General features: G+C 36.1%; 3 protein-coding genes and 3 long non-coding RNA genes across 6 annotated transcripts; 2 read left to right on the top strand and 4 right to left on the bottom strand.

Moving 5' to 3' along the window:
• Positions 1–17,581: 17,581 nt before the first annotated feature.
• On the bottom strand, positions 17,582–20,085 carry LOC113326819 (activator of 90 kDa heat shock protein ATPase homolog). Its single transcript, XM_026574493.1, has 3 exons — positions 18,995–20,085; positions 18,830–18,909; positions 17,582–17,992 (listed from the first exon to the last, which is right to left on the bottom strand). The coding sequence occupies exons 1-3, from the start codon at positions 19,892–19,894 to the stop codon at positions 17,899–17,901; spliced, it is 1,074 nt and encodes a 357-aa protein (XP_026430278.1). The 5' UTR covers positions 19,895–20,085; the 3' UTR covers positions 17,582–17,898.
• Positions 20,086–29,994: 9,909 nt separating this feature from the next.
• LOC113326612 lies at positions 29,995–30,750 on the bottom strand. The gene is made up of 2 exons (XR_003348417.1): positions 30,598–30,750; positions 29,995–30,490 (listed from the first exon to the last, which is right to left on the bottom strand). It is a non-coding gene; the product is annotated as an uncharacterized LOC113326612 (long non-coding RNA).
• A 659-nt stretch (positions 30,751–31,409) lies between these two features.
• LOC113326721 lies at positions 31,410–32,280 on the top strand. Its single transcript, XR_003348500.1, has 3 exons — positions 31,410–31,712; positions 31,885–31,960; positions 32,122–32,280. It is a non-coding gene; the product is annotated as an uncharacterized LOC113326721 (long non-coding RNA).
• A 5,311-nt stretch (positions 32,281–37,591) lies between these two features.
• On the bottom strand, positions 37,592–42,490 carry LOC113327014. Its single transcript, XR_003348685.1, has 2 exons — positions 38,156–42,490; positions 37,592–38,075 (listed from the first exon to the last, which is right to left on the bottom strand). It is a non-coding gene; the product is annotated as an uncharacterized LOC113327014 (long non-coding RNA).
• A 13,811-nt stretch (positions 42,491–56,301) lies between these two features.
• On the top strand, positions 56,302–57,061 carry LOC113325994 (chitin-binding lectin 1-like). Its single transcript, XM_026573812.1, has 2 exons — positions 56,302–56,412; positions 56,528–57,061. Exons 1-2 carry the CDS (start codon positions 56,337–56,339, stop codon positions 56,878–56,880), a joined length of 429 nt encoding a protein of 142 aa, XP_026429597.1. The 5' UTR covers positions 56,302–56,336; the 3' UTR covers positions 56,881–57,061.
• A 238-nt stretch (positions 57,062–57,299) lies between these two features.
• On the bottom strand, positions 57,300–61,740 carry LOC113325993. Its single transcript, XM_026573811.1, has 10 exons — positions 60,908–61,740; positions 60,134–60,225; positions 59,854–59,962; positions 59,465–59,727; positions 59,160–59,291; positions 58,965–59,087; positions 58,619–58,768; positions 58,261–58,478; positions 57,985–58,138; positions 57,300–57,860 (listed from the first exon to the last, which is right to left on the bottom strand). The coding sequence occupies exons 1-10, from the start codon at positions 61,128–61,130 to the stop codon at positions 57,642–57,644; spliced, it is 1,683 nt and encodes a 560-aa protein (XP_026429596.1). The 5' UTR covers positions 61,131–61,740; the 3' UTR covers positions 57,300–57,641.
• Between the last annotated feature and the right edge of the window lie 10,349 nt (positions 61,741–72,089).

The raw sequence follows: 72,089 nt of genomic DNA, 5'->3' as shown, positions 1-72,089 counted from the left end.
TAGATTTGATAACCGTCAAAAGATTGACCCATATTCAGAAACCTATAATCCTGGTTGGAGAAACCATCCGAACCTTTCGTGGTCTAAGGGCCAAAGTCAAGGTCAGTTTAGTAATTCTAATGCTCCCCCAGGTTTTCTATACTAAGAATCCTTCAGGACTAGCTCAGTTTCAGAATCAGTCAGATAAGAAAATCCTAAGTTTAGAGGAATCTCTCGCCTTGTTAACTCAGCAAACTGCAAAATTTCAGTTATCCGTAGAACAAGTCTACAAGCTAGTAACAGGATAGGACAAGAAAATAGTCAGGCTATTTCCGAGTTAAAAACCCAGGTTGGTCTGATAAGTGATTCTTTGAGAGAAAAAGGTAAGTTTCCTAGTCAAACACAACCCAACCCTAGAGGAGTTCATGAATTAGGTGCAAAACCATCGAATCAATTGAATGCTGTTAGAACCCTTAGAAGTGGTAGAGTTGTAGACAATAAGGTAACCATGCCCGATAGTGAACATACTGTAGTTCACCCCTCAGAATCTCACCTCTCAGGACCAGTAGCTGAAGACTGATAAAGTTTCTGATGATGTGAATTCGGTTCCTGAAAGGTCTGATTTTATGCCTAGAGCCCCATTTCCTCAGCTATTAGTACCAACAAAGAAGGAATCGAACTTTAATGACATAGTGGAGGTTTTTAAGCAAGTTACCATAAACCTTCCTTTATTAGATGCAATTAGGAAATTCCTGCTTATGCCAAGTTCCTTAAGGATATGTGTACGCGAAAGCGAAAACTTAGCGTCCATAAGAAAGCCTTTTTAGCTAGTCACGTAAGTTCAATCATTCAGAACACCACAACTCCAAAGTACAAAGACCCAGGTTCTCCTACCATTGCTTGCACAATAGGTAACTTCCGGGTAGAAAAAGCTTTACTTGACTTAGGAGCCAGTGTGAACTTACTGCCATTCCATGTATACTTACAGCTAGGACTTGGTGAAATGAAACCTACTCAGATGACACTGCAGTTAGCTGATAGGTCTGTTAAAATCCCTCGAGGTGTTATCGAGGATGTTCTTATTGAGGTCGACAAGTTTATTTATCCAGTGGATTTCGTGGTCCTAGATACCCAACCTGTCCCTGACCCAGAGAACCAGATACCTGTGATTTTAGGTCGCCCATTTTTAGCTACGTCTAATGCGATCATTAACTGTCGAAATGGTGTGATGAGTTTATCTTTTGGTAATATGACTATGGAGATGAACATTTTTAATGTCAGTAAGCACCTCATGAGCTAGATGACACATGTGTTGAGAGGTGAACATGATAGAAGCCTTAGTTCAGGAGTCATTACCAAACATTTTGTCTGAAGACCCATTAGAAAGTTGTCTATCCCATTTTGGTTTAGATTTTGACGACGATAGCACTATTGAACAGGTGAATGCTCTATTAGATTCTACCCCTGTGTTAGACACTGATAGATGGAAAGCTAGGTTCGAACCGTTACCAGTTTCTGAGACTACCCTAATTCCTTCTTTAGAAGAGCCCCCAAAGTTGGACCTTAAACCACTACCCGATACTCTAAAGTATGTGTTTTTAGGCCCATCTGAGACTTTACCTGTGATTGTAGCTTCCGATTTGGATAGTGATCAGGAAAGTAGGCTAGTAAATGTACTTCAAGACAATAAGGAAGCTTTAGGGTGGACTATAGCAGACATTAAGGGTATAAGTCCTACTGTGTGTATGCATCAGATTCATTTAGAGGAAGACTCCAAACCTTCTAGGGAGATGCAACGTCGACTGAACCCTAACATGAAAGAGGTAGTTCGAAAAGAGGTGCTTAAGTTGTTAGATGCGGGTATTATTTACCCATTTCAGACATTACGTGGGTCAGCCCTGTTCAGGTTGTCCCCAAGAAATCAGGTATCACTGTAGTCCAGAATGATAATAATGAATTAATCCCAACCCGAGTGACCACGGGATGGCGTGTGTGTATTGACTATAGGAAATTGAACAAGGTCACAAGGAAGGATCACTTTCCCCTTCCTTTTATCGACCAAATGCTAGAGCGATTAGCTGGACATAGTCACTATTGCTTCTTAGATGGCTACTCCGGTTATAATCAGATCGTTATTGCCCCAGAAGACCAAGAGAAAACCACTTTTACCTGTCCCTTTGGTACCTTTGCGTATAGACGCATGCCTTTCGGGCTATGTAATGCCCCTGCAACTTTTCAGCGTTGATGATGAGCATATTTTCTGATATGGTAGAACGGTTCTTAGAGGTCTTTATGGATGATTTTTCAGTGTTTGGTTCATCTTTCGATGAGTGCTTGCATCATTTGACATTAGTGTTGACTAGGTGTAAGGAAAAAATTTAGTGCTTAATTGGGAAAAATGCCATTTCATGGTTAAATCAGGAATTGTTTAGGGCACATCGTCTCTTCAAAGGGTATAGAGGTAGACAAAGCCAAAGTTGACCTTATTAAGACTTTACAGGTCCCAAAAACCGTAAAAGATATTAGGTCATTCCTAGGGCATGCAGGTTTTTACCGTCGATTCATTAAGGATTTTAGCTTGATTTCTAGACCTCTTTGCAATTTGCTTGCAAAAGATGTTAAGTTTGTCTTTGATGATGCTTGTTTAGAGGCTTTTGAGAAGCTTAAAACTTTACTCACTACTGCCCCGATAGTCCAGGCACCTAACTGGAACCTACCCTTTGAGATTATGTGTGATTCTTCAGATTATGCTATAGGCGTTGTTAGGACAACGAGAAAACAAATTACTTCATGTGATTTATTATGCTAGCAAAACTCTGAATGATGCCCAAATGAACTACAAACTACCGAGAAGGAACTTTAGCCATCGTGTTTGCCTTGGATAAGTTTAGGTCCTATATTAGGTTCTAAGATCATAATCTATACAGATCATGCTGCTTTGAAATACCTTTTTCTAAGAAGGATACCAAACCTAGATTGATTAGATGGATCCTATTGTTACAGGAATTTTCCAGACATTAGAGACAAAAAGGGTGCAGAAAATGTAGTAGCAGACCACTTGTCTAGGCTAGTTGTTAGTTCCCCTAGTGATTCCCTTCCTATAAGGGATAGTTTCCTGATGAACAATTGTTCTCTGTTTCCCAATCACCTTGGTATGCAATATAGTGAATTATCTTGTTACTGGTCGAACCTCAACATTGGGGTAAGCAAGATCGTTCTAGGTTTTTAGCCGAGGTTAAGCATTTCTTTTGGGACGATCCTTATCTGTTTAAGTATTGTCCGGACCAGATTATTAGGAGATGTGTATCTGAGAGTGACCAGTCTAGTATTATCTCCTTTTGTCATGAACATGCATGTGGGGGTCATTTTAGTGCTAAGAAGACTGCTGCTAAGATTTTGCAGTGTGGATTTTACTGGCCTTCGTTGTTTAAAGATTCCCATAGTCATTGTGTTTCTTGTGAGCGTTGCCAGAAGTTAGGAACCATTTCCCGTAGAAATATGATGCCTTTGAACCCTATTTTAGTGATTGAGGTTTTTGATGTGTGGGGCATTGATTTTATGGGTCCATTTCCTATTTCGTTTGGCTATCTTTACATACTTGTCGTTGTAGACTATGTGTCTAAGTGGGTTGAGGCGGTTCCGTGTAAAACGAATGACCACAGGGTCGTAGTCCAGTTTTTGAAAGAGAATACGCTTACACGTTTTGGTATTCCGCGAGCTATAATTAGTGATGGAGGTTCAAACTTTTGTAATAGACCGTTTGCTCTTTTAATGAAACAATATGGTATTACCCATAAAGTAGCAACCCCATATCACCCTCAGACTAGTGGTCAGGTAGAGGTTTCCAATAGGGAAATTAAACGTATTCTAGAGAAAACAGTTAATCCAAATAGGAAAGACTGGTCGTCGAGGCTTACTGATGCCTTATGGGCTTACCGTACTGCGTTTAAGACACCATTGGAATGTCACCTTATCGTTTAGTGTTTTTCAAGGCATGTCACCTGCCTGTTGAGTTAGAGCATCGAGCCTATTGGGCTATTAAGAACTTAAACTTTTCACTTGAAAAGGAAGGAGCTCAGAGAAAGCTCCAGCTCAATGAGTTGGACGAGATTCGTACAGATGCATACGATAGTGCTAAGGAGTATAAGAACAAAATGAAACTTGTGCATGATAGGAATATTTTACTAAAGTCATTTTCTCCAGGTCAAAAAGTTCTTCTATATGACACTCGGTTGCATCTATTCCCAGGGAAGTTGCGCTCTCGGTGGACCGGTCCTTTTGTGGTCTGTACTGTTTTTCCTCATGGCGTTGTTGAGATTGAGACACCAGATGGTAGTAGTTCTTCGAAGGTTAACGGTCAGCTATTGAAGCCCTTTTTAGAGCCTTTTCCTACATGTGATGTTGAGGAGGTCCTTCTGGAGGACCCTGTTTACCTTGATTGACCATCGAGGAGATTTTGTATGTTGTATAATTTTTTTGTAGGTTTTTGGTTACACTTCACCCAGGTACTATCTTTCCGACTTCTCTCTTTACTATTTCCTCATGTTACTTATATTTTTGGTACTGTTCTTTAATTAGAAACATTGAGGACAATGTTAGATTTAAGTTTGGGAGTGGGGTAGAACTTTTTGTTACCTTTTCGTTGCAATAAATAAACTCCAGAGCCTAGAAATTTATCCCTATTAAGGATGGCACTAACCAATCTAAGTGGATGGAAGCATTTTGGTTGTAGGAGTTGAGGAACCAAACTGACTAGATGTCAACATCTAAAGAGTCTATTCATAAAAGCACAGAGCTCAGGTGTTAGAAATAACATGATAGTTTCACCATATCTCGTTGAGTCCTTTTCACTTTTGTTTTTATTTTGTTTTGTTTTTAAACTATGTTTCTCTAAGTGATTAGGTGGGGCTCACGATTCAAGTTTTTACCAATGCTAGGGTGAATTAGAGTGATTGAGATACAAAAAAAAAAAAAAAAAAAGAGAGAAATTGAGACCAGGCCATCAGACCAACTGGAATAAATTCAATAAAGTCGACCACTGGAAACCTTGTATATGCCAGTGTGTTGACCTAGAGTTAGGATTATCAATCACTGGTTTCCTTGTATATGCCAGCGTGTTGATATTAGTTAGACTAGTATCTCAGTCCATTAGGATATGTTCATTTTGGCGGAGGCCTTCAGACAGATATGAGAAACACCCTTCACCTAATAAACATCAAAACCATCTATGTTTTTCTATATCCATCTTCTTGATCTATCCATGTGATTAGTTTTGACTCCGGATATTGATGTCCATGGTGCGACTATCTGAGTAGAGCTCTGTCACTTCCTATGAATTTTAGTATGCTTGAGTGCGAACTCATGTACAGCAATTGGAATTTCTCATCAGGGTACTTCCTCCTGTAGTCAATAAGTATGCCAACCAAGGAGATTCTATAGTGCCTTCCAAGGTTCTGTGTAGATAGTTAGGGTCTGGAGTATAAAGTTTTTGTGGGTATACCTCTGGTAAGACCTCCGGAGACAACACTCCGCCAATAGAAACACCTAGGGGTTTAAAGGCTTATTGCATATGCTAAATGCAATCGACTATGCCTGTGACAGTGAGTTAGGATTTTATTTCTATTTTATTTTTTCTCGAGGACTAGCAAATAATAGGTTTGGAGGTATTTGATAGACACATTTTTGTGTCTGATATAATCTCAATTGTATATATTGTTAGTGCTCGATTTTGTATTTATTATGGCTTTTTGTGTTTTTGTTTGTGTTTTTGGAGAAATAAACATGCGTAGAAAAATTGGCTCGAAAAGTGGTATTTGCGCTCGTGGGAGAAAATTACTATGCGGACTCTCAGTTTGGATAAGGGGCACTCAGTTGATAAGGGGCACCTCACCGCTACTTGCACCCCATACCTTCTATTTACACCCCATGGCTAATGGCACCCTATTCTGGTTAGGGGGCTTCCCATCTTCATCACATTTTTGGCGAGAAAACACGTCTTCCACCTGAGAACTTCTGCATAACTTCCTGGGTCGATTTTGACGACATTTTATCAGGTTTTATTTGTTGATATGGGTTTGTTGGGCCTGGTCTGGTCAAACAGGGTGGTATAGGATTTAGATACGCAGAAAAAAAAGTTTCCATGCATATCTAGGCGAATCAGGGCATCAGGGAAAGTGAAAGTTTATCGGGTTTATTTTGATGTCTTGGTAAATTACGTGAAACTTGGGAGAATGTATTAACGGCTGGGATTATATTCTGCTATTTGGAAAGAGTTTGGATGAGAAAGGAAGTTGCGTGAAAGAAAACAGGGGAGAAGAAAAATTCTCGGATATGGTTTTATTTTTGGAGTTTACGTGTAAAAAGGGAGAGAATATCCTGTTTTGGGATTTACTACCAGGTTTATAAGTGTTTGGACCAATCAGACTTTTTTAGAGACGTACCAAAAGAAAAAGAAAAAGAAAAAAAATACCGAGGATTTTGTTGTAAGGAAAGAAAGAAATAGGCGAAGATTTGGAGTTATTATCAACCTGTGGGATATAAAAGGAGTTGGGATAGCTCATAGAAGACTTACGTACACTTTGGGGAAGTTTAGAACATAACAGAGCAAAAAAATACCAAGTTGCAGAGATACAGGCGAGAGGAAGAAGAAGAACTCAGAACAGCAGTAAGAGACAGTCGCAGAATCCGTGGCCTTTTCTTTCAAATTCAATCAGTTTGTCACAATTTATGTAACAATTATTCAGAGTTCACAACAGTTTTGTGTTAGGGTACTTCGTAACAATGGTTCGTAACAATTATATCCGTTACAAACACGTTGTTTTATACCTTCTCTTCTTTTTAATCAACTTTTGAGCAACAAACATGTATTTTGAGCAAGTGATTAATATGAGGAGATAAACCTCATTTCTGAGGCGATAGAGGAAGCTATTTTTCCAACAAAAAGTGGTATATTCTTATTTATTTATTTATCGCTATTATTTTTATGATTGTTTTGCCTTGAGTGAAAATTGTTTGAATGATTCTTGTTAAGCAATTGTTATTTCTTTTGATAGAGCATGCTTGGACCTAGGTTTTTGATGTTCTATGCTTCCGATTACACTTGTTATTTTGAGAATCTACTTGTTGCAATAGTTTAGAATCAAATTGAACGAAAAAATTGCATGAATATAAATATTGGATTAAATCACTTTGAACTTGGAAAATAGTGGAATCTTAGCCTCAGTGTTCTTTTAATATCGATATCAACTTTGATTGAGTTTGCTATAATTTTTAGTGAGTTTTCTATTTTAGTATTATAATTTAAGTCTAATTAATGTCCTTCGCAAGTCTGAGAGTCGAACCACTTTTACCACTATCTACAAAACACATCATGTGGCTGTCGTTGTCACTGTTGATAACGACTGCCTCTGGTGGTCTTTTGTTCTTCGTGTTCTTGGTGCAGCAGCAGAAACAGAGTTCTGAAAACTCTTGATTCACGCCTCCTGAGCTCTCCTCTCGACCCCAAACTCTCCGTCCCCGTTCTATGTGATCCTAGGAACCTATTTATACATCATTGCGACATTGAATCTCCCAAAATCTCTTTATTTAATCCCATTATTTCTTTTATTCTCGAAAATATATTGTTTCCAAAAATCGTTTTCCTGCGTCTGCAGCTGTATTTCTTTCCTTCTATACCTTCTTCACGCTCCAGAATATCGATCAACTCTTCCAAGCACGTGCAGTACACGTTTAAATTCCTCACAACTCGTGCAAGCTCATGTTTTTCCTCCAACTCCCTGTTTGGATTAAAACAAGTTATCCAGCCAAATTTGATTGAAACAAACACCCATACTAGCTCTGTTAGGACATATCACAACTAATCATGAATTTTCAGCAATTGAATCACACAAAAACTCCTCCAAACATTCGATCGAAATTCTTCCAGTGAAGTGAATATTTTTCCCGCCATTTTTATTTTTGAAATGTTGAAGATGAAGTGCCCCTATCCTTTTCTGGGGTGCGAATAGTAGATGGGTGTTGAAGACAAATTTGGGTGCTGAGGATGAATTTGGGCTACGCATAACCTTGGGTGTCCCTTAGCCAAATCTGGGGTTCGTATAGAAAATGTCCTTCAGGGGTCCAAATAGCACTTTTTGAGCAACTTTTTCCACACAAGTGTATTTCTCCAAAAACACCTACACAAACATAAAAACACCATAATAAATACAAAATCAAGCACTAGCAATAGAGACACTGAGGACAATTCAGACACAAAAATATTTCTATCAATGGGCACGTCTCAGCTGACTCCATGAAATTTGAGTCATTGGAGCGTCACTCGAGCCTAAGCCAAATTAGAGTGCCTAAGTCTCAATAAGCTCAACCAGAAGCACAATTCACACTCTCATATAAAAAGTAGCTCTCATGGATATATGTCCCAGTTAACCCATGATACCAAAGCTTGACTCCTGGTAACATCCACACTAGTCATGTCATATGCTCCTTAATCTCATTCAGAACAAAAGATATTTAAGTTTCACGGAACTATTTCATGATCATTCGTCATAACTCATTTGCTTGTCTAGAAGGACCCAAAAAAAGGGGAACTTGGTCTCTGATCCTCACATGGGAAGACGGACAAGCCTCGGTTTCTCTTAAGGACATGGATGACTCCATGACTAAGACTTCGGTCCCATAACCAAGATTCAGGTCTTTCCCCGATGAGCGAGATTCGTCTCTCAAACTTATGAAGTTGAGACTCAAGTCTCCCTCACATGAGCCTCGCAATTAGCTACTAGCAATGACCTACGTTGATTCTGCTAGTCACATCAGGGCGTGATCTTAATCACTCATCAAGAATCATGAATTTATCTTCGTCTCGTACAAACACAAGACTCGGGCATACTAACAAGCCTCACAACATGAATCTCAGTCTCGTAAGAATGTTCATGGATAACTATTAAGGATCGAGCAAGAGAGAGGAGAGCATAAACGCGGAAGCATTGAACGTCTACATTGATAATAATTCTTGGTGTATAATTCTTATGGCTTAACAGCCAATTTATATTGTTCACAAACTTGACGACCACTCAAGGCACTTTCCTACCTAAGATCAAACTCTAAACATAGACACTTTCCTAATATAACTCAAACTCCTTAAAGTGTATATCTCCTAAATATAGACTCCTATATTATTTCCTAATACCCTCCCTCAAGATGGAGCATGTAGATCACGAATGCCCATCTTGGACAAAAGAAATTTAACTTCGGTTTTCTTCTTTCTTCCTCTTTTTTTTTCAACGCTTTTGCGAAAAAAAAAAATCTTCAGACCGTAGTTTAAGGACGTTTCGGTCCCCTTCATAGTTTAAGGACATTACGGTCCCATTTTCGGAAGTTTAAGGACATTACGGTCCCATTTTCATAGTTTTAGGACATCTCGGTCCTCTTCGGAAGTTTAAGGACGTTACAGTCCCATCTTTGTAGTTTTAGGACATTACGGTCCTATCTTCTGAAGAATACTTCTTGTACTCTTGTTTTCTTGGTTTCTTCGATAGAATACTTTTGTACTCTCTCGACAACTCATAGGATTTCAACCTATTATTGTTGTTCTTTTTCTCATCACCTCTTGGTGATTGTTTTCTTTTCTCTTTTTTTTTTCTTTCTTCACAACATGAATGTTGTTTCTTCTTCTCTTGTTCCAGTCACGCTATTTTTGCGAAACCTTCACACTTTTTTTTTTTTTTAATCTAACACGGGCTCGAGCTTTCCCTGTCAACAATAGGAGCAACCATTCTCTTTGCAACTCATCAATCGCTGGCAACAACTCAAACTCCATCACCAAGCTCGTTAATTAAGCTCAAACTGACCAGACTAGTCAGTTAACCTTAGGTTGCAACCAACATATCCCTGTAAACCAGCGGAACCAGTTCTCACCTGATTTTTAGGTCGTCTTGAAAAACTAAATCGCCAGCAACATCGCACCATTAACTGGCAGCAAATCTTCCTCGCAGTCTACTTTCTTGCTGTCGCACACAGCCTCAAATATATATTGCTGCAGCCATCTCCGTCAGCAACAATTTTCTTCTGTCTTTTTTTCTTCTTCGAATCTTCTCTGCAACATTATGCAGCAGACTCCACGGCTTTCTTCGTCTTCATCTGTCCATCAATCAACGTCGACAACACAACACCATGAGAATCATCAACAATGCCTGAGATCCAACAGTAGCAGCAGCATGTCCCTATCTTTTCTCGTTCCAAAACCACCATCCTTTTGTTTGTTCAGAGAACCCTAATCCTTCGTAGCCAGTCACGATTTTCTTTCTTTTTTTTTTTTCCTTTATTTTTTTCTTTTTTTTTTCTTTTTTTTTTCTTTTTAACGAACATGAATTTCTTCACTAAAGAAAATCTAAACATCATGAATTCTCTAAAATTATCTAACTCTCTTCCTCTCCTCTCTCCCTCTCACCTCGCTCTGATACCATGTTAAGGATCGAGCAAGAGAGAGGAGAGCATAAACGCGCGGAAGCGATAGACTACATTGATAATAATTCTTGGTGTATAATTCTTATGGCTTAACAGCCAATTTATATTGTTCACAAACTTGACGACCACTCAAGGCACTTTCCTATCTAAGATCAAACTCTAAACATAGACACTTTCCTAATATAACTCAAACTCCTTAAAGTGTATATCTCCTAAATATAGACTCCTATATTATTTCTTAATAATAACATCATGAGTATATAATCACCAAATTGCTCTTTTGTATATGTTTCAATTTTCATTTTCATTTACATGAATTTATTGTTTATATATTTACAATCTCAATCGGTACTGATGTAACGATGGTGTTTAATTTGATCAGGGTTGGTTTAGTATTTACGGAAAATGAGTCATTTGTCCAAATATTTTTAAATCACGGTTCAAATGGACGAGTAAAAAATAGTTTGGGTGAAATGGCCAAAAAAAAATATAGTAAGGATGAAACTGGTTCCATCCTAGCTTAAATTTAGAAAATAGCAAGGATGAAACTGGATGCATCCTGTGTAAATTAAAAATAAGAAAAAATATTTGAAAATGGGCACGATGAAACTGGTTACATCCTGCCTATTTTTACATTTTTGTCCATTTAAACAGTATCAAAATCTAACTGTCCATTTCACTCAGAAATTGTTGATTTTGATCTTTTTAACCAATTTTGTGTAGTATTTAAACCTACAACAAAACTATGACTTTACTTAGTGTTACGTAGTTTGTAGGTCTAAGAATACGTTTTTCTATATCACTGCAGTCCACAGTAGGGGTGTAAATTCGGGCAGGCCGGGCCGCCCGGCCGAAAAACTAAGACAGGACGGGCAGGCCAGACTTAATATTTATGAGCCCGTAAACAATTTCAGGCCGGGCAGACCGCGCAAAAGTAGATTATTTGCTATCCAAAGCCCGCCCAAAGCCCGCTTTTTATACGGGCAGGCCAGATCGGGCCGGACATGCCACTATTTTTTTTTTCAGTTTAAATTTTCAAATGAACGATATTAAATTTATTTACTTTTAATACGATATCCTTTCCTTTCTAACATTGCATACCGTAAGTGATAGTATTATTTTATATTTAAATTACAATGATAAGTTTTAAATTTTAGCCTATAATAATTAATTAATTAGAGTACAGTAAACTTTCTATAATAAGAAAATATATTACCATTAATGTTTTGAAAAGATTAATTATAAGTAAAAACAACTATATACTTTATTTTTCTTGACACAAAATTGATAATTATAAAATTGTAACGTTTAAGTCTTTTTAAGAGGATATTAAATGATTAATGGCACATAGAAGGCTTTCAGGCCGGGTACCAGGCCGGGTATCAGACCGGGCATCATAATTAATTGCAAAGCCCGGGACCGCCCAATAAATTAATCCAGGCCAGGCCGGGTGGCCCATGACGGGCCATAACAGGCTTTGGGCTATTTCGAATACAGGCGGGCTCGGGCGGGTACAGGCAGGCTGAGTATTTTCGGGTATTACTTACACCCCTAGTCCACAGACACAAAAATTCGGGTGTTTCCTCTATCTCATACGTGTTGCATGTGCACTGCAGTCCACAAATAGAAAAGATGCTAGCAATTAGTAAGGAATTAAATGACACATTCTTCACGAAAGTTCTTTGCCTATGTTTTTACTATAGGGAGAATTAGGTGGGGAGCCAAAAAAAAATAATATTTTCATTGTCAAGCCCACAATTAATTTTAGGTATCATGACATCCATAATTATTTTCGTAACACCCATAATTATATGTAATCATTAAAAATGTATGCATGACGGATTATGCATCCGGATGACAGGTTATGCATCGGGGGTATAATTGGCAACGTAAGTTGGATATAACATATCTAAAAATTCGCGTCTTGGAATTTTACAAATTTTATATCGTTGGAAATCTTTTTAAGAGAGCTACGCAACGAGTACAAACAAGAATATAAAATTTTTGTTTTTCACGAAAAAAACGGAGGTGATCATCATTTTATGCAAAATTTTCGAAAACTTGATACATAAACATTATGCAGCCACAAAAAAAGATGCATAACACATTCTGCAGACGCATAACGAATAATGCAACCATTTTCTCCACTGCATAACAAATTATGCATTTAGATAACAAAGTTATGCATCTATAACAAGTTATCTAACCATTGTTTTGGTTGATTTTAGTGCGTACATAAAAAAGATTGATGCATAATGCAGTATGCATCCATATTTACGGATACATATCAGGTTATGCATCTATTTTCTCGATGCATAAAAGATTGTGCAACAATTTTCTCGATGCCTAACGCATTATACAATCATATTTTCGGATGCCTAACAGGTTATGCATCCATTTTCTCGAATGCATAACATGTTATGCAGATATTATTATAAGTGCATAACGTGTTATGCAACCTTTTTTTTTTGTTGGTTTCAATACTAACAAAAAGTAGCTGCATAACGTGTTATGCAACCATTCTCTGTACTGCATAACAAGTTATGCAAAAAAAAAGGTTGCATAACTTGTCATCCACCTACAATAATAGCTGCATTACGTGTTATGCAACCATTTTCGGGACTGCATAACAAATTATGCAACATATTTTTTTAGATGCATAACACCTGCAGCACAACTTTTTGTCGATCTCCAACCATTGTTAACAACATCTCAACTTCCTTCCCAACATCTTCCAGCATTAAGACCATAACTAACCGACTAATCAATTCAATCAAATTAATGAAAACTCCCTCTAATCCAAATTCTAAGTACGTTCATACAAGATTTAAACATAAGCAACATTTTATCCATATGAACAATTACAACATTCGGTAAGCAAATAAAGAATTAAACAAACATGTTATGTAATGGGGCCTCTGCCATCCCGTTTAATCAACATACACAACATAATGATTGGTTGGTTTCATTTTAGAAAACATAATTATGTCATGAGAACACAATCCAATAAACCATTCTTCAATATACGTATGCATAGTGTTCCTACGGCCTTACCTTGTTTGATTGCTGACCCCCATTCTTCAATAACTGGTCGGTCATGCTTTTTCTCGAACACTTGATGTACGTCACTGACAATGGAGAGGAACTGCACATCAATTCCAACAACAACCTAAATATATAGACGCATCAAAATCATCACAGCAACAATCTTCTTCTCTTATTGTCTAAAAAGTTCCCCCTAAACCTCCAATTACGAATACATCTTGTATGGACTTGATACATTCCACTGTCAAAACCCGTGAAAACTCCCTTGTTTAGCATAATTAATTTCACCAATTTTGCTGGCCATAGGTGAAACCAATTGAACCAGCACATTCGAATTTCTTCTTCAATTAGTTGTAACGCTCACGGAGCTAATACCAGCGAATCCCAATTTAAGACCATAACTAAACGACTAACCAATTCAGCCAATATAAATCTCCACTTCCTTGACCAAACTTCAAAATATAGATTCACACTAAAACCCATGATTCAAACAATCAATAACCCATGATTCAATTCCATAGCATCAAGCAACACCTTTCTTCACCTAATTCATTTGTTCTCAAAATTCAGACCCAATCAAGACACCACCGTAATTATTTTCCCATCTGATTCTTCATCTTTTCCTCCTCAATCTCAATCACTACCACCCAATCTCCATTACCACCACCACCATTACCAGACGAAGTCAGAAAAAATAGTTCAGAGGAGAGGAAGGGGGAGGCGCAGTGATAATGGGATACGAGAGATTGAAGGTTGGAAGAACAGAAAAGACTGAAACCTAATTTTAGAAATTCTGGGTGTGAGAGATATTTTACCCTAGAAAATGGGTGCGCGCCTGAGAATTTCTGAGCGTGGGTTTCATAGTGGGAAGAATCTGTAAAATGGGTCTCCCTGTAGTTTTCACTTTACTATAACATTCCAAAAGAACGGGTTGTTCCAGGAGCGAGCTAGGAGATATGGTTATCGTACTGAAATATGCGAAGGCACCAAATTTTCATAAATCACTTAGGAGTCTACTGTTCATGCCCTTTTCATCGACTGAACGATGTTGATAGATGAAAATAATTAACCCTAAAAAGGGGTAGCTCCTTAACCTACTAAGGGTTTCTCTTAAGAAGAAGGAACTTGGGGGCTAGGTCCAATCCATAAGATAATGGATGGACCTAGCCCCAAGAAGAAGAATCTTGAAATAGTTGGGTCTCATCCCTAACAAAATAGGCCTTTTCTAGTTCCTTGATAACTGAAAAAGAGGAAAGTGGTAGTTTTGTAATATATTAGTCTTATGAGTGTTTATTTAAAGGAGGAGAGGAAGGATTATTATAAAAGGAAAATAAAGGAGATTTATGAGGGGACGTTGAACACATCTCTTTCTCTCTCTCATTCACATTCTCTCTCCATTCATCTCTAAGGGGATGAGTTTGATGTGGCTTGGACTTGCTTCTTCTTCCCGCTTTTATCCTATCAACAAACGAAAATTGAAGTCAAACCCTAAATTTAGATTATTATTTTCTTTACATATAAGATTATTATTTTCTCTCCATTCACCTGCCCTCAGTTTTGAGATTATGGCCCTCGGAGTGAGGGCAGGGCCGGAGCCACGTTTTAAGGAATAGGGTTACAAAAAAAATTCTTTACCCATGTTAGGGTTGGAAAGTGGGAAAAAATTGTCAAAAGGAACTATTATTGGGCTTGGGAGCCAACTGGGTTGGGTGTACAGTTCTTCTAAGCTAGCTCCGCCCCTGAGTGAAGGTCGCACTCGCACAAAACTGGATTTTTCTTTGGCGAACTTAAGTATTCTCGTCTAATTATTATTTTTTGATACTGATTGTCTATGCCAACGAAAGCAAAACAAGAAATAAGAGTTACCAGTGAGTTTTCAGTGACCGGGGGATGAGTTGCTCATACCATATTTGAGACCCATTAACTTTTAAGAGTTCAAATCTACAGGATTATGAAGATAACATGCAGTTGAAATTTCTAAAAGTTTGTAGATTACAAAATGCCTACTGCTATGTGCATACTTACCAGGAAAAAAGTTAGAACTGTGGCAAGTTTTAACTCACCCAACAGTAAATGAACATTTGAAGAACACTTCCTTCATGGAACATCATTTCTTCGACGCTTCAATCAAAATATAATTAGTAGACTTATATAAACCGCAATATGTAAATATGTTAATCGAATTTGTTGCTTTATAGTTACATTTCACTAACTTCACAATTTTACTGGAAGCATTAGCTTGTTAATATGCTAATCTTCATGAAAATCAACAGTGTTCTGAATGCTTGCAATTTCGGACCCGACCATTGAACTGAAGGTGACGGGCGCCCTAGCTTATCTTCCAGAGATAATCTATCTCGGATCATAAATAAACTTAGAATATGTTTCACTATTAAAATATATAAGTTGTTGTAGCTTTATTTGGCCATAACTATATCACTGTTATCGTTTTGAAAATGCATGAAGGATGAAGCTAAATCATCATCGTAACCGGCCTGTAACTCTTACAATGGCTTAAGCATAGTCGCAGTTCCCATATAAACAGATACCACCAGTCGTGCACTTGTTGTTGCACCTCCCACAATGCCTCTTGTCATAGGATAGATTCACACACTTTCCGTTACAACATGTCTCCGTATAGAATTTGCATTTGCTCCTACACGCCCCGCAATTGTCAGGGTCGGATGTTAGATTGACGCACTTATTATTACAACAAGTCGTTCCAGGACTTCCTTCGGCGTAACAAACATTGTCGTTCTTGTTACAGTGTGAGGCAGCTCTTGGGTTTTGAGGTTTCACTTCTTCCTTGAGAAAACGACTTATGCGTTTGGCTTTAGGAGTACTAGTCGATGATAGTATATCATTCTGTTCGTCCCCGCTTGATAAAGAGTATTCTTTTGACGCAACACTTGCTCCTTCTCCTTGATGATCCCCTCCTCCTTGATGATCCCCGCTTGATAAAGAGCAATTGTGATAGCCATGATTATGGCGATAGTGAAGAATGTGTTCTTGTTCATTGCACGATAGAATAAGACTAGTATTAAGAAAATGAAGAGGAGGATATGAATACAATGGAGGTTGATCTTATTATTATGACTATTCAAGATGTTTCTGTTAAGATGGGGTCTTGGGAATTCTGAGGTGTAAAGACTTGGGCGAAGGTTATATATATAGCGATGGTAGGGCGAGAGAGGAGTAAGGTAGAGGCAGTTGACTTTGGCCATGAAGTGTTGCTAAAGGTTTTGTGTCTGCATTTTGAAAACAAAATTCATGATGTATAACATGATACTGTTATTTTAAGTAAAGGAGGATCCAATATGGGTTGACATTTTAGTAACCAAGATACCGAGCATATCACGCGAAGAATTTGGTACATGAACCATGAATAGTAAAAGAAGTTTTGCGTGTCCTTGTTATTAAACCCTGGGAACAATGAGTAAACCAGAAGGTGACCCCTTGGCGTTGGTGGTATTGGCAGATCACAAATGACTCTGTAACATCCATATACTAGAGGATCTGGATATACTTGGAGGATATGGCGTAGAGTCTGTCAAGTATCTCTTTAAAGGGTTTCTCATGACATTTCTCATATACTCGGCACAGGACAATTCTTGGAGCCCCCTGTGTGATTATCAGTGAAAATGGAACCTGACTTGCCAGAATCAAGATAATTGAAGTGCATTTGGCAGAAGGATACTCTAGGACAATTCTTGAAGCCCTGCGTGGTTACCAGTGTTACTGATACTTGACTTACCAGAATCGATATAATCCAAGTGCATTTGGCAGAAGGATGGATGATGAACCAGATCTCTCCAAGATTTGCAGGCTACTTTGCAGTCTAGAACACATTTATTTAGCTGGCAAACGAATTAAAATTTCTAAAATCATCTCTTTTGGAAGAATGTTAAACCTACCCATAGAAATAGTGCAAAAACCCATTGTTTAGAGAGGAGTAATAGACAGTAATAGCCGATTCAGATGATTGATGATAATATCCAACAATTTGGGAGTGTTTACTAGATCCTGGACTACAGCAAAACAGTAAAAACAACATAAATTGCAAGAATAACAGTCTAAAAGTTTTTCACCATGGCTATGAATGAAAACAGTTGTGATGTTATTTCAACAGCAAAGTTCACTTGCATGGGTTATGCCATTCCACACAAGCATAGTGGGACATTTTCACGAAAAATAAGTGCAACACATGTTCCATAAATAATCTTTACACCCCTTTGGGAGGGCTAATCTTTACATGCACCAAGAAAATGTGCACTAGATTGATAAAAATCCTTGTCCTGAGTACTTTTTTAGATTAAAAAAATAAAAAAAAGTTTCAGAAGTTTCCAGAAATCATTTTGCAGAACTAATGCAGAATACGATGTAAAATGCTACATGGGAAGAAATAGACTTAAATCACATTCCAAACCCAAACACTGCCCGAATCCGGCCAAAGATGAGATCCCTCCAGCCTCTTTCTGTATTCTCCACCACAGTTGCATTCCCATATCTACAAAATAAACATACAGATCAATATAAACACACTTCACCAACTACATCGTTACAACATTACAAACAACTAAAACTGCTCGCAGTTCTTATATTCTTGATAAAGATCTAAATTCAGTGACTGTCACATCAAGCACACACCACCATCTTATTCCTGATTTTGCAGAATTCTGCAAGAACACTAGGTGCCAGAGCTGGTACTATGAGAGCTAGGGACTCCGAACAAGCAGAGTAATTAGCACTTTTTGAGACCCTTCAGGTTAGGTGGAAGGGACGCAATTGTGAAATAAAGTAGTTTGTTAGGGTGGTCGTAAACTAGTAGATGCAGCTGGTGATAAGTGGGACAGCTTTAGACTCATAAATGAATGTAAATCTCTCTTTCTATCTAACCCAACATTTTGAGTGATGTTCTGTACCTAGAAACCAGCATCAGAGTAACTGATGCTATAGCTAAGTTTTTAAATGTAAACTAATGAAATCCAGTTTTGGTCTACTCCCAGTATATGTCACATCCTCATGAAGACCACCCTACTCTACAATCACAATCTAGTGAAGATAAGATGCAGGGTAGTTGCAGCTACTGCCAATAAGGTTTAGTGGTGATAAGTGAAACTTAGACTTGTAAATAAATGTGTCTCTTTTTTCTGTACCTAAAAACCAGCATCAGAGTATGCTAAGTTTCCAAGTGTAAACCAATGCAATCCGGATTTGGTCTATTCCAGTATCAGTCACATCCTCATGAAGATCCTACTCTACAATTACAATCTAGTAATGCAATTTCTTTTTAACAAAAAAGATAAAAGAAATCAAGAGAAACAAACACAATGCCAAACCGAACCTGTCTTCCTCAGGAACTTCAGCATGCACCAAATTGATCACAGTAACTCCAGTTTCAGGCTCATCAAATGTAATCCTCACCTGCAACAAACAGAAAATCAATATCTAATCTACAACCAATCAATTTAGTTAAAAAAACAAACCCGAAGAAACGCGCATATATTACCGTAGAGTAAATTCCATCAGCCCAATTCCCAAACCTCCATTTCCAAGCAATCAATTTCCCATCTTCAAGTTCCAAATTAGTCCCAATAACAGACCCATCAAACAAACTAAACTCCCCACCAACTTCCTTACTTATCTTCGCATTACTCTGCGTAAAACCCTTCCATCTATTCTCATCCATCAAAATCTCAAACAAATCCTTTGCCCTACAATTATACTTCTCTTTCAAAGTAATCTTCTTAAACCCCTTCTTCCCTTCCTTCTTCTTCTCACTAGTAGCTGCAGCAGCAATAGCAACATCCTTCTTCACAGCAGGTGCCGCCGCAGCAGTATTCGCCCTCGCAGTCGCAGATTTCGCCACATTCGTCTTCTTCACTTCCAATTCATCCTTACACGGCCCCCCTTTCGCCATACTCTGCACATAAACCCTAACTTTCTCTTTCACAACCGGCACCCCTTTCGCAACAAAAGCATCCTTCAATCTCTTCCCAATCTCAGTCCCATCCTCTTTCACCTTCACCTTAATCTCAGGATCTTCATCAGCATTCTCATCAGCTAAATAAGGAATATGAACTTGCCCTTCGATTTTCATCAGAGATTCATTCTCACTACCCTTAGCCTCACCAATCCAACTCAAAGTTATATCAAGTTCATAACCTGGGATGATTTTACCTTTCCGGACATTCACGTACGCTTCTCCGGTGACGATATCCACTTTTTTGGTCTTGATGTAGAGATTCGATTCGCCGTCTAAGATTGTGAGATTTGAGAGAAGTTTGTTGAGGAGATTCTTTGACCATTCTAGACAATCAGTTTCTGCCCAGTGCCAGTTATGTACGTTTGTACCGTCTGGTCTGTCTTTTACAATCCAGCGACTGTCTCCTTCGCCTAATTTCGCCATGGATGCTGTGATTGCTAGATTGATGAGGGTGAAATTAACAGAGTGATTTGCAGAAGTGAGGTAAAGGGTTTTGATTTGAGAGATTTAGGGTGCGAATGATGTAGAAAAGATGGAAAATCGGAAAATAATCTGGACTTTTATAAACCCTAATTTGGGGGAGTTCTTTTAGAGGGTTCTGTTCTGATTTCTAGTGGGAGAAGGATCTCGATTCTCGACAATATAAGAAGGTCTAAAAAAGGGAAAGTCAAGAAGAGGCCCGGAATTTTAAATAGGGCCGCACGAACCGGGCCTTGTCATGAGTACTTGCGAATGAACGATTTGTTGGGCACCACTGTTCTTTTAGGGACCATGATTTGATTAGGCCACCTTCCCTATAGTTATAAGGAGTGTCCTAAAAAGTGGAGATGACTAGTTTATCCTTCAACCTAATTAATTATAATAAATCTACAACTTCTTCTTCCTCTATTCCACAATTTTTCTTCTTTTTTTTCATCAATTTATGATCATCTAAACCTGATCATATACAAATCTAATCAAAATCATCAAATTTTCTCCGTCGTCGATTCATTAACTTTCTATTGTCGATTAATCAATCTTTTGTAAACATATCCGTCCATAAATATTTTCCTACAAACCCATTACTTGTAATTTGTCTATGATTGAAATATTGAGCAGTAGTCATCAAAATATGTTGAATATGGAGGTTACAGTAGTAAGTTCGGTCATGATAATTTTGAAAAAAAAAACCCTAGTTTTACAATGAAACTTTTAAACACGAAGAACACTTCGGCTAAGAATTGCTTTTTGTTCTTAACTGAACGCCTGAGTTCGGTTGAGTCGGAAAAAAAAATTCTAAACCGAACTCTTCTCTGTATAGCCAAATGTTGAATTCAGTTAAATCGCAAAAATAAATTCCTAACCGAACTTTACTCTGAAAACCTATATAATGGAGTTCGATAAAGTGACAATTTTTTTATGCTAATCGAACGAAGAATTCGGAAGTATTTTATAATCGTTCTGATCATGCCGAACCTATAGATTTTAAGTGCATGGAAAAACTAAGGATTCTGATGAATGACTGGTTCGTATAGATTTTGCGATCCTACTGATCGTATTTTTGATAGTGGTAAATAGAGTTGTCGTTCACTCGGACTTAGTTGAGATTGATTCTAGGTTTAAATATAAAAATAAGAAATTATATAAAAAATATGTCACGGGATGAAAAATTCACTGGGACCCGGGATTTCATTGTTTTTCATATTCAAGTGGTTCAGAAATTAATCCTAGGCAATTATAGCTCCAAACACAAGAAATATTAACTCTATTCTTTGCCAAAATAGATTTCGTAAAACATTAATTGTAAATTACAAGCATAGTGTATCAAAAGCACCTAAGACTAAGCATACACTATGAAACAAGATAACAATTGATTAATAGAAATCATAAATCATTTATAATCGGTGCAAAAAGTAAATAAGGAATTAATTAAATTTACTACATGATGAAATTCACCTTCGTCCGTCGTCCCAGCGATGGGGTCTAGCTCATCATGTTGAGAACCCTCTCAAAGAATTTATTTATGCTCAAAAATGGTTTACAAACGATGAAAAGGGGAGAAATGATGAAAAACCGGGTTTGTAACAATTATGCCTGTTATAAACTAACTGTTACAAAGAACGATACAACTAATGTGTCACTGTAGCATGAACGACTGTTTACATGCGTCTTATGTTCTTCGTGTTCATCAATGGCAGCAACAGCAGGTTTCTCAAACTTGATTTCTCTCCATTCTGTTCTTCCCCCTAACGCTCCATACCCTTATCTGACTCCAAACTCGGCTATAAATACACCACAGGACCATCAATCTCTCGAGTAAATACCAGAAAATATCGTATTAAAGTTTAGGAGATTTTATTCTCCTTTCCTCTATTATACACGTCTGAGTTGTCCGAAACTTTTCAAACTCTCTCTGGATTGGATAGAAACAAATTTTCAGAGAATATATCCTCTTAAATCCCACGTAATATGCTCTTATAACTCAAGCGTAATCAGAGAATATTTGTTACCCTGTTTAACGCAACAACCATTCATGGGAAGATTTTATTCCTTGTTCTCCTTCCAAAAACACGTCCTGTGACCTATTGATTAAGTGGCAACATAATCGCAGCATAATATCCATGAAAATCTCCCAGAAATCTTTCCCAAAATCTCGTGCAGTGGTGAAATATTTTCCGCCGAGAAATGATTTTCAAATGAAGAAGAAGGGGGTGCCCCCTATCTAGAGTAGGGGCGCTTTAACAGCAGGGGTGCCCTGGGGTGGCCCTTATCCAAAATGAGGGTGCCTTTAGTACTTTTCCGGGGGTGCCACAAGCAACTTTTCGAGCCGAATTTTCCAAAAATGTTTTATTCCCAAAAATACCTACAAACACATAAAATACCATAATAAGTACGAAATCGGGTACCAACAATACAGAACATTGAGGACAAATTAGACACAAAAATGTGTTTATCACCTACCGAACTATGTTGTTTAAAGTTCGGTTACAACATGGTCGAGTCGACTGAACCGAACAAAACTCTGTAAACTTAAGCATAATAGTTCAGTTACATTTGATTTTCATCAGCTAGCCGAACAAACAAAAACTCCATTAAAGCTCTGGCTCGGTTACCCGTGTATTTTGGATTTATTAACCGAACTGCATTTGCAGAATTGCAGAAAGTTCGGTTACATATTTTTCGTATAATATAACAGAACTATGTTGACCTAGTTGAAATTTTTTATTACAATTTTCATTTTGAAGATATTTTATGCCATTTATAGCGACATTAACTAATCTACAAGCATACCTCGGAACCCACATGATGTTTTTTCTCCATATTCACCCATCTCAAAATAATTTTTTTCTCCATCTTCTTCTACTACTTTAGTCACTCAATAATTCTACTTCTTTAAAAAAAATCATTTATTAATATAACCTTAACCAATGATTAATTACACTAACTAATCATTACACAAAAATATCTGGAGGGCAGTTTTGGTATTAAAATAAGTATATTGATAAGGGGTGTCCTCATATTACTTCAAATAACTTACCAAAAATAAAATAATGGTCCCTTCCAAAAAAAAAAAAGGTAAAAGAAAGAAAAAAGAGTGGTACCCAAAATATCGTTCTTGGGAAAGGAAAACAAAATCGCCCGGTGCTGATGGGCCTTAAACCAGTCAAGCCAACATTCAAAAATTATACCACCCTACTAAGGTGAGAAGTGACAATAAAATTTTTTTATTATTAGATGATGATCTACGCCTATTTTATAAAGATTAGAGAAGTTCTTATGGAATGAACAAACTCCAAGTTTGTTCATTTTGCTCCCACTATGGACTCAACAAACATGAAAATTGGATGTTCAAATCAACAAATTTTTTGATCTGAAGATTGAGTCGGAAAACTCAGCGTGCGCTTGAGGGAAGTTCGGGTGATGGTGGGAAAAACGCTGGAGTTGGAAGGAAGATCGCTGGAGTTGGAAGGAAGATCGCCGTGGAGTGAAGAAAAAACGCCCCCGCTTTTCTCTCTCCAAAACCCGGTTATTATATTTAGGTTTTATTTTTTATTATTTGTTTTATTAGTTAAATATTCCGTGGGACCCAACTCTTATTAGTTTATATAAATAAAACTAGATATAACCCGTGACGTAACGGCACGACATGATAAGGTATAATTTTGTATCATAATAATTTTAAATAATTACCACACACTATCATAACACGAAACCTGAGTACTGCAGGTTTGTTTTCAAGGCTATCATGGATTCTCGAAAAGGAAGCAAATACGTTATGGGCAACGGTTTTTGTAGGGTTGCAGCTAACCATGTTTGACATGTTGATATTCTTAAAGCAAAAGAAATCACCAGGAAAATAAGTTGGGAATGAGTTTAAAATGAGTGAATGTGGGTGGTTAAAGAAATACGGTCCTCTATTTATACATGTTGATTGCTTAATTGTAATTAGTGGCACATTAAAAAATTTAACGTTTTTATTTTTTAATGGATTATTATGGGTTAATCATAAAGGAGCAGACGTTTCGTCCATGCAGACCTTATAGCATGAACAATGTTATCTTATTTATGGGTAAAAAAGGGTAAATAGAGGAGGAAAATAAGTGAATAAATCAAAGTCAGCCCTAATTCCGGTCATATATAAGGGAGGAGAACTGTTTATGGTCTAATCAAAAGAAAGAGAAAGTGAACTGTGAGCTGTAACATTTCCTTTTTTAGTACAACATTCATTTAACATTTCCTTTTTTGAGCACGGAAATAAGTCTCTAGACCTTACCCGATGCATAGGACAAATTTTGACCCCAATTATGATGAAACTTTTGTAACGTATTCTTTTTTATTGTGTTGTGGATCACCGAAAAAACTAAGAAAGAAAAAACTTGATTCCATCAAAAAGACATGAGTTTTTCCATTAGAAGATTTGCTCCCAAGGATAAATAAATAACTTGATTCCATATCCCATTATCAGTAGAGGAGTGGTTTCTAATAACCTGTGTATATGTTTGGATGGGTTTCACCATTAAGTTTCTATACATGTATATGTGTACACACTATTTTTCAATTGTTGATCAGGATTAAAATACTCATGGCATTAAAATCCGATGAAAAGATAGTTATGATCTTGATCAAGAATGCTCAAATGTTCCCAGGAATAATCTGATGAAAAGATAGTCATGATATGGATGAAAACGGGGTTCATCTTTCGATTGGTTAAATGTCTCATTGATGGATGCATTTATGTGCCTATTTTGGTCTCGATTTTATATATTGTTAGTACCCATATTTGTATTTATTTCGGCTTTTTATGTCTTTGTAGGTGTTTTTGGAGAAATAAACATGTGTGGGAAAATTGGCTCTAAAAGCGGTATATGTGCTCGTGAGAGAAAATCCCTAAAGACACCCCTTATTTGGATAAGGGGCATCTCAATTACTAAGGGGCACTCACTTGCTATTTACGCCCCGTGACACCCCAAGTGTTAAAGACACCCAGCAGCAGGATAAGGGGCATCATCTTCTACATTTGAATCCTGAAATTTTGGCGGGAAAAATGGATATTCACAGACAGATTTAGGGCTAGATAATTGGAGCTGTATCAGGGAGATTCAACTAGAGATATTGATGGGTTGGACGTCTGACGAATAGACAGGGTTGGTATGGTTTTTATAATCGATCAAACTGGATTGGATCGTTGGGTTTTCGATAAACATGGAGAAGAACAAAAATTCACCGGCGAACTTTCTATTTTGGTTTTGGACGAAATCTATTCGAGTTCTCACGTGCAGTTAGATTGGTATCGAGTGCTTTTAGATAAACAGGGAAGGTAGTTGGATAGTTTTGGTTAAAGAAGAAATGATTTATATGTTTACTCGATAATCCACCAAGGAGAGTTTCACGGGTGTACAAGTTGTATTTGAAAATTACGTGGGAACGGGAGAAGATATTCTACATAGATTCGATTCTATCAAGTTCTATATTTGTTTGGATATCAACAGACGTGGAAAGAAGGGAGAAAACAGGAATTGTCGTAGCTTGGCCGGAAAGAAAAAACATATATTTTTGGAGATTTCTTCGAGAATCAATAACTCTTTTGAGTATATATAGGTTACTGGGAAGTTTACCAGGGCTCGGTCGAGAGTTTGGGGTCGATAGAATCGGAGCAGAGAAGCGCAGGTGAAGTCGTAGGAATATTCACCTACTGCTGGTGAAGAAGAGAAGATGAAGAACATTGGACAGGCGAGGACAGTCGCAGCGGCAGTCTTATTCAAACAGCACAACAGAAGTATCGATGTTCAACAGACACGTATCATAAGCTTGTCATCTTTTCTCTGTAATAGTTCAACACCCGTTGTAACAGATGTTTGTAATGTTACTACAACGTTGCAAACTGTCTGTTTTATTACTTTTCCCTTGTTTTTCACCTATTTGAGCTATGAACAACTATTTTGAGCACGTGAATAATATGAGGAGCTAAACCCCAACACTGGGATGACGGAGGAAGCCACATCTCATGCCTGTGGTAATTATATTTAATTCTTTCATGACTTTTTGCATGGATTATTAATTGTTTTATGGTTATTATTGAATGGTTGTGATTTCAATTGATGGGTTATACTTAGGTTAAATCTTTTGATATCCCATGCTTTAGATTTACAGTCGTTGCTTTTCAAAAATCTACCTTGGCAAAGAAACAGAGTCAATATTCTATTTGAGCTATAATTGTCTAGAATAAATATATGAATCGCATGAATAAATTTATTGGTGGGATCCTGAGTCCCAAAATCAATATTTACATGTCCGAGTTGAACGAATCTTATTTACCACTTCTACAACACATCACTCATTCGAAAATAAACTTGTTATGGATGCTAGAAAATGATTGTTCTACATTGTAACTATAATTTTTACATGAGTCCCAAAATCAATTTTTACATTGTTCTACTTGTTATGGATGCATGAATAAATTTATTGGTGGAATCCTGAGTCCCAAAATCAATCTTTACATGTCCGAGTTGAACGAATCTTATTTACCACTTCTACAACACATCACTCATTCGAAAATAAACTTGTTATGGATGCTAGAAAATGATTTTTCTACATTGTAACTATAATTTTTTTTTTGTAGGTTGACGAAAATAGAGTTATTCGATTCCTAAATTAAAATCATGCCTATGACGTAAGAGTACACTATAGGTGAGTTATTTTTTATGAATGCTTGCTAGAAAATGATTGTTCCACATTGTAACTATAATGTATATATACTTATTTTTTGCAGGATTATGGAAATTTCTCCATCAAAACTTTAACAAGGAAAAACTCAGTGGGACAATACCTTGGTACAACTCTTCACATGTAGTAATTCACATGTTGTATTGTATTTTACATGTAGTTCATCACATGCAATACGATCTTCAAAGATCGACGAGTCTAAGTTAATTGTCTCGTTAAAACTTTTTCAGGAAAACCCCTGAGGGACAAAACCTGAACTAAAGAAAAAGAGTACAATATTAATTAAACTTAGAACATAGGTGGATGCGTACACGTTGCCTCATTAAAACCTTGACAAGGAAAACCCAGTGGGATAAAACTTTGACGAAGGGAAAAGAGCACAACGTGGCAGATGCAAGTAAAGGTGATCTGTTGCACATGATCACTTTGCTCCATTGAAGTTGACTAGTTGCTTCACAACTCCTAAGGAAGAAAATCCTCGTGAGAGAGACAATAGCCTTAGCTGGGAAATTGTATTCCCGGTATTTGTTGTTGTCTCATTGAAAACCTTTCCGAGCAACAAAACCCTGCGGGAAAAGTAACCTCGGTGAAGGAAAAGAGTTCAACACAATATTAGATTCTCACCCTGATGTCAGACAATTTTCATTAGTCTACTGCAGTCAAAAAGAGTTTATCACACATTACTTTGGTGACTTGAATGTTTATAAGACCCTGTTGTCGATTCTGGAAATTACGTTGCTTAACAAACTATCGCCGTTCATTTCTTTGATTCAAATATTTTCAATCATATCAACGCGATCTTTATGTCTTCAACGTTCAACATTCTTGATGTTTTTAAGTGTTGTCTCGCTAAAAACCTTGTCGAGTAACAAAACCTTTTGGGAAAAACTATTCTCGATCGAAGGGAAAAATAGTACAACACAACTTCAATTTCGAAGTAAAAACATATCGACATCATATCCTTGGATCCTCCCCTTATGTAGGAATCTCCCCCTGATTACTTTCAGAGTTTCTCAACACTGTTCCTTTAGTCATATACTTTTCGAAGCTGAATATCGGTAATGACAAGAAAATAGTCTACCATACCTCCCCCTGATTACTTTCGTTGGAGAAGATATTATTATTCTTTCATAATCAATAAACTTTGGATTGCACCTTCGTTAGCATTCCTTTTTAATGTCTTTGTAGGGATAAAACAAATTTATGTCAATGATTACTTTTAAGTACATGATTACATTCATTATACCATTCCAATGACGTTGCGTTGGCGCTGAGCTATATCTAGCTAACAAGTTCCCTGAGGATGTAAAATTTAATCGAGAATATTATTATACTAAGAATAACAATGTGTCTATTTTACTTAGAAATGAGAATTTCATCTCCAAATACATATTCGTCATCTTCCTTTAGATGAAATGGTCACACATTTATATTTGAACCTCGACTAATCATGGGAGTGCTATCAGGATGCATGTCTTTGTTAAATTGCCTGACAACTTTAGACATATACAAACTGGTGGAATAATATCCCACAAGCTTAATACTTGGTCGAGTTCCCTAGATTTTACATCTCAAATTCGGATTTTAAATCGCTTTTAAGGTCTCTTATTACAGAGTACCCATCATGTCTGTACCGTCGACATAAATAGCTACAATTCCAAATTAGGAACTTTCTTGTGAATACGCAAGAAAAAATAATTTATTTGTCTATCCCCTCCAAATCAAATAGCCACTTAGACGGGTATACCACTTACGCCTGATTGCTTCAATCTCTAAGTGAATGTTCTTTCTGATTGTAAACGCACTCTATGGTTTAGAGTTACTTGATTTGGGAAACAAAAGTATATCAAGTAATTTTGTAAATATTTTCTATCTCTTAATTCTTTCAAAGATACGTAACAACCACATACATATGCTGCATTTCAAGTCCTTTTGAAATTACCAAGCTAACTAAGTAGCGGAACTCTATAACGTTCATTACAAGAGAACAATTCCAGGGCTTTGTGAGAAACCTCGCGCCACAAGGAGAGTCTTTTTACTTTAAGACTACTTTCTTCTCATTATGCTTTATGACAAATTAATTATGTATGTCCAATAGACTTTACACTTGGTTGGTTAGCACTACCACACCAAATACCTGTATATTTGCCAAAGAACTAAGTTCTACCTGGATTGTGTAGGCCAAATGTGCTATTTATTTGAAATTAATCAAAATAAAGAATGGTTCGATCTCATTGTGCTCTATTCTGGAGCAACTATTTATGGATTATATCATCAATGTGCGCGCATGATTCTTCCATTGACTCATGTGCATTCTCATAATCCGGCAGGATTTCATTGTTCTCTAGAATCATTTAAAACTTCAGAGCGTCCATATTCAGAGACAATCAAATGAGATGATTTCATTAATGATACAAATTAGGTTATGCCTTACTCATCTACTTACTTTCTAGGTGAGCATTGATCAAACCTGGTGGTTGATAAACGCATTTATGTGTCTATTTTGTTCTCAATGTTCTGTATTGTTAGACTCGATTAAATACTTATTGTGTTATTTTATGTTTTTGTAGATGTTTTTGGAAAAATAAGCTGTTGCGGCGAAATTGGCTCGAAAAGTGGTGTTTTACACCCTAGGATAGAGTACTAAAGACACCCCAGAAATGCACCGGAGGAACCCAGAAAAATTACTAAAGGCACCCCAAGGGACATGTGTTATTTGGACTCCAGCAACGGATAATGGGGCGACCACTGGATAAGGGGTGACCTTCTTCACAAATTCAAAAAAATATTTTGGCGGGAAAATATTTGCTCTTCACTGGAAGATTTTCTCGATCGCATTTGGACGTGATTTTGTGTGATTCAATCGCTGAAACTTTGTGGAAAGATGCGATATATCATAATAAAGATGGTATGGGTGTTTGGTTCGACCATAATTGGCTTGAATTGGCTAGGAAATCCACGAGCTGGAAAAAGGGGAATACGTGCTGCTGGAACATGACAGATCTGGCCGGACTGAAATCAAACCGGACCGAACTAAGTCAACCGAACCAGACCAAATTGAGTGAACCGAACTGGACCAAACTAGGTGAACCGAATCGGATGAACTGGACCGAACCAGACGTTTCTCTTTCTCTCCGATCAGAAAACTCTTCGTTTTCACAGCGGACACATTTTTCATTCTCCGCAAACGGAAAGGGTTTACAAAAACATTTCGTTTTTCGCAGACGATACCATCTTTCTCCTCTTTTCCCATGAGGATTAATAAACAAAATGACAAAAACTCTTCGTTTTTAGACATAGACAACACCATCTTTCTCTTCTTTTCCCATGGGATTAATCATAATCAAAACAATATCGGATTACAAACGATTAATCAAAATAACCCCTAATTCCTGATTAAATCAATTTTCATCGTAGATTTAATATACCCTATGTATATGTCGAACCAAAATATAACGAACCAAGATTAGGCTATGTTTGGATAGACAACAGAAACAACAATAAGTGTGGTAAGAGTATGGCTGAAAGGAAAAAACAATGAGTATCCGAAAGGTAGATGTTGTTTATTCTAGACTCCAAGTCATCAAATTCAGCAAAAAAAAAGGCATGCATGGGGATGCCTCCGATATCCCCCAACAAACAGTCAACCTCGGTATCCCATTTGAAGAATAAAAAATGATCATTCTTTGTTGGACGAAATCTGGATTTCTCCGCTGTGGTATTGAATTTAGAGAGTGAATAGAGTCCTCCGTCATGGAGTAATCGCCCGAACTTCCATATCAATTTCTTAGGGATGATGTCGTGCATGGTATCTCCCTGTGTAGGATGTAAAGATTGATTAGAATGCATGACTAATATTTTATTCTATATAAAGCAAAAAAAAAAGCATTAGTCTCATTGAGATTGCTTGACAATATACTCACGTTTTCTGCAATCATTAAAAAATCAAAAGTAGTGACTTGGTCTTTATGAAATCGATCTTTTCCCATTTTATTTCAACACGAAACTTGAGGTTTGTTTTCATCGTAATCATGTATTCTCGAAAAAGAAGCAAACATGTTTCGGGAAAAGGTTTTCCTGAGGCTGCAGCTAATCATGTTTGACATGTTGATACTCTTAAATTAAAGATTTCACCAAAAAAATTAGTTGGGAATGAGTGAATGATTTGGAAATGTGTGAATGAGTGGATGGGTGTGGTTGAAGAGACACATTCCTATTTATACACGCTCATTGAACAATCGTAATAAGTGAAACTTTTAATTTTTTAGACGTTTTTTTTCTTTTTTTGGAATGGGCAATTATGTGTGAATGAAGGAGCAGCCGTTTCGTTGCATGATATGGACTTTTTATATTACTTATGCGTAAGTATTTTTGATGATGGTGGGAGGATAATTAGGAAAGTAAAATCAGAAATCAAAGACACCAAAAAAAAAGGTAAGTATTTCTAACTATGGATGCAAACGGTGAGATGTAATCCTTAATTAGCCATGCATAGCCTAAATATTAGCCCCATTTATGATGGACCACGTTAAACGTTTTCCGAGTAGAAACGGTGAGCTGTTTTCTTATTCTTATTATTCGCATGAACATCTAACTAATTAATACGAATGTCAGCATTTACACGGGTTGATTTTTGGAGAACTATCAATATCAAGCGTCATGCACTATTCTAACAAAATAATCACGGGTTGATTTTTGGAGAACAATCAATACAAAGCATCATGCACTATTCTAACAAAACAATCTTCCATATGTTTCAAAAAATGTAAATATTTTTTATTTGTCCATAATCCGGCACATACGAAGAAAAAAAAATATCGCTTCCATTCTTCCTCTTTCCAGTTACATCTCTATGTATCGATCTAGCAAAACAATCTTCCTCCTGTTTCGAAAAATGTAAATATTTCTTATTTGTCCATAACCCGCCATAGCATTCTTCCATTCTTCCTCTTTCCAGCTGCATCTCTATGTATCGATCTAGGATCATCTAGCTCAGACGATCAGATCCTAATGAAGAGAAAAAAAAATTGCAGAGAAAGTATAACAATTTTTAACGTGTTGTTGTTCAGAACTTGAGATAATTTATGAATAGATTTTTATTTCCCAAGATATTTTTGTAACGTTTCCTTTTTAAATATATTTATTTTTCTAAAGTTCTTTGTTCTTTGAGTTTTACATATGGTAACTCTAATGTCATTTGTGTTCTCCAGGTTGATGAAGGTTGGTTATTCGATTGTAAAATATACGTGAGAAACTTTTTGGGTTTTACATATTGTAACTCCCCAGGTATTGCACTCCTCATAACTTTCCTCACCTTATTCGATTATTCCATTCGTTCAATGAGTATAATGAAAATTATTCTTTGGATTTTTAAATTTTCCCAATATACAATGAGTAGAATGAAAATTATTCCTGTTATATTTATAAAGAATGTCTGTGTTTTGCAGATTGTTGAAGGATGACATTTTTGTTTTTGTTTGAAGATATGGTTGAAAGTTATTGTAACATTTATTTTATCAGTTTATTTTTTTGAGATTGGTACCATTTAATGGATGTAACATTTAATTAAAGAGGAAAAAATTGATAGGGTTAAAAGGGGGCTACAAACACCACAACCGCTAGATGTCTTTTGCTAAGATGAGACTGTGGTGGTCGGATCACATGTTTGTCTCTCAAAATGTTATCCGTCCGTCCAAGGCTCAAAAACCTACGCTGTTTTGTATTATAAAATAATTAGTAGGACCCGACTCTTATTAGTTTATATTAATAAAATCAATAGTGGGATCCTAAAATATCAGATTTGTTCATTTTTCTTTGTTTCTCATAGTGGAGAATACAGTTTGTTCATCCACGTGGCTCAACAAAAAAAATAAGTTTGTTGATTTCCATAAAAATTGCCCTTACGCGTGTTTTGGTATCTACAAAAGAATAAAGGTAACGTGGAACGCATGGATGGGTTGGCGAGTAAGTGAGAGTGTGAGACTCATCACCTCCACGCATTCCACTATATGTGAGATACCCAATCATCATAACATAAGATATGTTCTTCTCGAGTTGTGCTATAAATAGCCTGGCTAAATTAGGGCCGGTAAGGATTAATTGGGACCTATGGATTTCTTCATCCACTCAATAAAAAAGGATAAAGGGTGTTTAAGTTTGATGAAACTACCAATTTATCCTTTATGAGATTTTAATACTACCAATTTATCCTCATTAAATCCTAATAAAAAAATAACTAAATCTAATCAAAATCTTTCTATTTCCATCAAAATTAAGAATTCAAAATCAGACAAAAAATTGTCGATAATCACCAAATTCACTAAAATAGGTAATTTTTCGTTTTAGCTCGAATCAGGTACTTTTCTATTATCCCAATCCCCTAGAGTAGGTTTCAATAGCATGTAATATCACTCAAACAATCCAATTTTTTTAAATCAAAGTTTTTTGGGTTTATAAGAATCGGTCTACGTCAATGCACTTGTAAACCGATTTCATTTAGAAACGGTTGTTGTTTATGCCCACAACGACCGAATGTCCTGGATGGGTATTATGGTTGGAGGAAATTGAACCAGAATCGGTTTACGTTAATTCCCACATAGCCGGATTCTGGTATGGAAGAGATGATAATTTTTCTGTGTTTTTTTTTGTTAGAATCGGATTACACGGTACATATATAAAAACCGATTCCTATTGTGCAATGTCAGGAATCGATTTTTATATATGTATCGTGTAAACCGATTCTGGTTAACCCATTTTTTTTTCAGTTAATACTCGATCATAAAATGATTATGAAATCATACTCGATTTCATTTCGATTACAAATGAAAATGAAAATAGGTTTCTATGATTTTACCCAATTTGAAAACGAGTATAATTTTATACTCGAATTGAAAACGAGTATAAATTCTTAAACGATCTGAGATTGAGTATGAAGTCATACTCATTCTTAACTCAGGTATAGAATGATTTTATTTGATGGTTAACAACACATAATTCACAGATAAAAAAAAAATTTTACCCACAACATAAACCGATTCTGAGTTGGTGTTCTTCAAAAAAATTCAAAATTTTAAATTTTTTCATATTCAGATGATTTATTAACACAAGTTAATTTCACATCTAACACGATATTTTACCACTAATCACCCGAATTAAACACTAATTAATCAGGGGTAAATTAGCCATTAAAAAAATAGTTGGTTAAGGGATTTTTCATTTTACTTCAAAATATCTTCTTTTTTTTCCACGTAGTGATAGGCCCAAATTAATTCTTATAGGCCCCAATTTAGCCAAGATAAATAGAGCTTCATTTCGATGCTAGATGATTAGTAAGAAACAACAAACTAGGAAGCAGAAAGAAAAGAAAGAAAGTTTATTTTGACAGCAGCACTATGGGAAAGAGTATGAAGATTTTCTTCTTGTTCACTGTTCTCCTATTCGTCTCCACTGCCCTCACTAGTAAGTGGTAGTTTTATTTTTCTCCTTTGCCTTTTACAAGTTACAATTCAACCTTTCTTTTGTTGAATTAGTAAATCAGCATTCTATGTTGTGTGTATGAATATTTTGATCGGCAGGTGGGTTGACGCTTAAATGTAAGAAAGGTGAAGTTAAGACAACAATGCTATACATCCGATGTGGTCTTTCATGTAAGCAGATATGTGCATCGGATAACCAATGCCGGAATACTGGTTGCGAAAAAATTTCATTGTCCCCTGATGAGCCCCATCTAATATGTGTGTCATATGCAAGACTACTACTAAAAAGCAAGGCTTAAACGCAACAAAAATGATTGGTGCACCATGATGTACGTGCACTGTATGAGAGGGGGTGGGGCCCACTCATGCCTCACTCCTATCCCAATGCAGAGAGGATGACATTTCGGCCGTCCGACCCCTCTCTGTGCACAAGCTCGGTAGGTCTATCACGGCCGTAAACGCAATAGTCGCCTAACTGCTATCAAGTGGCTTCCTTGTGTTATTGGGCTTTTTTACTAGCGTATTGCAGCCCAACTAACCGTTCCCTTCTTTTTTTCAAAAAGGAAACTTAGGCGCAGGCCGAAAAAAATTAATATCCTTATTGTCAGACCCACAATTCATTTTTAGTTCTGTGACACTCATAATTATATGAAATGTCTGCATGACGGATTATGCATCCGCATGACAGGTTATGCATCAGGGGTATAATTGGCAAGGCAACTTGAATATAACATATCTAAAAATCCGCGTCTTGGAATTTTACAAATTTTATATCGTTAGAAATCTTTTTAAAAGAGCTACGCAACGAGTACAAACAAGAATATCAAATTTTTGTTTTTCATGAAAAAATCGGAAGTGATCATCATTTTAGGCAAAATTTTCGAAAACTTGATACATAACCATTATACGGCCCCCAAAAAGATGCATAACACATTATGCAGACGCATAACGAATTATGCAACCATTTTCTCCACTGCATAACAAATTATGCCACTGCATAACAAAGTTATGCATCTATAACAAGTTATGTAGCCATTGTTTTGGTTGATTTTAGTGCGTGCATAAAAAATTGATGCGTAATGCATTATGCAGCCATATTCTCGGATGCATAACAGTTTATGCATTAATTTTCTCGATGCATAATAGATTATGCAACACTTTTCTCAATGCATAATGCATTATGCGACCATATTTTTGGATGCATAACAGGTTATACATCAATTTTCACGACTGCATAACATGTTATGCAGATATTATTATTGGTGCATGACAAGTTATGTAGTCTTTGTTTTTGTTAGTTTCAATAGTGATAAAAAAGTTGTTGTGTAACACGCTATGCAATTGTTTTCTGGACTGCATAACAAGTTATGCAATAAATTTTGTAGATGCTAATAGGTCATGCATCCATTTGCATGACTGCATAACATGTAATGTACATTTTCTCGACTGTGCATGACAGGTTATACAGATATTATTGAGGAGCATGACACATATTGGGTAGTTGTCCCTATGTCAAAAACCATGGTCTAACTAACAATTTATCGTCAAACATGGTTCACGAGCTGGGTCATCATCTTATTTTTGCAGAGCAGTGGGAGATTTTACTTCTGGATTCATGTGGCACTTTGCAGAGAACATGCCATATCCTCGTAGATTACCAGCTAGCACAGGCAAGAGAACGTGTCAACTGCAATCTCCTCGTATTTTCACTTTGACGTGTTTGAATTTTTATAATTTTGAAAATGCAGCTTGGATTTTTGACTACAAAAAGAAATGCACACATGTTTGATTTTCTTACGTACAATTGACGCAAATCAAAACCAAAGTCAGAAGCAATAAAGTCTAATTACCCGATATCACATGTTGTATGCAAAAATTAGGCACTAAGTAAAAATTTACTTTATTTTTCACAAGGAAATTAGCACCCATTTATAAAATCTAAGATTCATGGTGGTTTGTAATCACCTCTGCCTTGAACTACTTCAGCCAACATGAACCCGTTCTGCCTTGTTCCCTTCACATCAAAAACCAGCTTCAAATCCCCTCTCAGATCCGGACATAATAATATAGCATGAATCCACCAACGTTACTGTTTATCCCCTGACTGCAAAGCAAACCAAAGCCGCCAGACTCCAAAGTTCATAACATCAACTTCTCATTGTTGTTGCAGTAATCGCCATCTCCACCAACTGTTTGCATTCTTCAAGTCTTGAAAATGTTGTAAACTATGTCCACATCTTGAAGGAAATGAACACCATGAAGAACTGCAACTGGTTGGAGAAATATAAGACACTCCATTGAAAATTCGCTCAAACTCTTTTCTCAGATGAGAATGGACGCCAAACAGAGAATAACATCAACTATTCAGCACATCTCTGATTTAGTCGCTACATAAACGTGGGTCAATTCTGTGAGAAGTCAGAGAAGCTAAAGATTGGCTTTCTGATAACTGTTTACTAATAACATAATGTTCAATTGCTGGAGTAGTTTCTTGTTTCTGAATCAATTTCATCATAGATCCGATCAAATCTTCATCCCCTGATTTCTTATATGTCAAACCCTAATCCTTGCCATCGACTCAAACCAATTTCTTCACTCAAATTACTTGATAACATCAACCCAACACAGATATGATCCATCTCGACGCTTTCAATCAATTCAAGTTAAAACCTAAAAAAAATAAATCCAAATCCATCTAAACTGAACGAAAAAGAGAAAATTTGATAAGATTAAAGAGTTGAAATCGATAGAACTTGAAAGGAATCTGAATATCTCATCCATCTCGACTCGTGGGTTTCACGGTGAAAAAAATCCTAAAAATGGGTCACCGTATAGTTTTCACTTTTCAAAAAGATCTGGTGGAAGGAGTCGAACAACTGACGTCTTACTCCCATACTCGACTCTGCTCCACTAATCTTACACAAATTTTGTACATGTACGTTGTTATTATACACAAATCATATTTTACTCCCATACTCGACTCTGCTCCACTAATCTTACACAAATTTTGTACATGTACGTTTTTTTTATACACAAATCATATTTTCCTCCTTATATTTAATCTTTTCCTCCTATATGTCGTTCCGTATCCCAAACCGTTGACCGGATTCTTGACCAAATTTGACTTTTACAAATCCGTATAATACCGGTACGCATCTCGTTCCGCGAATTGCTAACTAGGGTCTTGAAACCAAAAACCTGATACTTGCCCTGCTCAAAGGTCATATGAGACACAGGTTTCGAGGGATCACAAAAAGAGTGTACTAGACTCCTGGACGTAGCTACACCAACTGATTCAAATGAAGCATTTTACTGTTTTGAAGTCCTAAATTATTATGATTATAGTTTATTGGAAACAAAAGCAAAGCTGCAATCATGGGTAAGGAGGCATGTCAAATAAAGAGCTACAGCTTCAAGAATCAAGACATCAAGAAAGGCAACAGACTAACAAAAGAATATTTGATGAGGTTTAAAAACATACACGAGCTAAGTTTACTGCTTCAACAAAATGCTTTGATATTAACGGCATACCTGACAAGAGCATCTAAACATAACTAGATTTTCACTATCAACCATTTGGGAGCGAGTGTGCCTGTCCATCAGGGAGTGGCTGCAGACTATTCCTACCTGTTTTGCTGCAGATTAGGAGGAGCGCAATAAAATAAGTATCCGGGGATCTTCAATGAACTAGTTCTTCTGGTCTACAACCGGCCATCTCCAGATGAACCTCTTTTAGAGATCCTTTGGTGTCACCAAGTCTTTGGCTCTTTTGTATCTTTGTTCTCGGAGCTACCTTGTGAAGTTGTGGCTTGGATGCAGCAGGGACACGTCAAATGCCTAAGGGAAGACCTCCATATATAACGACATGCCTCGTGTCCCTTTCATGAATATCGAAAAGAGTGACCTCTGTCCTCATCCCTGCAAAACTGCAGTCCACAAAACTAATCAGTTGCGGGAGATCTAACTTAGATCTAATCTAGAAAACTAAGCATTGAGGGATCTTAACAATCAGTTGTGGGAGATGACGCAAACTTTTCAGAGGCATGAATAGCTTTGATGCTTTATAGTCTTTCGCTCTTCTGTGTCTTTGTTAACGAGGAAAATCACCTTGTGAAGTTGGAGCTTGGATGCAGTAAAAACAGGTCGAAAACCTAAGCGAAGACCTGCATTTAAAAGGATTACATGCTTGTCGATCGCAAAAGTATGACGGATAGAGAGAGGGCACTCTTGAACACAATCATGTCCCTTTCATGAATGTCAACAAGAGTGACCTCTCTCTTCCGTCAAGCAAAACTTCAATCCACAAAAACCGATGATCATCGGTGTTAGAATGATCTGGAAAACTTTACAAACACATGAACCAGCAAAAAAATTATTGAGAAAACTTGATCAGTAATCCCTAAATATGCTGCAAGCAAACTATAGGAATTGCACCCACCAGTAAACTTTAATCAAGAAAACAAAAAAGAAAAAAAGAAAGAAAAACTAATATGAACCAAAAGATTCAGAACTACAAAATGAAAGAGTAGAATATTTCTTTAGTAAATATAGAAGAAGCCAAAGAAAGCAAATAGATCGCATTCAAGAGGATGATCATGAGTAAGAAGAAAACCTAGCATGCTTTACCTAAATTTAAAGCTAAAACTCTTTTAATCTTGACAGACATCTTTCAGCTCAACTGTACCGTGTTTGGCAGTTTTTTCTAAGACTGGAAAACAGCAAGTACAACAAGGAATCATAATAATGACAAAGCAATAAAGTTTTGGTTTAGATGTACTGTTTCTTCTCTGTTTTCTGTCTTTTTCACTTTTTTTTCTTGTGTCACTTGGCGTCCTTAGATCTTTAAAGTGGATTAGTGGAACCTAACTCTTTTTCTTCTTCAGGTTTTCTGCTTCCCAAATTATCTACTCTATCCAAGGCACAACCTCAGTCAAGAACGATAATCAAAATGAAAGATACAGTTGGTCATTTATATGAATGATGTTGGTATGAGGCTGGCTGGGAACGGCAATGCTGAAGGATCTGGTAAAACCGAACAGGTATCACTGACTTAATCTAGTTGGTGAATGCAATCTGTAATGATAGTAATAGGATCAAGTACTACTTGTGGAATACAACAACATTGCGTTTAAAGTCCATGCGAACAGGATGGTGGTGATTGATAGTACATCCTCGCTTCAAAAAGGCAGCTTTCAGTTTACATCATTTCATCAAGATAAAGAAAATCCAAAATTCTCCAACGAAACATGCGTTTTCTTACCGCTGTTTGGTTGAATTGACACTCTATCTTCTCTATCAAAACCATGCAAATCGGGAGTTCCAATTTATGTAATCATTATCTATAAAAGAAAATCTGAAGCACAGGGTAAACTTTTCATCCATCGAGAGATATCCATTACAAACATGTTAGAATTCACACGGGTTACTCGCCAATTTGGATGTGGCAAGATCTGAAGTCAAAGACCCCGCATTTCACCCAGACAGGTTCTGGAATCCCCATTATCTAGGGTTTTAGTTCTAATACGACAGGCTACATGCCACCACGCGAGTAATACGCGTGCAAGTGGTGTGGCGCCCATCACGGTTGTTTCCAGCGAGTCAATTAAGCTGTATATACATTAAACTGTGAAGAAACAACCGTGATATAGGCACCACGCCACTTGCACGCGTCTTGCTCGCATGCTAGCAGGGAGCCTATCGTGTCTGAAAACTAAAACCCTAGAGTCTAAGGATTGCGTGAGCAAGCCATGTTGATCCTAACACTTTTGATAAAAGAGAAAACAAAACCCACTGCGATAGTTATCTCATGTAATGAAACAAAGGTTTATCTATTCATTTTGATAAAAACACATGTTTATTGTAAGAATTTAAACTTTACATGCACAAAACAAACAGTTATCAAAGAAGAATGACTAATTGGATGTACTTCAAAACTTAAGTTAGTCCCAGGTTTTGTTATCTCCAGATGATGAAGATGCAAAAGAGAATAGAAGCATGCACACAGAAAATAGAAAACAAGCGGAGAAGAAGAGAACTTCAACCATAGTCTCAGTTGTAGTAATCCTTACCATAAATACGAGGCATAAGCAAAGTTCCCCTGTGAATCACAACATTTTTAATAAATACTAAAAAGTACAAGAACCGACCAAAGTCGCTATGCTGGCTAATACGTTAGCCTTGCTTCACTGGATAAAGATTAGATGCAAGCTTGTGATAAGCCATGTCCCTTCCATGCGTAACAATCCATTACCATGTCACTACCATATGAGAACATACGAGATAGAGAAATTACTGATGAATAGAAAGTTAAACAAACATGAAATTCAGTGCTTCGAATTTGTTAATGGTGGTGTTATTTTTTCAGTTACAATCCAAGCAAAGAGGGTCAGAACATCAAGTAACCTAGGAGGAACATGTTACTATGGTAAAGATCATGTCATCAGAGGCACATTACGAACACTATCCAGGCATATGCTCGTAAAACTGCCTTGTTTCTATTCCCAGAAAACTCATCCCATTAATTTAACTTATGGTCTTCATCATTATAGGGAAAAAAGAGGGAACAAAAAAACTAGTGTACTGGTTTCATTTGTTGTAGGCAAGTCCAACACAAGATAACAAACTTCAACTGCAACGAGTAACGTACCATAACAAATTTAAAGAGAAATGTGTGACTAAAATTTCAAGGCTAACTAGGTCATCTGAGCTATAACTCTCTCTTTGCCGGTTGGTTTATATAACCAGAAGCTTCTAACCTTCTTTGACACAACTTTTTTCACTCGTTGACCTTTAGCGTTTACACATAAGCATAATATGATATACTGCAATTAGGAATCAACCAAAACAGCAATAAACACTAAGAAGATAATCATACTAGATACAAAGGTACAGTTTTGAGGCTTCTGATGTGATAGCATACACCACACCAAATGCATAGTACATCATGCAGAATATAATGTATTTTTCACTGCAACTTCCAGTTCAATAGTATAGATGAGCAAAATATCAAACTCAATCTACTGTAATTCTGTAAACTTAATAGAATATCCTTAATTTTGATTCAACTACAATTCCTTACTAAAGCTGCCATCCCACCATCACCTTACAACTAGATGACCCAAAAACCAATCTCAATTTCAAACCCAGAAGCTTTCAAAACAGCCTAGAACCCATCCCACCATCACCTTACAACTAGATGACCCAAAAACCAATCTCAATTTCAAACCCAGAAGCTTTCAAAACAGCCTAGAACATTTCTACTCCGTAAAAAGCTTGTATGCAAATTTAACATAACTAATATGTGAGCATTCTGTGCATCATTCACTACTTGATAGCCAGATAGCCTGTGTGTGAATGCTATCTTCTCTTTGCCATTGTGCAGGGATACACTAAAAACTGCACATTCCATGGCTAAGCAAGATAGTCTAGTGTGTGAATGCATTTAGGCTTAGGTTGTTTTGTGGATACACAATCACCGCCAGATCTTTACTAAATACTACTAACAAGGGAAAAATCAGTAGATGATCACAAATTAGAATATCTTCATGATGAATCCATGACTTGTTTCGCTTTACTAAAGCTGGATCTATGTTTTTCTTAATCTATCTTGATTTTCCATATTGTAATTAGACCTAGTCAGTCATGTTGTGTTCTTTTTAGGGAAAATTGGGAAAATGCCCCAATATGGGGTGCAATGTTGGAAATCTGCCTCAACATTTAAAAGTTCGGAAAAATGCCCCATTCCGTCAAAAACTCTGTTAAGTCACATGTGTGAGCCCACACACGCGAATAAAAAGACAAATACATCCTTCAAAATTCACGATTAAGGGTTCAAAATCCAGTATTGAGGGTTTAGGGTTCATGTTTAAGGTTCTGGTGGTGGAAGCGGCGATATTAATGGTAGTTCTGGTGGTGATGGTGGCTTTACGCATGTGACTTAACTGGGTTGGATGTCAAAGTTAACGAAATGGGGCATTTTTCCAACTATTTTTAACGTTGGGGCAGATTTCCAACATTGCATCTCATGTTGAGGCAGTTTTCCAATTTTTCCTTCTTTTTAAGGGTTAAGAAATTTCAAGTATAAGTTCTGAAGTAATTTATCTACCATCTTCTTCGTATAGTCAGACATGTATGTATGTAAGATCAGCAACAAAACCACAATCTTAGTCACCATAGTAATCAATCATATCATCACCAAAAAAAGACTCACATCTATTTGCATTTGTATAGATCCAAGTTACCAACAACAAAACCTTCCAATAAGAAGAAGATGATGAAACAGGAAGGAAAATCTCCTGTATTCTTTGACTGCTAAGAAGCCTAGAATCTTCATGAAAAAAGCAAAAGAGAACTCACCAAATGATTCCATTCTCATCCTTCCACATGCAGACCCATGAAGAAACCCTGCAAGAAGAAAAAAGAAGAAACTTAACCTCCTGTATGGTGAAGACGAAGAAACCTAGAAATTTTATAAGTAGTAAATTAGGGATCATCAATATCATCAGAAAAATAAAAACTTAAGACGTACAGTTACACGTGTGCATTGTAGAAAGACTACTCTGCAAGATCAACGGTTACAGATGAAACTGTAGATATTTTATTGATATTTACCGAAACAAACTTGCACATTTCTTGGGCATGGTGATGGAAGAGATCCGGTAAATCTGGATTAGTACTTTGTTGCTCTATCTTATCCTATCCTGACAGTAGTGAACACCATGTTTGTAACAGTAAACATAAAAATAAAAACACACCAGCAATGATACACTCACCGAAGCAAAGAAATCCAAGGAATGTTAGGACTTAGGAGAGCCTTGGGAGAGATGTGCAGTGGATGGGGCCCACAATTTTTTTTTTTCTCTTGCACAAAACTCTACGGTGCACACCGCGGTGTATTTCCACGGTATATCTAACATTTCCCAAAATACACAGACTCCATGTGCTTTTTTATCATCAAAAGCCTCAAAACCATTACCACCAGGATAAGATTGTGTTTGTATTAAATGAATGGAAAATTCATGAAAGAACCACGCATGGTCATAAGGTGGTGTTCTTCTTCTGCTTTTACAAATGTAAACACCTGGAGTAACACGCCATCATTGACTCGAAAAATTTAACTTTGAATAACGTCGTTGATGTTTGAAAATGCTAGGTATGTAGGTCGTCAATGGGTCCGGTTCTTCCGGATATCACTGGATTAGTAACCGGACCCAATAGACAAAGAAAGGGTTGTTGTCCGTGGTCGGGTCCTACCTTAATGGAGCCAAACCGGGCCTATAAAAATTATGGATACGCATGAGTAGGATTCCATTTCTTGGTATTCCTTTGTTCGTCGAAGGCGGGTTATGCTCTTGTTGCAATGAACTTATGGATATTTTCAGCGATCATGCACTTCATTGTGCTAAGCACGTTGGGATTAAGTTTTCTCATGACTTAGTTCGTGATTTAGCTACCAATATCTGTTACAAAGCTTGTGTACCTGCACGCAAGGAAGCGAACCTGAGAATTTTATTAGATGATAACAAGGACTTACGCCCAGCCGATATCTTTGTGCTCAATTGGGAAAACGGCCAAAATGTGTGTATGGATGTCACAGGTGTCTCACCCTTCACTGGTGATGGTGTTCGTGTCTTTATTCCGGGCCAGGCTATTTCGAGAGCAATTTCGCGCAAGCGTACTAAATATTTTTCTGATTGTGTTGCTCATGGTTACGGTTTGGGTGTCTTAGCTTTTACTACTTTAGGAGAGTTTAGTGAGGATTTTATTTGTTTTTTCAAGCGTCTGGAAAATTGTTTAGTTAGCAATGACGCTGGTAGTGGATTAGGCAGTTTTATTTTTCATAGGCTGGGTGTTATTATTCAGAAAGGGGTTGGTGCTCATCTTGTTTCTCGGGTACCAACCAAAAGTTTTGTAGTTTGATTTGGTACAATCATTTAAATAAAGACATGCAAGATAAAAATGAAAATTGAGAAAATTCAAAGTCAAAACTAAATAAATACTTCAAATTCTGTTAAGAGAACTAAGAAACACTTCAATTCTTGTTAAGGGAACTAAGAAAACAATGAAATAATAAACGAGTACCCGATATCCACAGGCACCTGTCGGATATATCCGATAAGACCCGATAAAATTTAAGGTCCAAATTGGATACACCCGCTAGGCATCTAATTAAATGGCTAATGGGTTCAATTTTAGGATCCGGAATCATAGTAGAATCAATCGTGTCCGCTTCAATTTCGGGTAATTGGGTTCCATTGACAGACCTAGTATATACCGCTTACATGCCCCAAATCCTTACAGCACTATAGTCATCTTTGCACTAACACAGTTACGTTGACATAAATGTTACCTAACTATTAAGTGTGGACACGTAGCGAATCAGTGATGTTTCCCATTAAAATGTAATTTCTTAACAGTAGTAATAAATTGTAAATAAATGAAAAATCTGTGAATGAATAAGTATATATAGCATAAATAAGAAAAATTCAAGCATTATTGGTATAAACTTATCCCAAATCGTATGTAATATATGCTTATGGCATCGTTGATGTGTCTGTCGCGGAAATAAGCGCGTACAAGCGGCTGACGCGGACATTTGACCATTTTAGAAACGTCCATATATATAACTCAGGTTGCACGTTGTTTTCATGGAGGAATCACTCTTTCTAAAAGGATACATCATTACCAAGTGTAGAATTTACGTGGTGCCCGTATAGTAGTGTAATATGTTGTTGTATATTTAGCAAAGTTGAACAATGAAACGTCTACGTTGTCTTTTTAGCTTTATGTTTGCCACTTGAACTTTTTCTTTTTGGTGTGAGAAGCACAAAAGATAAGAAATGATTGAAAACATAAAGGTAGCACAAAATATATCCTGTCAAATTAAGAAAACAAACAAAGCCAAATCTTGGCCTTAACATAACCAACTAACGATACCTAGAAAAATTTGTCAACCTCCAATTCATCTCTTCCTCTTCAAAAAAATATAGCCACAAAATTTTCAACCCTAAATTCTCAGCAAATTAATAATTTTAAAAGTTATTGCTAAACTCTAATATGTGTCGGTAGATTATAAATCCATCTCGTCTTTTCTCCGTACCTAGTTCCAAAATACCTTTTTTATTTGCTAGCTAGTATTATTGTAAATGGGAAGATTGTTCAAAACATAATGATGGAATGATCTGATGACGTAATTTTACATCATATCGATGGAGCTGTTGATGGAAATGGTGATAATTGGGAGGTCCGCCTGATTGGCAAATTATTATTGAAGGGACAGTTGGGAGGTATGCCTGATTCACATGATCATTCATTTCGCTGAAAAAGATCGATGTATATTGAAATTGATCCAAGTATCATGTTTTTCAACTAATTAAAAAAAGTGTTTGAAGAAAAATCGTGGAGTAGTTATGAGAATTTGGTGATACTCCATGATTAGGCTCAACAATGTTTCTGATCCAGCTCAAATTACCTTTGCCTGAATTTCAGAAGAGCGCAAGTTGTGATGGAAACAGGAAATTCTTTGAGGGATATGATAGCCATTAAACCATGTTTAATTGCATATAAATTCATGTTAATAGTATCTCTACTTCTCTTCACATACTAGCTTCAAAACTTTTAATATAAAAATTTATCTTGGAATGTTTGCGGGCTTGGAAACAAAACCACATGGAATCATCTATATTATCTCATTTGATCTAATAATGTTGACATTCTCATCCTTATTGAAACCAAAAACATCACTAGGAAAATGATATAATATACATCTTATATGGACTATTCTAACATATTCTTTTGATCCTTGTAGTTCTTTTGGTGGACTTTGCTTGATGTGGAAAGATGAGTTTGATGCTAAACTTAATATGATCCAGTGCTAAACTAGAATAAACGCTACAACAAATTTCTCTTTTGTTATACGTTTATTTATGGTACTCTAAATAATATTAATAAAATATCTCGGTGGTCTTGCATGAAAATGTGAATACTTGGGGAACAAGATAGATTTCTACTTGAAGAAGTATTCTCATAAATGCAGTTCCCCACAAGTGTAATTCCTTTGTAATCAAGTTATGATGCTATATGTTACAGTCAACTTTTGATGCTTTAAGTTATGTTTGTTTTTGTTAGTCTTTTATTCAGTTAGGGTTATATTCAGAGAATAATTTGAGTTGAGTTAGTCGTTCAAGTAGTTGTGACGTGTTAGTAGAGTCCTGGTCAGTAGGAGTCATTAGTTGTGTTTTGAGTTAGTGGGTTTACTTCCTAGATTATAGGATCTTGAGAGTATTTTGTAACCTTATTTAAGAGATATGAAATCAATGGGAAGGATACAGAATTGAATCATCAGAAAATTTGTTTAACACTTGTCTTAATCGGAGGCTAGGGCTCCTCTATAAGCCTTGGACGTTTAGGGTTCCTCAGTAAACCTTTTATCTTCTCTTTTTTACCATATTTATCATTCTTCTTAACAATCACTATTATCCCTTACCTGCACTTCTTCTCCACTGCCTATTATAGTAGAACTTCGATAAATTAATTATTTTGCTAAAATGCTAAAATTCTTCGGTACCAACTAGGTTGCACAGGCTAAATTTTAACTCGATAAATTAATAACTTCGCTAAAATAATATTTTTTCCGGTCCCAAGGCTGTTAATGTCTCGAAGTTTTACTGTACATAATTTTCATTACCATATTTTCTAGTGTGATCGTAACAAGTGGTATCTCAGAGCCATTCTATCTTGCAACCATCGCTTCAAAAAAAAACTACCATTCTTCTTTATTTCCACCAGGTCAGGGAAAACCTTTAAAAATGGATGCAAGAGTTGAGAGTTTAGAAAAAACTATAAAAGATCTAACTCATGATCCAGGAGCTAAGGTGATCAATGGTACATTCGTTTCTGATCCTGATATCATAGAAGATGCTAAAAAAAGTTGATATAACTCATAAATCCTATTAGATCTTTATCTTCTAAAATATTGGTATCAAAGACAGAATCAAATTTTCTTAGATAAGAGATCAGGGAAAAAGACATACAACCAAATATTTTGGCCAAAGAAAATATGAATCTCTTTGCCAAAGTAGAATCTCTTGATAAAACACGTACTCAAGAACAAGGGGTTCAATCTATGACTTTGACTAATGATTTTGTTATAATTTATTCGGATGAATAAACCAAAAGTCCTTGCTCGACTTTTATAAATCGTGGTGACAAGACTTGTTTGATCACAACTAAAATAAATCATGATGGTGAAGGTAGTCTGCCTAACTACATCAGGTCATAAGAGAATGAAAAACCTCCTTCTACATCTACTAATGATCAAACAAAATCTAGTTCAAAGGAAACTTTGAATCATTTCCGTGTAAATGATCATAATTAAGGAATATAACTTTCAGTCACATGACAAGAAACTTGTGTTTATTCAAAATATTCTTGTAAAAGTATTAAAATAAGTATCTTGTCTTACAAAACTGAAAGATCATTCCTTAGTAGAAAGATAGAATTTACCCCAAACTGATAAAATCAACCCAAATTGTTTAGATGAAAGAGTTGATAATCACTTTTGGAAAAAGGTCCCACCTCACTCATGTCGAAACAATCTCAGTTCACGTGAAGGTAGTTTACCTACCAAAAGCTTCCGGAAGAAAGGGAAGAAGATTATTTCTGCTAAGAAAAACAATCAGAAATGGATTCAGGAATATCCTATAATTGTTTCTAACGATCAAACTGATGTACGCGATAAGGAAATTCTTAGAATGAGAAGATCATATGAAAATCTCATTAACAGAACTAAAAGAGATTTATCTGTCTCTGAAGATTATATACATCAGTTCATTTTCTTCTCATGATCAAACTTGCATCACAAGGAAAGATCAAATTCTTAGGAGAAAATACTTTCGACAGAAAACTTCAAATATGGTTCTGACACTCGTTGTAAGCATGTCAAGGATTAATCCGATACATCTTAGTTGTATGGAGTTTGTGCACCCTCATCCATATTTGTGCTCATAATTTTGAGGATGAGGAAGCACATAAAAAAGAGCACATGTATTATGTTTTTTTTTATCAGAAAAAAGTTACGACAAAAAATGGATAACTGCGAATCCATATTGTCTAAAAAAAATCATGTTAACATCGGTCTTCAGTAATTAAGGTTTAATTAAAATTTTCGAATTTTAATATTATCATATAATCTTCTCAGCATAAGGGTTATAGAAAATATCTTATGGAAATAAAATATATACTCTGTATATTTTATAGGAATGTCTTTGTTATTTTCAGTCCGAAGGCTATTTTCTTTTAAGAAAATTCCATCCTGCTTATGGAAATAAAAGGAACTACTAACATCAGTTTATTATATCCCTACAAATACATAAAGAGGACTGCTAATGAAAGGACAATCCAAAAGTTGTTTATTACGAAGCAATAATAATCTGTTCTCCCATAAAAGTAATCAAGGGGGAACATGACTCACTGGTGAAGGTACACATGCTTTCATACCATGCCCGATCGTTTCTTATGTTATTTCGCGTAAACATACTAAATACTTAGACAAGTGTATTTCTCATGGTTTCGCGACCGTTTCTTATGTTGTTATTGCTTTCTCTACCTTGGGGGAGCTTAGTGAGGATACTTTGTATTTCTTAAAGAGATTGAAGAATTGTTTTGCTAGTTTTGACGCTAGTAATGGCGTAGGGAGTTTTAGTTTTTATACATTGGTGTTTCTATTCAAAAAGGTGTTGGACCCCATCTTGTTGCTAGGTTACCAACCAAAACCCAATACGAATCATATGATATTAATTAAAAAATAAATATAAAAATTAAGTAAAAATAATTTAAAATAAGAGGTTGTTGGTATCGCTTCTTAGTGACCCGATATTGTCTTAATTTGATATGTCCTGAAATTTTTCCATAGGCCCTAGAATGCCCTAAAAAGCGGTTCTTATTTATATGATATGATGTCTGTGGATTGTGAATATGCAGGTTGGGAAGAGTACTTAGAGTAGTCCGGATTTCATTGTGACCAATTCTAGAGCTTCTAAAAGTAAATGGGACTTTGGCTTAGTTTGGTAATGCTGCGACTTTTGTAAAAGTGCTTTTCTGTTGTGTTGTGCTATGTAAATAAAAAAAACAGTTAAGTGTTTGGTAAACTATGCACTAAAAGCTAAAGTTGATTAAGAAAATCATCAAATTGTGTCTGGTAAAATATAGGTTCAGTTATTGTAGTTGTAACAAATGACAAAAACAAACATAATCTTTTAATAGTGTTATTCTATTTTATGGAATTTACACATATTTTGAGTAACTATTTTTTATTCTAGACATAATTTGAAATAAAAAAAAGATCATACTAAACTCAAACATTTATTTAATATTGGATCTTTTTTCGTATTTTTTATATTAAAATAGATAAAATATTTGAAATTGAAAATAATAATTTCTAAAGAATGTGATATAGATTTATAATTACAACCTTTTAAGAATATGGTATGGATATTGGAGAATAAGAAATTTATTATCAAAGATTTAAGGATAATTTAGTCACTTATAGAATATAGTAGGGATATAAAAGAAAAATCTTGCATTAAATTTAGGTGGGACCAAATCTTATGCTTTTAGAGCTTTTAAAAGCTCCTCTCCTCCAGCTTTTAAAAGCCGGGGAATTTTGGAAGTGCTTTGGGTTAAAAGCACTTGGAAAATATTTTACCTAATATATACATTTTGAAAGTGCTTTGGATATGAAAAATAATTAGTATATATACATTTTGAAAGTGCAAGCATTACCAAACCCGTCCTTTATCTATTGTGGGTGCACCTCGTAAGAGCACGGGCTAATATGAAGGAGGATTCGTTATGGACAAAAGTAAAAAAAAAAAAGCACTACACGGGAGACAGTCTCCCATGTAGTAAGAAAATTTGAAAATTTCCAACCATACAAAGGATTTTCCCCTGTCTAGAGAAAATAATAATAAAAACAAATCATCCACACGAGGTCGACAGTCCCCATGTGAAGCTAAAAAACTGCTGAACAGGGGACCGTCCCCATCCAGTGCAACTTTTTTTTACTATAAAGGAGACAGTCCCCCATGTAACTTTATTTTTCCAAACGAGGAACGATGCCCAACCACTTATTCAGTTGAACGAGTTGGGTATGGAAGTGGGGTAGAAACGACCCATAGTAGCCTCTAATTAGAGAAAATTGGTAGTTTACACTACCCATATCCCTTGTTCTCAGCCCATGATCTTACCTTCCTTACATTTTGTAAGAACTAGCAGCCCATTAATTGAGATATCATGTTTTTGACTTGGGACTTGGGAGAGTTTACACTCTAAAAAAAAAGAACCTTGATTGTATGGAAAAGATCAGGGAGCATTATAGGAGGTACAAAAAAGAGGCAGGAAGTGATAGATTACTGCGGTAGTTGCAGAAAATCCTACAACCACATTCATACAAGAATCTAAACAATACACTAAGAAATCATGATACAAATCATTCATTCACTCATTAAAATCTTAAGATGGATACAAGATAATACAAAGACTTTACTTGCTCTCCAAATAAACTTTCTCTCCCCTAATTTATTGTCCAATACACTCTCTGAGATCTCTCCCATTACATGATAGCCCTTTCCTTTATATAGGATTTTACATAGTGGATGACAGCTAATAGATCCCCTATTTTCGGAATCACTGTGCGTTACAATCGCTCATATACATTCACTTCAACTTCGCACACTTAATACTTCGCACAGATCATCACACTGTACTCGTGACTATGCTGACATCATCAAATACGTCATCTCAATTTTGCTATGTGCGATGATCTTCGCTTGTCTTAGATGATCTTTGTTTCCCATACATAATGAATATGCGATATTTCACTCCTAATGTGATATCAGGTCTTATTATTAGGACTTTTATTTGCCTTCTCTTGATATGATATCATCATATGAAAATAGAATTTTTCATTCCATTATTATTCTTGAGTTATACAACTCTAGTACACAGAATTCTTATTGATTTCTTACTCATGAAGAAAAACATTTACGCTTTTCATTCACCTTTTTTTCATCTATTTAAGTTCGCAGATTCTCCTCTGAAAATTACTTCGCATGGTTTCATCGATCTCCACCATGCGAGAATCTTCGCACATTTCATGAGAATATAACTTCTGCTTCTGTATTCGTTCTCCTTCTTTAAAAGTAATCTTTCTGGCTCGTTTAACATTATTATTTGCAGAAGATTCTGCCTCAGTACCCTGCTTATCTGCTTTTCCAATTGTAGACACTACATCCACCATTAATCTTTCACCTCTTCGACTATGTTTAGCATGCTTCTTCCAATTTCTTCGTTTGCATTCTCGCTCTTCATATTTGTCAATATCAATTTCAAGACAATTTCTACCTTCATTAGTATCTCCTCTTATTATGCCAAGACCTTAAGGTAAAAGAAATTTTATGAATTGATGAAATGTCGAAGCCACACCCAAGATACTATGCATCCATGGCCTACCAATCAGAGCATTATAAGGTGACTCAACATCAACAACACAGAATACAATTTCTGTTGGAAGACTTTGTAGAGGAATTCGCATTGTCACTTCTCCTTTTGGCTTATTCGCAGCACCACTAAAGCCATAAATTTTATAAGTTGAAGGAATTAATTCGTCATCTCTTCCACCCATAGTCTTGTATGTATGATAAAAGAGGATACCAACAGAACTCCAAGGATCTATGAGTATTCTATTTATAGCCCAGGTATTCGCTTCGTCTTCTCCATCATCCTCTACTTTCGCTTTCGGATTAATCCCTAACCTCACAACTAGTGGACATTCATGTGGTTCTCCTGCTCCTGGTGTTTCTTCTGCACTGAACGAAATAGTCTGCTTTTGCCAATCCTTTAATGGTGATACCTTCGCAAGGTTAAAGATTTCTCTTCCATCATTGTCTCTCGCATGCACCCAACTTAAGATGTTATCATGAAAGTCTTCTATATTCTTGAACGAATGTATAATTGAATTACAGTATAGATTCTTTGCCTTCGCACCAACTTCGATTACATATGAATTCTTTCCTTTATCCGCACCATATGCATTTCCTCCTGGTGGTGGTGGTGGTAAGTTTTGTGGCTGATGTGCTAAGAAGTGGTTTAATTTTCCTTGCTCAATCATTCGCAATATGATTTTTCTCACATTTCTACAATTACTTGTTGTGTGACCATGAAAGCGATGATATACACAGAATTCTTTGCTCCTTTTCCCTGGTGGTGGCTAATCCCCTACATTATGTGGTTCAGGAATTTCTTCCATTAATATAACATCCCAGATTTTTCTATTGTAGTATTCAACTTTGGGAAGTTTATTTGTTCCTAGACCACCTTTCCAGTTCCTTGTCTTCTATTATAATATGGTTGTTGGCCTCCATAGCCTTCTGGTGGATTGTCCATTCTTTGAATCTTATTATTTCCCCCGCGATTTTGAAATTGTTTTTCTTTGCATTTTCTTTCGAATTCTTCTTGATCTGCGATACCCATGGCTACCAGCTTTTGTTCCACCTCTGTAATGTTCTTTCCTTGACTTCCCTGTGATGTACTCGCAACAGCATTTGTCATTCTTGGAAGTAAACTTGCGTTCCCATTATTCGCATTAGGTATTGCAACTGGGTAAGACTCCGTATCTCTCTTCTTCTCCTCAAGTGATATATACTCTTCTTGAAATTCGCGCAGCTCTGACATTGTTATGGTGTCCTTTATCCTGAAGATTTGTGTATATAATAAATCTATAGGAAAAAGAACATTGATAAAGGCTAGTATAATATTTTGTTCATCTACTCGTCTTTCCATTTCACTAGACATGGTCCTCCAACGCGTGGTTAGATGACGCAAACTCTCATTGATCCTTCTACGAAGTCCAAAGGTCGTCTCAATCCCTAGTCTTGACATATTATTACTGATATATTGTCCCAAAAAGACGTTCTGTAAATGACGAAATGATCTAGTGGTCCCCACTGGAAACCCTTCGAACCATTGCAAATCTTCCCCTGTTAAGCTCGCAGGGAAATACTTACACAATACTGCATCATTCTCTTCTCATTGCAAGAGAAATCGGTTGTAAGCTTTTATATGTTGTACTACACATGTGTTTCCATCAAATATACTTGTGAATACTGGTAAATTGCACTTAGGTGGTATTATTGCAATTTGAATTTTCCCTGCAAAGGGTGTTTTTCCAGCTTCCTCTACTGCTTCTTCTAACTGTCTCTTTCCACCATTTCTTCGCGCAGTCATCATTTCTCTTAGTTCTTCCATTTCTTTAAGACTTTCTTCACTCATAGTTTGATCTAAGTCCTGTCGCATAGGTATTTTTAATCTCGCTTGCCTCAATCTATGATCATGATGATTCTTTCACATGGCCTCTTGTATCTCTCTTTCTTCAGCTTCTTCTCTTATTCTCCGACGCCTTTCTCTTTCATCTCTCATACGTTCACGAATAGCATTATTTCTTTCATATTCTTCTTCGTGTGCATATTGATCTCTCAATATTTCTCTACCACGCAATAGAATTCTCCCTTATTCTGGATCATTTTCTTCATCATTATCTGACTCATAGTGTGTGCGATATCGCTCGTCTGCATTTTGACGTCTGTTGTTCCTTTGACCTTCTTGTCGGTCATATTCTATGCTCTCTCATCGCGTTGATCTTGTAAATTATCACCTACCTGTAAGTTCTCATCAATATTACCTAAAGGTTGTTCTCGCCTAGCATCTCTTTGATTAGATTGACTTCATCTTGATGAACTTATGCTTTCCCTAGATCTTGATCATGTAGCGCTTCTTGATCTATGTTCTTGTAATCTAATATTCTCTTCTCTTAGATCATCATTCTGACGTATCAAGTTCGCACGCTCTTTTTCTTTTCTTTGACGTTATGCAATCAATCTTTGTCTAAGTTCTGCAATTGTCATATTTTCTTCATTTCCTTTAATCCTTCCTGCATCTCCAGTTCTTTGTTCCTCTTCATTGGTAGAATTTGTTCGTGCAGTATGAACACTCACTCGATCGTAATCAATATCATTGTTCTGCTCTTGTGTACGCTGAGGTCCAATTGGAGTTGTATTTCTTTGATTTTCTCTTTCTCCTACCTCTGGTTGTTCAGGAATTTCACCACTTCTTTTTCAGCAATTCTTTTACTCCTCCTAGTTGTTGCTGCCTGTTCAGCAGTAGATCCAATTCGTACCATCATCACTTTTTTGTATTAACGAATGAAAGATTATTTTAAAAAGAATTGAAAGGTTCTATCAATGAAAATCTCGATTGTTGAAAGAAAATTGTTAGATCTAAAATTCTGTAAACTTGATTTCTAAACGAATTCACCAACAGGGTATATCATTCCGAGCTGTTTCTAGCGCCAAAATGTAGTTGCAGAAAATCCTACAACCACATCCATACAAGAATCTAAACAATACACTAAGAAATCATGGTAAAAATCATTCATTCACTCATTAAAATCTTAAGATGGATACAAGATAATACAAAGACTTTACTTTCTCTCCAAATAAACTTTCTCTCTCCTAATTTCTATTACATGATAGCCTTTTCCTTTATATAGGATTTTACATAGTGGATGACAGCTAATAGATCCCCTATTTTCGGAATCACTGTGCATTACAATCGCTCATGTACATTCACTTCAACTTCACACACTTTATATTTCGCACAGATCATCACACTTTACTCGTGACTATGCTGACATCATCAAATACGTCATCTCAATTTTTCTATGTGCGATGATCTTCGCTTGTATTAGATGATCTTTGTTTCGCATACATAATGAATGTGCGATATTTCACTCCTACAACTGTGCCGAGAAAAGTACAAAGATAGATCCGATCAATACTGAAGTCGTGAAGATAGATCCGATCAATGACGTATTGGACTTGTTGATTAGCAATAATGTATATGATTATGAAAATAAAAGATAGGTTTAGATTTAATACAAAGATGAAGGACAATATAGATAATTACTATTTTCAAGACACTCCGTAGCCATTTTCATTGGATGGGTATAAAAAGAACGCCCCTAATTCTTTTTAGGTCGCCCCTGGAAATACCACGAAAGTAAAGCCGAACTTTTTATCAAGTTAACTTGATCGATAGTTAAAAAATCCATATTACCCCAATCCCATGGGGATTTTTGCAGCCGGACGATAGCAAGGTTCATATATATATATATATATATATATATATGTACCTAAAATAGATTAGTTGTATAGTGGGTTTAGCGGTGTTGGGTCTAGCGATGTTGGGTCTAGAGATGATAGCAAGGGTCCAAGAGCATAGCTCAGTGGTATCCCATCAACTCTAGTAAGGAGGAAGTCAGGGAAGGGTTCAATTCCCGTCGCCGTAAAGGTTTGTAATAGATTAGTTATACAGTGGGTTTAGCGGTGTTGGGTCTGGCAGTGGGGCCAATTCAACTGGTTGGGTTCGAGTAGAGGCGTGAGTTTTCGCCTATAAAAAATAAAATAAAAAATCATTAGCTTATTGATTTCTTAATCATTTTGCAGTTTCCTCTCACTGTCTTAACCCCTTAAGACTTTAGATCAGCTAGTTGTTAAATTTATATTCTTTTGTGTACGTAACAAGTTATTGTCATTAACAACCCTCTGGATTGGGATGATAACATAAAGATATACGACTTTTGGAGATGAACTAATAGTAGAACCTTTAATTGCACGATTTCTGAATGTCAACAAACTTCCGTGTGACATGTAACTTGACCTTCTACGAGATTATATATCGTGAAATCCGCTAAATGTTGATGGAAATGCAGTGCACAATGATGAGAAGAGCATTATAGGGAAAACATAGCTCCGATCCTATCTGGTCTTCATTTGTATCCGATAAAAATGACTAGAATCGTATGTTTATTGTAGTGCAGTCATTTTGACAATGTTAACAGAACTTCCGGCCTTCTTCTTAACTATCTTTCTGTCTACTGTAACCACCATTATCTATTCTCTAGAGTTCATCAATAGAACTAAACAACTTTAAAATATATCAATTTGACATAAACTCAATCATAAGCAACATACTTTCGAAATGGACTACCATCTTCACATCTTCTATAAAAAACCCCTATAGCCTCAGCATATACATACGCAGTCTATCAAGAACACAACAAAAAGGCATTAAGCATGGTGGGAATTACTAGTCTCAGATCTTTCATTTTGCTCTCCATGTGTTTTAGCTTCATTTTCCTTTCAAATCAAGGTGAGTAAGTATTAACATGTCTGCGCACTTAAATTATTCACAGATAGTGATTGTTTGTTGAGTTATACTAACGTCATAAACTCCTAGGACTAATTGGTTACGGTGTTGCATGCAGGAGCAATAACGTTCGTAAGTTCCTGCAATGAACCAGAAGCAGCGCCGGCCCCGAGTCCAGAGGCATGTGACAATCCAGAAGGATGTAACGAACCCGAAACAGGGCCGCCACCTCCGCTGGGGCCGCCGCCTCCACCTCCACCATGTGAATGGGATGAGACATGTGGAGATCCATGGCCGGAGGTGAGATTAGAAGGAGATGGGTGTGACCTCATTGTGGAAAGTGGTGTCTGTGACAATTGGGGTTGTGGCTATTTTACATGTGAAGACAACTGCAAAGTTGGCTTTTTTACTCGTGAGCAGGGTTGTGTTTGGGATGAATGGCGTAAGAAGCCTCGCTGCATCTGCCGCTGATCACGTTAACAGGTGAAGCAAGACACTGTTAGGGGAACAATTTATAGGTTGCCACCACCGTTACTTGTCAACGACTATTATGACCTGTGTACTATTTTCAATTTTAATGTCTTCCCTGAGAGTAAGTAAATCCATCCTAATATATTTAAAAATATAAAAATAATAAAAAATGGTGGTAAAACTTGATTTGATTTTGTTAGTACCATTTGAACCCTGTCTTGTAATGATCATACATCAATGGAATCCTACATCAATCTCTACTTGTTTAAACAGCAGTGAATTCCCTGAGTCGATTAAAATTTAACAGAGATGCTAGCAAACAGCAGCTAAGTTCATGCTGCTGAAGTCTCATAAGGCTAGCAAACATTTTTCATGGACTAGCAAGAAATTACAGTCAATGGGTAAGGTGAAGAGACGTATATATGTAGTAAGTAGAAGGCGATATAAATCTTTTACATGGTTTCTGTATAGTAGAAGATCAAAATTTACAGTATAGGAAGAAGTTCCAAGGAAACCCGAAATGTATATTTCCTTCTGTTTCCTTCTTTCTGTTTTTCCGTATTAGTACTTATTCTGTAGAGTGGTATTTATACTTACTGTATTCAACTTAAGCCCTGCCTTACACTTTATAACTACTTCGGACTTCGAAACTCTGAACTGTAAGCCTGTCGACATGGTGGTTTTTCTGCACGCGATGGGTTCTTACCAGACCCACCATGGGGAGAAAGTGATTTGTTTCGCAAGGAAAAGATTTGAGAGTTTCATGCTCTAATCAACAGCTCATATACGTTACTATTATTATCTCCACCAACACGTTTTAGCATTTCAAAGCTTCTTCTACTTCCTAAAAAATCAATACGTTTGAATTGCGCAATACCGTTCTTGAAAGATTCTTGGCTGGCATAAATTGATCGGAGCTTGTCTGCGTGTCTTGAATCAGTGTGAATAGCTGCATTTACTTCATTCTCTGACAAATTTTCCTGCAAATGGCGAATTCTCTTATTGGACATTAATAAAAGGATTCAGATAGAGGCAATCGAACTTTTACTTCTTGTAATGGATGAACATGGAAAGCTGAACTAAGAACATCGTTCATGGATATACCTGATAAAATGCATAAACATGATCCAACACTTGCAAACACGCAAAACCTTTATCACTGAAAAATGTTCTAGAAGAAGGCCCCATCTCCCCAAATCGATCAATTGGGAAAAGTATGGTAAGAAAATGACTCTTGAATACCAACTCTGATTTCTCACTGCGAACAAGGACACACATGTATGGGAAACGAATACATTCAGGAAATCAGAGGAGAACACCAAACCAACATAAATCATAAATGGCAGTTCGATAATGTAATGAAGTTGGCAAAGGGGGTACCTTTCTCTCAGAGGACGGGAGAAATGCTCAAATGTAGTTTCTGATTCCTTTCCTTCTGCTCTTGCATCAAAGAACATGGAGGTGTGTTGTTCATTAGAATCCTCCGTTCCAGAAGAGTCCGTATAGATGCAAGCAGATGAAGTTGGCTCAGATATTGACCAGCAGATCGAATCTAAAAGGCTGCTGGGTGTAGTTGGACGAATCGGAGTTTGACAAGTCTGCATTTAGGAAAAGAAGGAAAAAAAATGAGCGGGCCAGGAGGAAAAGTAAAGTTTGCCTAAAAGACAAAAGACAAGCCTATCTCTAATACCCTGCCATTCTCCACTCAAGTAAAAGTATCACTGACTTTTACATTTACCTGCATACGGCGACCTCGGCGATTTCTAACCCCAGTTTTGGCCAGACTAACTAGCTGTTGCCTCTCTACTGGGCTCTCTGTGCTTATTCTACCTGCTTGACGCTCTCTGGAATTGGGATCACGTTGGAAACCATCAACCCCATCAGTATCCTGAAACATTGAGGTAAGAACCATCTTCTTCAAAGTACGAAAAATATACTCCGTATTTCCAAGTTTAGCGGTTTTACGAGTATAAGCACTATATAATTTACGGAAATCCGGGTATGACTGTCAAAAGTTATCCGTCTTCCTGCAAGCATATTAGAAGACAATTCTCAATTACTCAAATAATATGGACAACAAATACCCGTCCAGAAATGGCATTTTGAAAATCTTCTAGCAACACTGTCACTTGCTTAGCTAGGTCAGTGGACAACTGAATGAGTCTCTGTGATGATTTCTCCTTTGCTGTTTTCAGGATCCACAGCGGCTGAAACATTTCGAGATTAGTGCGCAGCCAATAAAATTGAAGTAACTTCTTTCTAAGTAGGATACAACTTACAGTGACTAAGTTATTCGTATGGCCCAAGTATTTCTGGACTGAAGGTCCTTCACATACTATATGTGTTGCTCCGCATCCAACAAACCAGTGATCGACAAACTTAGCACCTTCCCTAGTTGCTGCATCAATGACCTACGAGAACATATCCAATTATCTTCAGTGAATATTTATTCCATTGTAAAAAAATCTCCAAAGAGGTTAAAGTAGGAAAATAAATACGATACTAAGAGAACACAACACTCGAGTGAAAACTTCAAATTTCAACTCGGAAAATTGCTCAATGCAATTGGGGTCTACCACTGTACCTTACGTTTCAGCTCAGCCGAAAGTTCTGAATCAAGATACATGAACTGGCCAGCAAATACAGATTCTTTACTCTTAAAAGCTTCTTTTCCAGCAGGCTGTAACTGGGATTGCTCACTTAATCTGGATTGTTTTGTAACTTCATGCACCCCAACAGGGAGACAGGATTTCTCACTGCCATTGGATCCAACTACTCGATTGAAGTCTAATTGCGCAACATTTTTGATCACATTTTTAACAGCATAAAGTGATTCACTCAACCTAGCTGCAAGAAGAACACTCTTTCATTGTTAAATGGACATCAATCCCACATGTATGCTCTTCCACAAAGCTAGACAGGAATTATTGAAGTGAAATGAAATTAGATAGACATTAACAACACCGCACTCACCATTCCTTCTAACACTATCTACAAACCATCCCAACGTAACAACTAATAGGCCATTTCTCAATCCATGTTTCAAAGCATGCTCATATTTGTATGAGTATCCACCAAAACTGTAAGAAGGGTTAAGGAAAATACAGAACGGCCGAAGTTTTTTCACATGTCATAGATAAAAAGTACTTGAACCAAGATTAAAGAATAGGAAAAGACATTGACATCGTTTATAAGTTTGTAATCAAGAAAGCATGTATACGTTAGTCTCCAAAAAAATTCAACAAAAGGATATCTGAACAACCAGATGAGTGCACTGTGGATGCAGATTAGGACTGTATTGACCCCCAAGCTTTTCCGTTGCATTCATAACTTGCTTTCTCGCTTCTGCAATGATATAAACATGAATAAGACCAACTTTAACAACTCAAACAAAAGAGAGAATAAATTTCCAAATAGAAGTTACACAATTAAAGAGAAACAGAAACTAGGCCTCGGATGCAAGTCAATTAGACGACATGAGAATTGTACGATACCGAGAAATAAAACATCCAGTTTTTGTGCACTGACAACTTCAGATTATGCTTATTATATACAGTAGCAATGGAACAGTAGTTCCAAATGAAATCGGACCAACTTTAACAACTTGAACAAAAGAAAAATTAAATTCTTAAGTAGAATAAGAATACACAATGAAAGAGAAACAGAAACTAGGCATCTGATGCAAGCAATGTAGAACATAGCACAAATCAACTAGACGACATGCGAATCTTACGATATGGAGCAATGGAACAGTAGTTCTAAAAGGACTTGGATCAAACAACACTGAAGTAGAAATAAGGTTGAAACTGCAGTATATCAGCATGTATCATATAAGACCAGTTAGCAGTGTACTCTACAAACAAGATTCATTCAATTCTTCCAATTCTGTCTATTAAGTGTTTTGTGTTCATATCCTTCCCGAAAACTTTTAAACAATCTAATACGAAAAATCGGAATTTAACTCTACAATGAAGACCAAATCGAGACATTATAATCGAAAACCGGTGACTAAACCAACAATTCATACCTTTGGATAGTCCAGTAACACAAATGACCAAACCAGTGAATGGACCACCAACCCCAGCACCACCACCACCACATTCAGAAGCAGCCGATGAAGGCACAGAAGACATGGATTCAATCAATTTCAAGTTCCTCAATGCATTCAATGAAGATGAAAAATCAACAATCAATTTAGAACACCCTTTGCTACTGACAACCTCCACAACTCTCCCACCACCACTACCCATGACTACAACTTCTTAAAATTCAACACAAAATTTTCATTAAAAACACCTCTGAATTGGACCAAAATCTTCTTTTGAGATCTCATTACACTCAAAATCATTCCAGAAACTGTAAAAAGTAAAAGAAACAGGGCGGGAGAAATTCAAAGGACAAGAAAAATTAGTAAAAATTTGTAAAAGTGGGAACTTTATTGGAACTGATATGATATTCTTCTTGTCCCTTCAGAATTCAGAATTTTTTCAAGCTTTTTTGACCTAGAAATTAAAGGAAGAAATCAAACTCTTATATCAAAAGGGGGTTTAAGAAGAAGAAGAATGTGAGAAAAGTTTTTGCCTTTTTCGATAAAAACACAAACTTTACTAACAAAAAGAAGAAGAAAACAAAAACCCAATTTGATAGAAATGGAGATTTTCAATTCTGAGAAAAAACTTCCGAAAATAGAAATTTCAGGAACTAGTGAATCGAAACATGGACAAAATTGAAGCAAAAACTCTTTCCTGAAAAATGCAGAAAAGATTGAATTTTGAGATTGAGATTTGAAAATGAAGAAATTGTTACAGAGAAAAAGTGAAAAGTTTCTGTAAATTTCTGATTTGAGAATTAAACAGAGAACGGGATTTTCATGATGGAAAGAAGGAAGAAGAAGTAGAAGTCACGAGAAATTTTAAAAACCGGAAAATATTTACCAAAAGAGATACTTACTTTACATACTATTACGAATTTGCCATAATGGGATTTTTGGTTTTTGTATAGAAATGGCAATTTTACCCTTTGTGTTTATGAGGAGTCATGTGTAGTTGATTTTAAATACAGGAGCATTGCTCGATTTCCAGGGAAGTGGCCAGATTGCTCTACCCAATGTAATCCAAGTGCATGGGATGGGACTTGGAAACATGTTTCCTTTTATCTTATTTTTTTTTTTTTTTAACTGAAAAGGGTAAAATATTATTAACTCAAAGAAGAGCATATAATTTTTTTTTGTCAAGGACAGTTCACGAAAGCAACCTAATTACAAATTAAACTTGAAAGAGGGAAACCATCAAAAGTCTTGGTATGAATCAATGAATTGAACATTGTGTATTTAACTGCGATGATAAGTTGTTTACTACTACTAAATTTATTCGTGAGCTATTATTCTGTTATTGCGAAAGAATCCACCAAACTGCGAAAGGTAAAAGAAACAAAATCTTTTGTTTTCTTGTTTTTGGTTTCGCAACTCTCCAATTCCAGGATGTTGCTTTACCAGATTATGGAAAAACCCAATTTAATCATAGGCTATCAAAGAAGTAGTTTCATACTTTACTAGTAAACTTGCAGTGAAGGAATAAGTGCGACTTTGTTTCTTGTTCAGAAACACAAAAAACACAAAGAGGAGATTGCACCTTCCCCGCTCGGTAGAGAAAATCTCTTGTTGGCGCGCCTTTGTAGAATAAGGTCCAAATAAAGACACCTTAAACGGAATAAGAGCGTTCTAGACTTGCTTATAAGTAAACGCAACGAGCCCATCATTATCAAAAGTATCGTAAGCTGCAGCTACCGTAAAACTCTTACCATTTAGCCAAGTCCTTTCATCTACATCTTCAGATAAGTGATCACTAGGGGAGCCAATTAATTGGAGTAACTAAATTGGATATCCATGTTCAGATTCTCTAAGGTTCCTTGAAAAATTCAGATTTCATCAATCTGAATTAGTAGCCAACTCAGCTACAGATGCATTCTTCCATCTTGAAATTTTGAATAAACAAGGAAACAAAGTCTGCAAAGGAGTATTACCAACCCAAATATCTTTCTAGAACAAGACACTAGCACCATTCTTGAGTTTCAAGTTTGAACAATCGACTACTAACTCTCTAGAATCCAAAATTCTTTCCCATAAACTAGAAGCAACAGGTTTTGTAGAAGTATTAGGGAAGAAAGAATTTATATTACCTCCAAACGTTTGATGCACAATTTTTCTCCAAAGCGCATTATTTTCTGAACCATACCTCCAAATCCATTTTGCATGTAGAGTTGAATTCACGAGCTTCAGATTCTTGATTCCCACACCTCTTCTTTTCTTTAAACGCGTCACATTTTTCCTAGCTACCCAACCTCTCTTTGTAACAGCACTAGTAGACCCCCAAAGAAAATTCCTCATTATTTTTTTTTCCAATTCTTTTACAACCGAGAATGAAATTTGAAACATACTGAAAAAATAGATAGGGAGACTGGACAACACAATCTGAATCATGATAAACCTGCCACCTTTTGAAAGAAAAGATATCTTCCAAGAAGCAAGTTTCTGCCGAAACTTTTGAACGACACTAACCCAAATAGCCTTACATTTGGATTTACTCCCGTAGGGATACCAGCATAATTAATCGGAAAATTGGTAACAACACAACCAAAAATAGAGGCACACCTTACAGTATAATGAGAATCTCATATACCAATGTTAGAGCACTGCTCGGTCGAACTCGCATGCGTTGCTATCTCAAGCATGTTTGTCAATGTTAGTGATCAAAATTATATGTCTTGATTTATAGTATACTTATGACTAAGTCTCGGTTTAGGATAGTTAGGAATAGTTGAGCTCCAATACGAAGAACTACTCAAGGAACCAGTGAAACTTCATCCGAGTAAAAGGTATGTGGAGACTTGAACTCATCTTGTCACTCAAAAGTTTATCTACTCTATCTCCTACACTTGAGAAAAAATTCGTATAAGTATGATAGTTTTCATACATACATATTTGCTATTTCGAGCCGAGTTTACTCGCCTATCTTTTTCTCGAAATACGTGTTGGTAAGATTTTTATTTAACGATTTTTATCTTTACCCGTGAAGAAAGTCATGATGACGTTTCAATCTTGAAAATAGCTTTGATGACGATAGTCGATTCTTTATGTCTAACGACTATTATAACTTTATAGAAGAATGTTTCAATGATTGAAATGTAGAGTTGAGAATATGTAACCACCTATGGATGTAAGCATATAGTGTGTTCGCACATTAGTGTATAAATCCATGTGCCGGAAACCAAGTGCGTGCATATGTGTGCATGTGGTATTGGTCAAGGAGACAGGTTGGGTACGCGTACCCGTACGCGTACAGGCGGAAGTTCACGTCCGTGAATTTCTGCTGAGTTTGGAGTTGACGAACTCAAAACCAGTCACCTAAGGTACGCGTACCCGTACACGTACTGGCGGAACTTTTCACCCGAAAAATTCTGCTAAGTTTGGAAACTAAAACTAACTCAAAATCCAGTAGCTAAGGTACGTATACCCGTACGCGTACCCAAGCTGGTTATTTCTCAAATCGGTAGTTCATGGACTTAAAACAATAAATTATAAGGACTGCAATCTTTGCAAACCGTGGCTATATTGTTCATGAATTGATTCAAACGAATCAAACCGATTTTGTTTCGATTGTGTCTATGTATAAAGACCTAAGCAATTGAACAACTCTTGAACTAGTTCTTATGAGTCATTTGAACTAGTTATGAGAAAGATGAATACGGTTAATATGAAAGCACTCATATGGCTAACCATTGGTCAACCATTTGTGAACCAATCAATGTACACGTTTAGGTACGGCTACTCAAACCTAAATGAATACATTTCATTTGTGTGTGAAAAGATAAGTTTCTATCTAAAGGTTGAAAGATATTAGCTTGGATAAATCAGATTTTTCATCTAACGGTGATTATTGAATGCTTTGTTACCAAGGTAACTTAGATTGCAAACCCTGACTTGAAAACTATATAAGGAGACATCTAGCAACTGTGCAAACCTAATCCCCACACCTCTTGTGTGATACTAGTTTGTTTGCTTGAGTCGATTCTCTTTCGTAGGTTTCTTCTCGAGACCCTGTCGATTAACGACTTAAAGACTTCATTGGGATTGTGAAGCCAGACGAAACTACTTCTCTTGTAGTTGAGCGATCTGATCTTGCCATTTTTTATCGTACGAGTTCAACTGAATAATTGACTTGAGATTATATCTCCGATAGGTCAAGATAAAAAGAAATCACAAACTCCTTCGTCTCATCGTTTTTGATTCCGGAATATCTAGTTTCGTTGCCATACGATTTAGATTATTGTAAGGTGATTGATAATACTAGGCTTTTCTTCGGGAATATAAGTCTGGTTTATAAATTGGTTCTTGTTCACCTTGATTTTTATCAAAAGACGGAACAAAAAATTTAGGTTTATCTGTGGGAGACATATTTATCTATCCTTGTAGACTATTTCCAGTGTGATACAGATTTGTTTATTAAAGTCTTCGACTTTGGGTCGTAGCAACTCTTGGTTGTGGGTGAGATCAGCTAAGGGAATCAAGTGCGTAGTATCCTGCTAGGATCAGAGACGTAAGGAGCGCAACTGTACCTTGAATCAGTGTGAGATTTATTAGGGTTCAACTACAGTCCAGACCGAAGTTAGTTTGTAGTAGGCTAGTGTCTGTAGCGGCTTAATACAGTGTGGTGTTCAATCTGGACTAGGTCCGGGGGTTTTTCTGCATTTGCGGTTTTCTCGTTAACAAAATTTATGGTGACTGTGTTATTTCTATTCCGCATTATATTTTGTTATATAATTGAAATATCACAGGTTGTGCGTTGTATCGATCAATAGTGAAATCCAAGCTTTGGTTGTTGATTGGAAATTGATTGATCCTTGGATATTGGTCTTTGGTATCATCCAAGTTTATCTCTCTTGTATTTAATCGAGAATCGCAGATTGCTTGAGTAAGATTTAAATCAAGAGATAGAGATATAAAACTCTTTGATATACTTTTCTATTGATTGAGTCTAACTGTCTAGTTGATTCTCATAAAAGTATATTGAAGTTTGTCCACACAGATTGCTAATCGAAATAATTGGGTGTGGTTGTTGGACCCCCCACTTTTTCAACCAACAATTGTGCTTTTTCTGAAATTAAATTTGAGACCAGAAATATTTTCAAAATCAAATAGAATAAGATGCAAGTTATTTACCTGATTTTCAGAGTCATCAAGAAAAACAATTAAATCATCTGCGAATTGGAGATGACTAATGACAGTTCCCTCTTGCACAACCTGAAATCCAGAAATCAAATTCGCAGCAGCTGCTTTCTTGAGCATAATGGATGAAATTTCATCTACTAGAATAAATAAGAAAGGAGACAAAGGATCGCCTTGTATAATTCCTTTTTTACTTCTGAATAAATTTGAAGCTTCATCCTTCAAAAAAATAGAAAATCTTGCATTTGCAATGCACCATTTTATCCAGCTTCTTCATTTATTTTCAAACCCAAACATGCCTAGTGTAATGTCGATACAATTCCAATTGACATTATCGAAACACTTTCCGAAATCAACTTTACGTACAATTTCATTCTTCTTATCACATTTTCTAGAATCAATAAGTTCATAAGCTATAAGAATATTATCATTAATTTTCCTACCATGAACAAAGGAACCCCAAAAATCAGAAATAATAGATGGCATCACTAGCTTCTTTCTATCAGTAAGAACTTTAGATATAATTTTATAACAACAACCAATAAGGCTTATGGGTATGAAATTACTAGAGTAACAACACCTGCACACTTAAGAATCAAGGTGAGATTGGTGCAGTTAATTCTCCAATCTAATTAACTAGTATTTTAAAATTCCTTTGGAACCTTCATCAAATCACTTTTAACAATATCCCAGGAATACTCAAAAAACTCCATAGAGAAGCCATCTGGCCCAGGAGATTTATTAGTACTAAAGAGAAAAATCACACTTTTCACTTCATCTTCAGAAAAAGGTCTCTCAAGAGATATACTATCCATCATAGAAATTTTCGGAACTTCTAAATTGTCAAATGCAGGCCTAATAGGAAATTGCTCTTTAAATAAGGAAGTATAAGAAGAAGTGGCCTCGTCAACTATTTTCTTCTTACCAAAACACAAAGAGTTTTCTATTTCAAGCAATTTATAATGTTCAATTTGTACTAAAAAGAAGCAATATGATGAAGTTACTTAGAATTTTTGTCACCATTTTTTGCCCATCTTTCTTTAGCTCTTTGAGACAAGCTTCTTTTCTGAGAAAGAGAGATTTCGGAATGCTCCACCTTTGCAGATTCCCTTGCCACTATGTCATCATTAGGGAGAATTACAAATTGTTCCATACTGTCCATCACTTCAATTTCTTCCTCTAGAGCAGTGAGTTTAGCCTGCAAGGAACTAAAAGTACTTATATGCCATGCTTTGATCGGAAATTTTAAATCTTGTAACTTTTTAGCGAAAACAAAGCTTGGCTTACCAGAAAAGGATAGGTTTTTCCATCAAACTTCTAAATTGACCAAAAAATCAGGATGCTGCAAAATGAAATTTTCCAACCTAAAAGAAAATTTAAATTTGTCACCAGAATTGTAATTTAATATAATGAGAGTATGGTCTGAAATAGGCCTGCTGAGTCTGCATTGTAGGATTGCAGGACAATGCTCTTCCCAGTTTGAAGTGTAAAAAAAGCTATCAAGTTTCTCAAGAAAGAGATTTGAAAATTCTTGTGCTATTAGGTGAAAATTTTTGTTAGAAGAAGTTATTCTCAAGAAAAGTATAGATCACTTGGTATATAAATATGTGGATTCATTATTGAAACATTTCTTTGCATATATGGTGTCAGAAACTGGCAGGTTGTTAGTTTTTTTTTCTCTCAGAAAAGAGGCTAACCTCAGTATATAATGAGACATCCAACTTAGTCAATTGACTTATAAAAGTTTTTGAAGATCATAAAACAGTCATACAAGTTGTAGCGTCTCCACCAATTCTTGCCTACCAATATATTCTTTAAAGCTAAAGTCTCAGAAGACCTTTTTCTCTCTCGCAAAGGAGAAGACGAAACATCAAGGTCCAAACTCAAATTGATGTTAAAAAGAAAACCAGTATGAATCAAAGTGAAAGGAAGTGACTGGATCAAATCTAACCCAATGATCATCATAACATGTAAATAACATGAACTAGAGTTTTTTAATTTTAGATTTCCTAATGCAATCAAGGAACCATTGACCCAATTAGTTGTAACAGTAGCCAAGAAGCAGTATCCAAATTTTATCAAATGTCTCAAACTGTAACCAAAGTGTCTAAAGTTTCCGTAATAATCTGAATCAGTCATTAGGTATCCGTAACGAAACGAATCGACGGGCTGACTCGGCTTTGGAGATGAGATAACAGTTGTAGTAACGTATGAACTTGAAGATGATTTTAAACGAGTTGTTGTTGTTTTAGTTTGCATTACTAAGCCTAATGCAAGTAAATCTAAAGCTATATCAACACTACTGACACCACTGATTAACCTTTATAGAAAAGAAAAACTTCATTAACATAGCTGGACAAGCCTAACGGATTAACTAGAACACGACTAAAACTATTAAAACCTGAAACTAAAAGAGAAACCAACAAGTTACAAACTACACATAAAAAGAAATAGAAGTAGAAATTAAACCTTGAATAAATGGTGAATCTGATCTTCTCCAAGTCGCCGGAAAAGAACCTGTTGCAACAAGTTGGTTGGAGGACATCAATGAAAGTAAATGTAGGCATTGTTATCTTTTCAAATGAACAAATCTGCACCAATTTACCGCCCAATGTATCCCCAAGCCAAACTTCAAAAATTGCAAACGATCGAATGGAAAACCCAATCAAGCACTAAAAACACAAAAGATAGACAAGAAAATTAAGGAGTAGCAAGAACAGGTTAAAAAAAAAACTTCGGTTGAGGATGATATGCTCCAAAAGGAACATACCTGAGCAGAACGACGTTCACTTTCTTAGGGTTTTTGTTTCTTAAAAAAATATTGCCACACTCTATATGTTCTGGTACGCTTTTAGTTGAGTGCAACTTTTATAGTATTTAATTTCTTCCATACGTAGCCACGCTCTTTGTGTTTATATTTATCCCTCTACAAAGAAAAAATTATATACCTAAACTTACAGCTTTGAAAGTATTAATGTTTGACAATTTTACTACTTTAAAATTTCCAGGATTCTCGTAAATACCTCAAAGAAATACAGTATGAGTTATACGGTTTAGTTTTTGGTTCACATTAAATATTTTATTAAATCATTACATCAATTTAAGAAAAGTAGAAATTAAGTTTTAAAAAGAATACCAAGAAAATTTTATTGACAAATGTATGACCAAAAACAAATAAAAAAATGAGGTGTTTTAAAATAATACTTGTTTTAACATATCTCGAATACATAGTTATGTTACCCGTCATTTTAGTGTTTATTATTTGAAAATTTTCAAACTATTAGAAAACTTATGTTTATTGAGAAAGCAGTGTCTCTAATCCAAATTCTTACTGAAGTAAAGACTATCATCAGATCTTTTTCTTTTCTTTAAGCTCTTAAATTTTTCATATGATAAAAGATGGAGGATTTGTGCATAATTTTATGCACTTTCACCGCTAATTTTTCAATAAAACTCAAATAATACTAAACTTGAAGCTGATATTTTGGTGATATGCTCATATTATCTAACTGTACAATTCCATCTGAATGAGCATAATCTGGAGTACAGTATCACGTATCGCTTTGAAACATATAACATGTTTTTACTTGTTTTAAGCACTTATATTAAAAAAGATTCTTCAAAAATATTATAATACCTTACAAGGTTGTAAATCAAAGTTGTTATCTCAAGCGGGCATAAACAATCTTAATTCAATCCATTCATCAAGCGTACCCGACATATCAGATGCAGATGCTAGCTCTTCCTAAAGAAACCCTTGATAAATTAGATAAAATCCAGATAAATTTTTGGTGGAAGAAAGATAGGTCAATAGGTAAAGGTGGTTATATAAAGGCGTGGAAAGGCATGTGCAATCCAAAAACACAAGGGAGATTGGGAATAAAAAATCCTCATAATTTCAGTATAGCCCTTTTAACAAAACTAGATAGCAGATTAATGACGGAAAAAGATCAGCTATGAGTTAAACTTCTAGAAGCGAAATATTTCTATAATTCCAATCTTTTCGATCCTATAAGAAACTATGAGCTATCATGGATTTGGACAAGCATTCAGAAAGGTCTAAATATCATTAAAGGAAATTATATTTGGCAAGTGAAAAATGGAACTAATACGAAGATTTGGGAGGAAAATTGGATTCCCAACACAGACAGATTAAATAAACCAATGGACATAGATGATAATTTGCCGCAAAAAGTTCAAGAGCTAATAAATGATGAAGGATATTGGGACACGAAAAAGATAAATGATTTTTTCTCTTCAGATATAAAAGAAAGAATTCTAGCTATTACCCCAAATAAAGAAGATAGTGACGGGATAAGATGGGCTAACCACTAATCAGGAGATATCTCGGCAAAAAATATATATGACTTTCTCATTAATCATAATTCAGATAATGAGAATGATACTGATTTCCCGTAGAAAAAACAATGGAAGTTGCAGACTCTACCTCGGATCAGGCTGTTTATTTGGAAATTAATTCATAAAGCTTTACCGACCTCGAGTAGACTAGCGGCTCATAACCCAGAGGTTTCCCCAGCGTGTCAAATGTGCAATAACCAAGCTATGAAAACGGAAAATCATCTTTTTAGAACATGCCCTTTTGCCAGAGCAGTTTGGTTTGGTTGCTCCTTGGAAGTGGTCGATTCGCGAGTTAACACAAATGTGATTAGCAAGTGGATTGAATTTCGGATTGCCGATCAAAACTTCTCGAAATTTAGTGAACAAATTGCAATCATTCTTTGGTTCATATGGAAATATAGATGCGAGGTTGTTTTCAGGAAAACCTTTCCGGATCCCTCCTATTTAATTCAACAGATAAAAAATTTCATCCAGTCTTCAGTATCAAGGAAGAGACCAAATCTCAAGGCATCCGAAAAACGAAGATTACCAATCACATGTGGAACAACATCAGGTTAGATTGAATAATTTTCATTGATGCGTCCTTTAAAAAAGAAAATTTATCCATAGGATATGCCTTCATTCTATCCTCGGCAGACAAAGAAGCTTTTCTACATATTTCAGCTGGCTCTGGTTGGGCTTCCTCGGCGTTACATGCTGAAGCAAAAGCATTTTTAAATGCTTTAAAGTGGCTAAAAAATAATATCTATTCTTTCTAGCGTTTGTATAGTCACAGACTGTAAACTCCTTCGGGATTCTATCACCAAACAAGATACAGAAGCTTCATGGGTTGCGGAGAATACTATTAAAGAAGCAATTTACTTGTTGGATAAACTTCCTCGAGCACAGGTTAAATTTATTAACAGGGACTACAATGCTGCAGCAGACTCAGTTGCAAAAGAAGCAAGGATTCGAAGAGTTCATCATATGTCGTCATACTTGTGTCAACGAGTTCAAAAAAGAGAGTATTACTTCTAATATTTTTGATGAAAATGAAATCGTAGTTCTTCTGTATTACATTGCTTAAGGTTATATTGATCTTTCCCATAAAAAAAAGAAAGAAAAAAGATTAGAAAAATTTCAAATATAATCCATAAATTTTTTTGTAATGAAATAACTGGTCCCCTCTTTCCGAGAGAAGTTAAACTAGAAGTCAAACAATGTCTTACAAGTTTCATTTTCAGGTAGAGGGGTAAATAACAGTCACTAAAAATAAATAATAATGTATAGAGTTATCGATCCTTTTCCTACAGCTTGAAGTTAGCTTACCACTTTTTTTGTTTTTTCCATTTTTTGATGATCATCTTAATAATGATGATGAAAGGAGTTCCATAGTTTTCCACTATTCTCATTTAATAATTTGGTGGTTCTCGGTGGAATGCACACTCTAAGTTCCATAAGCTAATGACACATGTCTTGGTACTTAATGAACAACCTAATCATAGATAGCACTAGTATATGCAAAAACGTACAGAAAATACCAAACGCGACATCATTGTCTATGGATGGAATCAAGTGCATCATACACTAAACTGACCATAACAAATGAGAAGCTGAGATTCTCGCCGGAAAGCGGCAGATATAAATG

Source organism: Papaver somniferum, unplaced genomic scaffold (assembly GCF_003573695.1).
Source record: "Papaver somniferum cultivar HN1 unplaced genomic scaffold, ASM357369v1 unplaced-scaffold_10, whole genome shotgun sequence".
NCBI lineage: Eukaryota > Viridiplantae > Streptophyta > Magnoliopsida > Ranunculales > Papaveraceae > Papaver > Papaver somniferum.
Note: the sequence above shows the minus strand (reverse complement) of the source record. Positions and strands in the feature narration are given on the sequence as shown.

Coding starts and splice junctions, on each gene's coding strand:
- LOC113326819 (XM_026574493.1), bottom strand. CDS start 19,894: ATGGCGAAATTAGGCGAAGGAGACAGTCGCTGGATTGTAAAAGACAGA. Junction 18,910..18,994: donor CTGATGGAATTTACTCTACG/GTAATATATGCG, acceptor TGTTTGTTGCAG/GTGAGGATTACATTTGATGA. Junction 17,993..18,829: donor GAAGTTCCTGAGGAAGACAG/GTTCGGTTTGGC, acceptor TTTATTTTGTAG/ATATGGGAATGCAACTGTGG.
- LOC113325994 (XM_026573812.1), top strand. CDS start 56,337: ATGGTGGGAATTACTAGTCTCAGATCTTTCATTTTGCTCTCCATGTGT. Junction 56,413..56,527: donor CATTTTCCTTTCAAATCAAG/GTGAGTAAGTAT, acceptor TGTTGCATGCAG/GAGCAATAACGTTCGTAAGT.
- LOC113325993 (XM_026573811.1), bottom strand. CDS start 61,130: ATGGGTAGTGGTGGTGGGAGAGTTGTGGAGGTTGTCAGTAGCAAAGGG. Junction 59,292..59,464: donor CGGCTGAGCTGAAACGTAAG/GTACAGTGGTAG, acceptor ATGTTCTCGTAG/GTCATTGATGCAGCAACTAG. Junction 58,479..58,618: donor GCCGAGGTCGCCGTATGCAG/GTAAATGTAAAA, acceptor TCCTAAATGCAG/ACTTGTCAAACTCCGATTCG.